The sequence below is a fragment of the Terrapene carolina genome, unplaced genomic scaffold, assembly GCF_002925995.2.
Source record: "Terrapene carolina triunguis isolate 2854851 unplaced genomic scaffold, T_m_triunguis-2.0 Scaffold89, whole genome shotgun sequence".
Classification (NCBI taxonomy): domain Eukaryota; kingdom Metazoa; phylum Chordata; order Testudines; family Emydidae; genus Terrapene; species Terrapene triunguis.
Genome location: NW_020664440.1, coordinates 12,965,356 through 13,018,683, shown reverse-complemented (window position 1 = coordinate 13,018,683; position 53,328 = coordinate 12,965,356). Strand labels below are relative to the sequence as shown.

Genomic DNA, 53,328 nt, shown 5'->3' with positions numbered 1-53,328 from the left:
GGGGGGTGTTTGGGGCCTCTGAACATGTCACCAGGATCCAGAAGCCTGGGACGTCATTGGGGAATAGGGAGTGGGGCTGGGTGGTGGAATACTGCAGCACTGGTAGGGTGGGGAAGCAAGTGAGAGGTCTAGGGAAAGATCTTGGACTCGGTGAGCAGAGGAGGGAGAACTAGGAAGGGAACCTGAGGACTTTGGCAGTGTAGTATACAAATAATAACAATAGAGGGACATGATATTAAAAGAGGTGTTTTTCAGTGCGGGACCAGGCATGATCAGATTAGGGGAAAGTAGGAGAGAACAGGTCCTTTGGCGGACGGTGAGGTGTGGAGGCAGGGAAGGAAGACAGGCTGTGTTAGGATGTGGTGTTTATGACTGCTTATGTACAGCCATCCCTCCTGCTTTCAGGGGTGCTCTAAATCTGCCTCGAGGAGAATAGCCCTGGCAGAGGGCTCTTCTTGGTCAGAAGAAGGAGCAGCAGCAGCATCTACTATTGTTTTCACTTTTACTTTTGTGTGTATTGAGGAAGCTTAGACAGAAATGGGAGGCGTTCTCTGATTATTTTTTTTTATTGCTGCTTATGTAGTTGCAATTAGTATTTAAGCAGGGGGTAAGATATGCAGAGGAAACAATGTTTTACAAATGAAGCTGCAGTCTTTCAGCCTTCATATGTCATGTAATTGTCTAGTATTGGCTTGCTGTTTACTTACAGCAGGGAATGTACAGAAGTTAAACATCAGCCACACAGCATAGAAGGGCAAAATAATTAAATATTGAATGTGTGTTAGAAGTTAGGAATGGAAACTTTATCTTTTAGATCAAGTCCATACCCATGTAAAAGGAGAACTGGATATTCAGTGTATGATTTATGTAAATCTATGATTTACAGGGATGCTGAGCACTGATTCAAGGAGAACTGCAGGTACCTTTATCTATAGCTCAAGAGTTACTATGTTAGTTTGAAGTCCAAGAAGAAACTTTCAGTTTGAACACTGTAAGTTCCACTAATAAGCAGGGAAGCTGGGATGGACCGTGGTTAAAGCACTTAACTCAAGAGATCTAGAGTCAATTCCTCCTCCTGCCACAAACTTTCTGTGTGACCTTGATCCACTCAAGATAGGAATTTTAAAGCAGACTAAGGGCTTGTCTGCATGGGGAAATTTGCCAACATAAGGAAACCACTATAATTATACTGGTATAACTCCCCATGTGGACACACTTATTTTGGAATGAGTGCTTTCTCCATGTTAGTTTATGTTGGTTTGGAAGTGGTATGAATTAATCTAGAAAAAGGCATTCCTATTCCAGACTAAGGGTCTACATGGGGTGCCAGACTGATATAGTTATGATAGTAAATTTCCTATTGTGGATAAGCCCAGAGAATTAGGTGCTTAATTGCCATTGAAATTCAGTGAGTGGGGTGCCTAACTCCCTTAGACTCCTTTGAAAATGCCTGCCTTAATCTTTCCCTGCACCTCCTTTTCCCAGCTATAAAATGAGGTACTTTCTTACCTCACAAAGGCATTGAGAGTAAATTCATTAATATTTGTGATTGATGAGATACGTTTGAGTACCTAGATTGGTGATCTGCCTTCTACAAAGTAAATATAAGGGCTGTCTGTCATGTGGTCTGAATGTTATCTTGGGTGCTTGCCCTGACTTTGGCATAGTTTTAATATACTAAAGGTCACATTTTACTTTCAGCTGAAAAATCAAATAGTTTCTTTTAGGTAAGAGAAGGCAAGATGTACTCTTTCTGCCTTCCCTCTCATTTTTTTTCTGATAAAATTTTGTAGAAAAGTAAAGACACTGATGCTCTTTCAGTGTTCACATTGTGCCACTGCAGTAAAATGAGTCATCATTCCTCACAGGCTTCCAGGCTTATTCGGCCAGCACACCACAGTTAATATATATTTTGGCAATGCTATGCAAAACTTTGCAGGACACAACTGATTTTTAATCTACAAATGATGCTTTCTAGTCTCTCTGTTTCAAACAAACAAAGCATCTCCTCCTTTTTTAAAATAAAAAAACCCACAAAAATTCATTACCTAGTGATATACATGAATAAGAGTTCATTTAAACCAGAATATCATTTTTAGATGGAAGGAATCAACTAGCAAAAATCTTTTGGGGATGAAGTTTTAAAAAAGGAGGGCCTAATGCTGATTTGAATACAATTGATTTTATAATATACACAGGACTTCTCACTGGAGACAGTGGGAGACAACTCTAAGTAGAAATTAAATGTGTTTGAAAAATAACTGGGAAGATGTCTATGTTTAGAGCTCCAAAATATAGTTAAGACAATATAGGAAATGAGATTAGGGGGTTGTCAGATCCAGTCATTTCCTATTAATATGCATTCTGCACCTAGAATTGAGCCAGCTTGTTAAAATATTCATATGAGAGGGAGAAATGTGATATGTGCAAGGTTCATAACACAGACAAATCAGATCATGTCCTCCTATGTGGAAAGTTATGTAAAATATATTAGCACAACATTTTCAAATGTAATTTACTCCTGGGGGAATTCTGCACCAAAAAAATAAAAATTCTGCACACAGTATTTTAAAATTATGCATATTTTATTTGTCAAAATAACACAATATAATCATACCAGTTGCAATTATTTTTGGTCATTTATTTCAGAATACTTGTCTGTTACAATACAAACAACAAAAAAGATTCAGGAAATATTTTTTGACAAATAGATTCCTTACTAGGCATATTAATACAGAACTCTGAGTAATAATTCATTTAAACTACAATACAGAACTGTATTTCCCGCACCCCTCAGAAGCAGTGCAAAGGCTTGGGGGAGTCAGGGGTAACGGAGGAGCTGAGGGAGAGGGAAGTAAATTGCTGGAAAGGAGCCTGAGTGTGAACTTGGAGGGTTGTTGGGTATGGGTGGGAAAAGTATGGAACAGGTTTTTGGGGGTGGAGGGGAGAGATTGTAGGAAGCTTCCCCCATGCAGACCCTGGCTGACCCCTAGCCTCTCCCATTCAGTCAGGCACATTTGCCCCTGTCCCCATGTGTTCCTACACCCCTGTGTGTCCTTACACCCCCTGTCCACATGCGTCTCTTCACCCCCACTCAGACACCCACTCCCCCATCCCCATGTGGCAATGTACCTCTTCCCCCTATCCCCACTCCACCACCCCTCTGTCCCTATGTAGCTCTGCACCCCCTCCCTTGTCACCATGTGGCCCTGGACCTCCCTCCCCCCTGTGGCCCTGTTCCTCCACTCCCATTCAGCCCCTGCCGCGCAGTCTGTCCTCCCCCATTGGCCTTTATGAGCCCCTGTTCCCTCCTCCCCCCAGCACCCCATGTTGTCAGTCTCTCCATAGCCCCTGTCTCCTGACCTGGCCTGACCGGTGCTGTGAAGAAGGCAGGTTCTTTCTCTTCCCTAGCTGGCCGGGAGCTGCTATTGTGGTCTATCGCCACAGTGCCTTCTGGTGGGCAAAAGGTGGAACTGCGGAAGTTATTTTCTGCTGGGAGCTGCTGCTGTTCTTGCGCCACAGTGCCCTGTGGTAAGCAACAGGCGGAACTGCAGCAACATTTTGGCAGAAGCTTTTTTCTGTGTAAAAAATTAAAAGTATGCGTGGCTCATTAATTATGCACACACGCAGTAGCACAGATTTCCCCCAGGAGTAGTAATTGTCCACTGGAACATATAGAAAACTATCAGCCAAGCACTTGGAAAAGCTTGCATCTGTGGCATTCACTTGTGATAGGTGAAGAGGAGAATTTGAGAAATGCCATGTTCACTGTTTTGCAATCTATTCAATATTTACCTTATTTTAAGTTCATTTACAGACACATCATACCTTAAAAGACATGCAGGTTGTCATGCATCATCATAGAGTCCCGGAAAGGCTGTTGGTTTCTTTCTAATTGTGCCCCTTTACCTCTACTTTTGAAAACAATAGGGTCTTGGTAAGGGAAGGTTTATGTAGCCTGCACTTCCATTGCTGAGAATAGAATTATTCATCCTGAGACACCTTACTTTTATAAGTCTGACCTCTCTTATTTTGATTTCGAAATAAGATGCAGTTGCTGATCTTTGTCAATATTTGTGGTTTGTATTTGTTACTTGATTTTGTTTTCTTTGTTTATTTTAAATAACATATTAATTATAAAGACAAAAGCTGAGCAAGAAATCTGTCACAACCCTTATATTAGGTCCTTTCTGTGTTGTATTTCAAGATCTGTGTGATGTATTTCAGCACCATTACAGTAGATTCACTACTCAGCATTTATTGCTAGAATCCTGCAAATCTATTTTAGACAGCTTACATGAAAGCTAGGCATGTATATATCATGTGAAGGTCATTTTCATTCCTCTTCTGAAGAAAAAGTATGAGTGTCGTGCAACTAAAGGAGAAGTGTTGTTTAATTAGCTCATTGCACTATATGGATATAAACTAACAGTAGCCATTATGTAGTCAGTGAAAAGAACAGGAGTACTTGTGGCACCTTAGAGACGAACAAATTTATCTGAGCATAAGCTTTCCTTCCCCACTCTGAACTCTAGGGTACAGATATGGGGACCTGCATGAGAACCTCTAAGCTTAACTACCAGCTTAGATCTGGTTTTCCTGCCACCACCCAAATTATTTATGAGTCATTTGGGAAACTCTGTCTACCTCCCCCCCCAGAATATCTCCCTCCCAAGTACTATAACCCTTCCCTCGGCAGCCTTGAGAGACTTTTTCACCAATTTCCTGGTGAACACCGATCCAAACCCTTGGATCTTAAAACAAGGAGAAATTAACCATTTCCCCTCCTTTCCCCCCACCAATTCCTGGTGAGTAGTCAGTGGTCATGCCTAGAATGATCACTAGTTAGCAATTTATAGAGATGTGTATTACTTTGATTTTCTCCACTGTAGTCTCTTACATTTAATACAGTAGAAAAATATTTAAATTTTTAAACACATTTTATATGTAAGTGAAGTAGCTATTGTGAGCACCGAATCACTAAATAATTTTCTTATATAGGAATGTATTTACTACATATAGATTATGGAAGTAAAGGATTAAAAAGGACATTGCAAACTTAAAAATCACACTTTTGTCTGAAAATATTTTTAGAAGCAACATGTATAATTACTGGAATGCAAGAGATTACTACTTTCCTCCAGTTTTCCATATTATTTACTTTTGTATTTGACAGCAATTTTTAAAGAATCAAGTTAATTGCTTCCCCTCATAGTAACTTAGTTTCGCTTGCTGATTTGTGTGGGTGTTTCACACAATGACGAGAGAGGTTAACAACAACAACAAAAAACTTGGCCAGAAATATTGTCTGAGGGGCTCAAATGGGTGTAGAACTTGGTATTTCTTTTAACTCATTTTGTGTAGATACTACTACTAACTTTTATTATGCAATTGTCTAAATTTCAAAGTACTATAAATGTAATAAAATATTTAACATCTTGCCATGTAGCCTAGTTTTCTGGGTTCCTTCAGTTCATTTCCTTACGTAATGTGAGTAAAAATTTGGAATTAAGTACTACTACTTTGTATTATAATTGGACATCTTTGGTGACAATATTGTTTCATGTAATAATTGCTGCACCTTTTTCTGTTTGGTGCCTTGAAAACGTATTACCAGCACTTGACTGTTTCTGTGAAAATGTGATTCTGTGCAACAGCAGGAAAATAGTTTCCCATAAAAGTAAAACTCATTTGTTTTTCACCAATTTATAAATATGAAGACTATTTGCCTACGGAAGGATATATTCCAGGGATGCTATGTATCCTCTTTTTCCTAATGCTTTGCGTTTTCGAGGCAGCTTAACACTTGTTGGATGATGTTTCTTCTTGACATTCTGTTTCCTGCTTGCTAGCAGAGAGTGAGGAAGAGGATGACCTTGAAATGGAAGTTGAAGATCAAGATAGTAAAGAAGCTGAAAAGCCAAACATTAATTTTGACACCAGTCTGCCAACATCACATATGGTATGTGGTTTTTCTATGTGCTTTCCACAGCATCTTAAGCATCCTTGTGAAGAGGTTTTGATCCAGTTGTATGTAAATATACAGGCTTGGATTTAATTAAAGGTTTTGAATAAATGCAGTGGCATTCCTAGTGTTGTCAGGTTACTTAGACTATTCTTTCAAATATTGTCCCAGGAATCCCTCCTTTTAGTTATAGTAGTAATGGAATAGAGACCAGAGGTACATATAACTAACTTGAACTTCTACAAGAAACAAATGGTGGGTATTTAATTTAGCGCAGTTCTAGTTGGTGATCTCCGTCATATACTTAATGGATCAGGGATTATATCCTAAGAATGGCCGCAGTTGTCACCCTTATTTTCAGCATAGAATCGAATGGCTACTTGAAGCCACCACCCTCTCATGTATAAGTGGGTCTTCCAGAGTAAGGTTGTGGCATTTTGACAAAGCAGTAAGTGTTCACAGCTGTAGCCTCTGGTGTGCCAGTTCTGTCTGAAAATAAGACTTCACACATCCAGTAAAAGTATATCAAAGTTTCAGAACTAATTGAAAAATCTTCAATTTAAATATAATTCAAAGTTTTTACATGCTGAAAAGGCCAGGCATTTTAAAAAAATCAAATACAGTAAAAACTCAAGTTTTCATAAACTTGAATGGGCACCATCTCTAGATAGCAATTTGCAAAATTACGTTTATTGTAAGGCCAGCAGAACAACCTGTAAAATATTCCTTTGACATGAAAATGTTGCAGGATTCCTGCACTATTGTCCTTTAAAGATGCTTGATCATGCACATGTTAATTACTGAGTTTAGGGCTTTACTACCACCATGAATAGTCCCTAAGTACCCTTTAGGCTTTGTCTAGACTAGGGGAAAAGGTGCTTTTAAAAAAGAAACATGTTAGCCAACTGATTTTAAACGTTACTTAGCATCTCGGTACTGACTGTGTTTAATACCTTTAAAACATATTAGCTGGTTGTGGATGACAATAGTCTGGGGTTCACGAAAACCAGTGAAGTTTTTAAGGGTATTAAACCAGGTCTACACTAGGTGCTAAGTGAAGTTTAAAATCATAACAGCTGACATGGTTTACATATATTATTCCTATCCCTTCCACTTGTCTTAGAGTGTTACTAAATCCATGGGCATTTTAAAAAAGCAACAAAGAGTCCTGTGGCATCTTACAGACTAACAGACATATTGGAGCATAAGCTTTCATGGGTGAATGCATGCTGACGAAGTGGGTATTCACCCACGAAAGCTCATGGTCCAAAACATCTGTTAGTCTGTAAGGTGCCACAGGACTCTTTGTTGCTTTTTACAGATCCAGACTAACAGGGCTACCCCTCTGATAACGGACATTTTTGTAACTTAAGTGCAGCTTGCAGGCCAGAAGCCCCTTATGGAGTGCTTGCTGATGAGCTGCAGGGAGCTGACTGATCATTTGGCAATGGTTCTCTTGCTCATTTCTAGCTGCTAAAGCATTATATATTTTCCTAATATTACTTTTCCATTTAAGCAATTGATATAGTTGCCACAGGAATGTTACGTGATCTCAAATGTAAGATGGGTACACATGATTGTGAATGTGAGGGAAGGTGACCTATTAATATTAAGATGCAGTCCACAAAGAATCCCTGTATTAGTCCATTGGAACCAGTTTTTTATAATCTTTATTCCTTCGTTGTTCAATATTTTTAGAAACTTTGCAAATACTAATATGTTGTCATCTCCTCAGGCTAGACATTTGGTCTTGCTTTATACCTACTAAGCACCAAAACTACTTGTAGCTCTCAAAAGTAATATGCTGTGATATTTATGTTTTGCTTTACAGTATTTGGGTTCTGATATGGAAGAGTTTCACGGGAGAACGGTGCATGATGACGACAGCTGTCAAGTGATTCCAGTGTTGCCCCACGTGGTGGTGATGTTGATTCCTGGACAAACCTTGCCTCTTCAGCTTTTTCGCCCTCAAGAGGTTAGCATGGTGCGGAATTTAATTCAGAAAGACAGAACCTTTGCCGTTCTTGCATACAGGTAAAATACTCAGTAGTTACTGATGCTATGAAGCTTATGTTTTATCACTGATTTCTTTGGGCAGAATATTAAAAACAGATGGCTGAAACACTTCTGAAATATATTACATGTTTTAATGGCTTATAGAGTTGTATGTTAGAAAACCAAGTTTGCCTAATTATGTAAAGATTTAATGGGTTTGTTTCATGACATCATCACAAACATAATCCCCTTTGAAATATGGAGGGAAATACATTTGGGGGTTTTTTATGTGAATATTTTATTGGTTTCATTAAATGTTTGAATGCAGTGCCCCTCTTTGCTTAAAATAAAAAGTCTCAGGGTCTGGAACAAAAGGACACAAACCAGAGGTTAGCTTCTTATTTTCTAGAACTTTATTTATTTAAAAGTGTGTTTTGCCTGTGTAATCGAAAGAATGTATTTCTGATTCTCTTTTCCCCAAATTAAAACCACAGACTGCATAACTTATATATAACATACTTAGACATATGATTCAAATAGAGCTAAGGCAAATGAGGAGATATTGGAGCTACTATATGGGTGTGTGTGCGCGCGTGTGTGTAAAAGAGAGAAAGAAGCTTACTGTGACTGCCAAGATGTCAGGCTTTTCTCATTGCTTTGGTTTTTAGCTGTCCCTTGTCTTTTTCCCCCTTACTCCTAACTGGCTCCTCATCAGTTTCTCCCTTGTTTCCCCCTTCCCCTGTCATAGGCAGTGTACCCTGGAAAGATGCTCTCCTTGCCACGTGCCTCACCTCCATTTAAGAGCTGAGGGAGTCCCCATGAGTCCTAGTTAAAACAGTCAAATTGCAATAGCTCCTCCTTCCTTCCCTTTTTCACCCCCCACCTGCACCAGCCAAAGAGATGTTCCACAAGGGATTAGAAAGGAGTAGAAGTATGGTTTGCTTTCTGTACAGTAGCTGATGTGGGGAGAAGCCACTGCAGCCCCTCAATATCTAAAGGTCTTCTCGAACTCCAGCAATCTTGGTCAGATCTTGGGAGTGTTAACCAAGGTTCCTCACTTCAGAATCAAGTCCTGCCTATGGATTGCCCAGACTGGTTAAGAATTTGCAGGTTCCCCCCCCCCTCCACTAGAGATGTTACTAGATCATACTGGGGGCAAGAGAAGCTATTTTCAGAACCATATAGTCTTAAGAATTTGTTAGTATGTTCATTATCAAAATTTTAAACACAGAATTGTTTTTGCCATGATTATGTCATGGCAGAATCATTCTCCTTGCAGATCAGCCGTGTGCTGAGTCTGAAGGGGTTTTTGCTAAGTATTTTTGAATGATTAGTAAACACACAAAATAAACAAAATTAGACTTTATTTTTTAAATGAAAACAAATATTGCTTCCCCTTTGTAATAATTCAGATAGCTGAAGAGATTTTCCTCCTCAAAGTTTAAAAACAAAAACAATTTTAAGCTTAGACGAAGCATGGATAATTTCAGCTCTAAAGGAGACTTTTTAAGAAAGTGATGAATGAGTGAAAAATGGAGGTGGGAGGGTTAATAGAAGTTGAGTGAACACTACCTACCGTACAGATTACAATATGTATCTTATACTCTTTTTTAGCAATATACGTGAAAGGGAAGCACATTTTGGAACAACAGCCGAAATATATGCCTACCGAGAAGAACAGGAGTTTGGAATTGAAACAGTCAAAGTGAAAGCAGTAGGAAGACAGAGGTTCAAGGTGCTTGAAATAAGAACTCAGTCAGATGGGTAAGAAAATAGATAATGTATGCATCTCTGTGTTCAGCAAAACTAGTGACTTCCAGCACTTTTTGTAATTGGTTGGTAAAATATGACTCTGAAGAAATTTTCCCTCTGAAGAAAATTTTTACTGTTCCCAATGCAACATTTTCACTGTAGTGCTGGGAAATCATGCCTCTCAGGGTCACTGAACTGATTAGTTATTATGGATCAGGCTGTATTTTTAAGGTTGCCTGACGCTGCCTGTTTAAGATCCTGTTTTCAGTAGACTAGAACTTTACAAAATGTTTACCACAAAATGGTTCATCCATTTCTGAAGTGAGGCTAAGGAAAAATACATTGATTTGCTGTGTTAAATTTTTTTGGCAACTTCTTCTTTTAAACGATTTACCCACCGCTGCTTTGCAACAGGGACTTGAAATTTGGCCAAGGGCATGGCCTTTGTGTCAGGAATGTGCTTTTGGCCATCCCTATGAAACACCCCCAGATTTGGTCAAGTTATAAGCCCTTGAAAAATTGCAGTTCTCACTTGTTCAGTAGAGATTTCTTAGATTTTAGCAGCTAAATTCCATCTCTGCACATATCCCCGTTCTGCACATGTGTTATGAAATAGTATGTGATAATGTAATTATAGACTATTTTTTCCACAGGACCCCTGCCTCTGCATTGAGGGTGAATCAGGGTTGTATAGGGAAGGAGACTGTTGCCTGTAGGACCCCTGCTTTGTTACAAATGTTTGAAGGTTTGTAGTGAATGAGGCGGGGGATTGCAGGAAGAAAAAGAATGATGTCATGGTTAAGTCAGCTGAGTGTTGTCCTGGAGAATTGGTTTCTATCCCTGCCTCTGATGGTGTTCATGTGTGATGCTACTCGAGTCACTTAAACGAAACTTGGTTACTAATTGTGAGTTCCTCATTGTCATCCTGACTAAGTCTCTGGAGTCTGATTTGCAGAAGGTGCTGAGGACTCTTAGCTACAACTGATGTCAATGGGGGCTATGCTTTGAATGGTATTAATGGTAAATACTCTGGGGGGAAAAAATCAGGTCCTCAGCATCTCAAATGGGGCACCCCAAAATTAGTGGATACTGTTGACCTTAATCTCTGTGTCTCGGTTTCTCCATCTGTAAAATGTTAATGATGATATGCCTTCATCTCACACAAGTATTGAGGAAATAGATTAATTAATGTTTATGAAACACTTAGACACTATAATGAAGAGCACCATAGAAAAGCCAATGAGGAAGTTAATTCTGTCTTCAGAGCAGGGAGGAATTAGTGTGCAATAAATAAGGCCTGGGGCTACTCATTGAACAGTGAGGAGAAAATAAAATGTTGAATAGCTGCTCAATAAGTAAGCACATCCATCCTGTGCACTGAATTAGGCAGAGGTCCTGTGGAAAAAGTAGTATGTGATCATGTAATTAAAGACTGTATCACATACTCACAAGAGAAATTAAAATTGCACAGGCAACCTTTATTCTGGCATTTCCTAACTTTTGAGTGCTTGACGTTGCAACCTTAATGTTGTTTTTTATGTATCTACATACTGTTTCTAATAATTTTTGCTTTTTCTTATTTACATTTTAAATGTTTTTTAAAAATTGTGTTAACTGTTCTAATTGAGAATTTTAAATTCTGACATATGATTTTTGAAATGGTGGGGTTATTTTTCTGACCAGTAACTCTGCAAAATCACATCTCTGGCATGTTGGCTAATATACCATTATCAAAAACAAACATTCTCCATTCAGAATTTACTGATCAGTTTTGTTTCACTCTGATAGCAGTGCCAATACAGCCAACAGGAGTGAAAAATAGTAAAAAGTTGTTTTTAGCATTAAAGGAAGCCCTTATTACACCTCTACCCCGATATAACGCGACCCGATATAACGTGATAAAGCAGCGCTCCGGGGGGGGCCGGGCTGTGTGCTCCGGCGGATCAAAGCAAGTTCAGTATAACGCGGTTTCACCTATAACACGGTAAGATTTTTTTGGCTCCCGAGGACAGCGTTATATCGGGGTAGAGGTGTATTTGGCATATTCACAGGGCTCAGATTGATTAAGAAGGTGCAATATTTATAGTGATCTTTTTTAAACCATAGTTACACTTTAAGTTAGGGACACATGGCTTAAACTCCCACATAGATTTCCACAACCACTGCCTGTCCATTAAATTCTCTCTGGAACACTCCCACACTAGCATCAACTTCCTGGACACCACAGTACCGCTTCGTTCTGGGTGACGGATGAGTCAGACAGGCTATTCACTCCCTCTGGTCTCCGTTCGTCCTTATCTCTGGGGTCTGTAGGCTCCTCTGCATCTGAGTCGAGGTCATCATCCTCCCTCTCTCCACCGTCCGACCTGCATCGAGGGCAGTTGATGGATCATTATGGCTACTAGGATTGGTGCCCATCTTGCGATTGGGATGGAGGCGCCTGGCCCAGCACCTACTGGCCACTAATGCCTTATCCATGTCAGTGACCTCTGTGGAATCCATGGGTACTCGGTTGTGGAGGTCCCGCTTTTCATCTCACTTAAAGGGGAGATTATGTGCCAGATCTGTGGTGGTGACCATCAGTCCGCCACAGGCCCAGGCACTGACAGTCCTTTTCCCCGTGAAACCTCCAGAGTCGTCCTGTTTGGGTCCGTCACCCCTGTAATGGGATTTGGCTTTGGCTTGTCTTTGTCTCCGGATGATGCTGTGCTACCTGACTTATCCTTACCTATAGACATCCTATAGCTGTCTGCCCCTGGGAGAATCCCTATCAACAATGTGATCCTTGAACTGGCTACGTCCCTCTGGAAACACTGGTTTCATTATCACCTGAAGCTAAGTGCATGGAAAAGTGCTGATTCATTCCCATGCAGGGATTTGAGGGTTTTACTCTCATCTCACCCCAAATTCCCTAGCTGTAACTGTGGTGAGTGACAGAGCCTGACAGGGCAGGTTTAAGTCCACCCCCAAGGCTAGGGACTCTAAACAATTTGACCTCTTAGGCAGGAAGATTTACACCTCCTCTGAAAACATCCACTCAATCTGCAGCGGCAGTCAAAAAAGCGAACAGAATGTTGGGAATCCTTAAGAAAGGGATAGATAATAAGACAGAAACTATCATATTGCCTCTATATAAATCCATGGTACGCCCACATCTTGAATACTACGTGCAGATGTGGTCACCCCATCTCAAAAAAGGTCTATTGGAATTGGAAAAGGTTCAGAAATGGGCAACAAAAATGCTTAGGGGTATGGAATGACTTCCATATTAGGAGAAATTAATAAGACTGGGACTTTTCAGCTTGGAAAAGAGACAAGTAAGAGGAGATATGATAGAAGTCTATAAAATAATGACTGGTGTGGAGAAAGTAAATAAGGAAGTGTTTATTTACTCCTTCTCATAACACAAGAACGAGGGGTTACCAAATGAAATTAATAGGCAGCAGGTTTAAAACAAACAAAAGAAAGTATTTTTTTCACACAATGCAGTCAATCTGTGAAACTCTTTGCCAGGGGATGTTGTGAAGGCCAAGACTTAACAGGGTTCAAAAAAGAACTAGATAGGTTCGTGGAGGATAGGTTCATCAATAGCTATTAGCCAGAATGGTCAGGAATGATGTCCCTAATCTCTGTTTGCCAGAAGCTGGGAATGGGCAACAGGTGATGGATCACTTGATGATTACCTGTTCTGTTCATTCTCTCTGGGGCACCTGGCATTGGCCACTGTCGGAAGACAGGATACTGGGCTAGATGGACCTTTGGTCTGACCCAGTATGGCCACTCTTATGTTCAACACTGGCTTCTACCCAGGACATCTTGGAGTACCTGTTATGCCTTCAGTCGTTAGGGCTTGCACTTAGTTCACTGAAAGTGCATCAGGCCGTGATATTGGCATTTTATCTCCTTGTTCAGGGAAAATCAGTCTTCTCCAATGCCATGGGAACAAGATTCTTAAAAGGGATCCTTTGTCTACATCCTCTGATTCAAGAGCGTGCTCCCCTATGAGACCTAAACACAGTCCTAACAGCTCTGATGGGTCCTTCTTTCGAGCTCCTAGCATCTTGTCCCTTTCCATTCTTGTGTCAGAAAAGATGTTTCTGGTAGCAATAAAATCCGCTAAGGAGATTGTGTGAATTGCAGGCCCCAATGGCAGATCCTTTTTATGCACAATTCTCCAAAAACAAGGTGACTTTATGACCACACCCAATTTTTTTTGTCTAAAGTGGTTTCTCAGTTTCATTTGAGCTAGTCAGTATATTTACCTGTGTGTGGGTTTTTTCCCCCTAAACTGCGTTCAGCTCCAGAGGAGCAGTGTCTCCATACCTTAGATGTCAGGCATTATTTAGCCTTTTATCTGGACGGGACTAAACCATTTCGTGCTTTGCATCATTTATTTGTGTCATATGCAGACCACATGAGGGTTCAAGCAGTCTCTTTGCTGTCTCCAAATGGATAACATCCTGCATCAAGATGGCATAAGTCTCCTCAGCGGGTGCGAGCTCATTCTGTGAGGACTCAAGCAATGTCCATAGCGTTCCTCAGTGACATTTCCATATTGGACATATGCCAGGGTGCTATGTGGTCATTGATACATTCGTTCACAAACCATTACCCCATAACCTCATATTCCACAGCGGATGCAAGCTTTGGTAGTGAGGTCCTGCAGTCTGAGTTTAGGTAGACTCTGAGCACCGCCTGCTGCAGCTGGGGGACATGGCACTTCTGCTTGTGTCACCTAAGTGGAATACACAGCTGCATCTACTTGAAGAAAAAATGGGTATTTGTTGTAACTGTGGTTCTTGGAGATGTGATGGAGACCTGCATCCCCTCTGCATCAGAGTCTTCTTTCTGGGCATTCAGTGTGAAATTACTCCATTGGCGCCTCCTTCTCCACTGCATTAAACACTAACTTCTGTTCCTTTACTTTACCAGTTCACAGTTTAGCTTTCCCATAACTTAATCAATTTCTTATCTTATCTCACTGCTTTGTGACTCATCTCCTTCACTCCATCAATGATGTCAGCCTCTTTTACCAGCTTGTCATTTCTCCCATAATCACTTCTCACCTTCTTCCATGCTGCCCATTATGCATTAAACACTATTTCCTAATCAATTTGCAAGGCAGTTCTCTGTCCTCTGTTATGATGCCTGTGGTTCACTACATAATGATATTGGCTAGGTTGGTGGCCTGTAGGTGATTCGTTAAGACCTCTTGTCTGCTTATTTAAAAAAAAAAAAATTTAGACACTTCTAAATTGTGCACTCAGTTGAAAATATATGCAACCTTGTATTCCTGGTACTGTCACCCATGTATTCCACTTTCTCCTTCTCCCATCAGGGATGCTGGAACAATTTGTGTAGTGGGGATGCTCAGAGCCATTGAACCAAACTGTAAACCCTGTATACAATGGAAACCACTTCAAGCCAGAGGGTGCGTCAGCACCCCCACACTCCTAGTTCCAGCACCTATGTCTCCAATTATTTTCTACACCTTGTTGGATCTTGTCTCTATTTAAAATGTAACCACTCTGGGTTAGAGACTGTATTTTGCTATATATTTGTACAGAGTGCTGCACTGTCCCTACTGAGGACTATGGGTGGTACCAAAATACAAATAAAATGTACATTTAGAAATGAGATTTCCTGTCTACCCACTTAAAAGGAACAAAGTAAATGTTTGCATTCATTGTTCAGTCCAGCAACATTCTTTTTAAAAAGAAGCATTAGAATATCAGCTAATCATTCTGTTACTTTATAGTAACCTTAAGTAAAAGATTAAATAATGTGTTGCCATTTACAAAGACCAGTACTGCTCTGCTGTTCCTAACCGTCTAATTTTTTGCGTATCTGTCACTGATCATTTGAATTTTGAAACAAGAAAGTTGTTGTTTGAACACAAGATGGCAGTACACAGTTAACCACAGTAGCAATCACATCTGTTATGAAAATTGACTATCTGGAGGTGGCAAAGATACAGCTGTTGTGTTCTGCTGCTAGAATATTTTACTATGGCAATTACATTCTAAATGTGATTTAGAAAGTTCATTATTCCACAGCAAAATATGAATCAAGAAAATGTGAAATCTTAAGGAATTTGTTTTTTAGGTTTTTAGAACTAACTCAAGATAGGGTCTAAAAATTATCTACAAACAAGATATTGTTTAACTTTTTAAACATTAAATTTATTGGAGTGCTTCAGATCTTGTAATATAGTCTCCAACACATGTTCAGCTTTATTGCATGGTTGGGGAGGCATTCTCATATTTGAAACTGTTCCCTGCACTTACACCTTGTACAACAGATACATAGTTAATAACTCCAGTGTGCTGTATTAAACTTCCCTAGTGTGACCTTTGAACCACAGGGAAAAATCAAAGGTTACCTAAGTATATTTCTCTTGAACCTTTTTAAACCTTTCTATTCTTTAAGTCACATGAAGTGACTATCAAAAACTAAAGGGTGCCATTCTTTTTTTTTATTGCTCACTTTCATCCTATTATTTATCTTCAGTAAATATTAAAATATCACTTTACAATATGATCAGCATTTGTAGTCAAGGCAGCAGTTACTCCTAAAAATATGCAATGGGAAAGTTTTACACACATTAAATATACCAGAAAAAGCATAAATCTAAGTCTCATGCCTTTCTTGTTGAATTGAAACATGTGGAATCACACTTTTAAGCTGACAAATTCATTTAATATTTTAGCATTCTTGATGCTGTGACAGGTTGGATCACAGAAACCCCCTGGGAGCTTCCACCTGATGTGCCCAGACTACTTCTACCCCTGCTTTCCCTGCCAGCTCAGGACTCCAGCATCCTGTCTTGCTGAGCCAGACACACTCGTCTGCTCCAACAAAGACCCAGGGTCTGAATTACTTGCCCCAAAGCAGCTAACAGAAGTGTTCTTGTCTTTAACACCCAGATGCCCAACTCCCAATGGGGTCTGAACCCAAATAAATCCGTTTTACCCTGTGTAAAGCTTATACAGGGTAAACTCATAAATTGTTCGCCCTCTATAACACTGATAGAGAGATATACACAGTTGTTTGCTCCCCCAAGTATTAATACATACTCTGAGTTAATTAATAAGTAAAAAGTGATTTTATTAAATACAGAAAGTAGGATTTAAGTGGTTCCAAGTAGTAACAGACAGAACAAAGTAAGTCACCAAGCAAAATAAAATAAAACGTGCAAATCTATGTCTAAGCAAACTGAATACAGATAATCTCACCCTCAGAGATGCTTCAGTAAGTTTTTTCCTCAGACTGGACACCTTCCAGGCCTGGACACAATTCTTTCCCCTGGTACAGCTCTTGTTCCAGCTCAGGTGGTAGCTAGGGGATTCTTCATGATGGCTCCTCCTCTCTTTGTTCTGTTCCACCCCTTTATGTATCTTTTGCATAAGGCGGGAATCCTTTGTCCCTCTCTGGGTTCCCACCCCCTCCTTCTCAATGGAAAGACACCAGGTTAAAGATGGTTTCCAGTTCAGGTGACATGATCACATGTCACTGCAAGACTTCATTGCCCGCTTGCTAGCACACAGGTATACAGGAAGACTTACAGGTAAAACACAGCCATCCGCAGACAGTTGTCCTGGTTAATGGGATTCATCAAGATTCCAAACCACCATTAATGGCCCACACTTTGCATAATTACAATAGGCCCTCAGAGTTATATTTCATATTTCTAGTTTCAGATACAAGAGTGGTACATTTATACAAATAGGATGATCACACTCAGTAGATTATAAGCTTTGTAATGATACCTTACAAGAGACCTTTTGCATGAAGCATATTCCAGTTACATTATATTCACTCATTAGCATATTTTTATAAAACCATATAGACTGCAACGTCACAGATGCATTAGACTGTTAAGAGAACAGAACGTATAAAATACTTTCCTACTAAACAGTGTTCCTGGTAGGGGGTGTGGTTTTTTTTCTTTTTCTAAGTACAGTGGCCTTTTTGGGGAGTAGGTGACCTGGTGTATAAGTGGGGTATTAAAAGATGATTACCATCTGTATCCTATTTTTGCCGATTTTGAATTCTAGCTAATCACATAAGGTTTAGGGCTTAAAGAATGTAAACTGCTTTTCAGCGAAACTTCCTTTCCGAGAGTTTGATATGTATTAGCTGACTGTTACTTTAATACCAAAAATAACTTGAGGAGACAGATATCTAAAAATATAATGCTGAGGTGGTAGAATGTTCTGCTGTGACTCTACTTCCAACCTGACTTCAGTTCTGATCACAATTCTGATACATATCCTATGCCCTTAAAAATCTTGAGGATGCTTATTTTGTATCTCATGATAAAGGAAGCTAACTCAGAAAGGAAGAAAGTAACCATGCTGAAAGTTTTAGGTGGTGGTTTCCACATTCCTGCATAAAAAGATGTGATAAAGGAATATTCATTAAGTTTAAAGAAAAAAAAATAGAGATTAAGAAATCGAACTATTCTTAAAAAGTGATACTTTATTCAGTATGTTGTTTTGAAAATGTGGGATACACTCGGCACCTAAAAGTGCTTCTGGTGGTTTGTTTATTAACTGGAACAAATTTCAATGGACCACACCTTTTGAATATAGCAAAGATGTGTTCTGTTTGCTTTCAAATACATAAGTTCTATGCTATGTAGTCACAACAGTAATTCAGTTTATACAAGTGAGACTTAAGTAACTTTAAAAATGTAATGAAATGGCTTCATGTTTGAAGTTTTACAGTGCTGCATCGAGGTTTGTTCTTCTGCACATATTTACATAGGCGGTGGAATCCAAACTGTTGCTCTTCTAAATTTTTTATATATAATTTTTTTTTCTTTATCAGAATCCAGCAGGCTAAAGTACAAATCCTTCCTGAGCGAGTGCTGCCTTCGACTATGTCAGCAGTACAGCTGGAGTCTCTCAACAGATGCCACATATTTCCTTCTTCCAAACCTACAGCATGGCAGGACCAACATATACATCAATGGTGGCAGAAATATCAAAAGGTCAGAAGCTAATTGTGTTTTTTTTTTGTTTTTGTTTTGTTTTTGTGGCATTTCAAAAATCAATACGTTCTATCTGTGCGTCTTTAAAGAAAAATGCACAAACTGGGACCCTATATGTCAACCTTCTGCTGTTGCAGTAGATTGTGTGGGTTGTTTAGCAATGGACAGCAGTGGACAGATACACATTTTGTATTAGATTAATTAAGTCGTATTTTAATTACCATGTCATTGCTTTGGGGGAAGTAATGTATGTGTATATCTTGCTAAATTGCTGGGAAGGTATAAGGATTTTCTACATGGGGAAATTCACCAGCAGAACTATACTATTACAGTTATTCTGCTATAATTATACTGGCATAACTCCCCATGTGGACACTCTTATTTAGGCATAAGAGTGCCTTTTTATTTACATAGCTTATGTGGCTAAGTCCACATGAAATCTGTTAATGTTGTGGTGGCACTTAAAAAAAAAAAAAAAAAAAAAAGTAAGCTAAGAATCCGAGGCTCCCAAGACACATTTACAAACGCATTCTGTCTATTGGGATGGTCAGTGTTAGGAGATTGTGGTGATTGATACATAATGAGAATTAAATCTAAGGGCTTGATTTCTAGTTCCTCTCACTAAGATTTACTTTTTTTCCCCTCATGTTAGTTCCTGTCATCCATCAGTTTCTTTCCTCTTTCATTATCATCCTGACTTCTAGTACTTCAGGTGAATTATAGACCAGTCAGCCTAACTTCAATACTGAAAGATACTTAAACAAATTATTGAGCAATCAGTTTGTAAGCACCTAAACAAAATAGCCAGCATGGATTTGTCAAGAAAAATCATGTCAAACCAACCTACTTTCCTCCTTTGACAGGATTACTGGCCTACTGGATGGGGGGAAGCAGTACCTGTGATGTATCTTGATTTTAGTAAGGCTTTAGAAACAGTCCCACATGACATAAACATTTGCTAGTTTGCTTATGTTAATGTTCTGCATTGTGTTTCTGGCCATTTCTGTAAGTGTACCTGGTTTGTTTTTTCTAAACTAGACTTCTTTATCATGTACATAATTGAACCTCACTAATCTAACGCTGAGAGCTGGGGATAGGGTCAGCAAGTTGATATGTTGTTCTTTGTGGGCAAATAGAAGGGCTTCTTGACATACCCTGGGCTTAGCTTTGACTCGAAAACTATTGGCCATCAGTGCTGCTACTACTGCCTCTGCTTCTGTCTTGGTGCTGCCGCCATGGCTTTGGTTTGGCAGTAGGAGAGAAGAGGGATGTGGTAGCTGATTTGTAGTGGAAAATTTTAGAGTGCCATCATTTCCTGTCTTTGCTCTGTGACTGGGTAAATTCAGCTGAAGGGCAGAGGTGGCTTCTTTTTGTGGCTTTATTGATCTGTGGGAGCACTGAGAGCTTGCACCAGTGGAAGAGCATGAGGAGCATCTGCAAGTGGTTTAATCTCCTTCCAGGCATTTGATATGTGGGTGAAAGGTAATCCATGGGTGACACTGTATTCCTGTAGTTATCCACAGGGAGGCGACTTCCCCAACATCGGAACTTCTGTGTTTACTTCCTCACTGAACAGCAAACTTGGAAGTCTACTTTCCTTTTGCAGCTGTGCAGTTTAACAAAGTGCAAATCAGCGAGGTTCCATTGTGCTTAATTTTTTGTATTTAAATACATAGTTTTTTCCTTTCATGTTAGGAGTGGTGATCCTAGACCATAGATGACAATCTCATAGGCTGGATGCATTTTACTGTCTTCTACTAAATACTGTAAAGGAAATTATATAAATGAGGTTCATGAACAGGCTGACAATATAATACAAGAAATAGAAGTTACTTGGTCTTTTTTAATAAATTGACAGTGTCATGTTTTAAGATCAGAGGCCCCTAAGTGTTAATCCAATACAAATTATGATAACATGCCCCTTTCTGAATAACACAAGAATCCTGAATATCCCAAACTGATATTTGCTTAATGCCTTTTTGCTTAAATATAATCCTGTTTCACCCTCGTTACTGAAATGAATCAGAAAGAAGGTAGGGCATAGCTGATTGCAAGTCCCTCCCTCCCTGCATATGTTAATCAGGTTGCCCCACACTTTTGCAGTGAAAAAAGGTGCTTTATGGCCAGAGTTCATCACCTGCAGAAAGTAACTCATCAACAGAAAATGCAAATCCAGCCTTTCTGAAGACCAAACCTCTGCAGGAATCAAAAGAAATCAGGTGTGTAGTGCTCCTAAAATTCCTTGCATCTCGATTTTCCCACCTGAGAAGTTGGTAGTTAACCCCAAGAAGCTGAAATATAGCCTATTTTTGAGCACATTCATGTTGTAATTACATATCTCTTCATATATTCTCAATATGATACCCATGTCTGAAATTATATACAAAATATTTCTGCATACTTCAGTGCCTAATAACCTGCCCAGTAAATTATGTCTACCAGAGAACTACAGTATTTGTATTTAACCCATTTGTTTTGGACAAATTCTATATACTTCTAATGCTACTTCATTGTTCTTGGCATATGTTCTTGGCATTTGTGTTGAACACAAATATTTCATGTTCAGAAGAGCTAGTATGTAATTTTTGGTTACATATTTTGAAATTTAAATTCAGAACATTAATTTGATTTAATGCAACATTAAGGTTACATATTTAAAAGTCAGGAGATGCAAAACGTAAGGTTCACATAGAAACCTTTATTTGCCTATGTTGCATATGCTCTATCTGTAAGTTCTAATAACAAGTGAAAGAGAGCATAGTATATATGAATTGGTGTTTCTATGAGAATCTTAACTATTTTATTTCCTCCTCTCCTTTTTAAAGATGCAGCTTTATGCTGCTGAAACTTAACTTTGAGAATTGAATTCACTTTTTTTTAAAAAGAGAAGAGGAGAAACTGCTATTGCACTTTAATAAGGTGTTGGTCATGATTGACAGGAATTTAACTTCAATTTCACTTATTTCCCCAGAGTATGCTCCACTGGTGCAAATCCTATCTCCTTCCCTATGCCGTGGAGTTGCACCATTGCAGCTGTGCCAATTGGCTGAAATTTCAAAAGAACCTAAGGGTGTGTCTTCACAGCACAGTTAGCTCTAGTTATGACTCAAGTCTTGCCCCTAACTCGATTCCCGTCCACATACAAAAACCTCTCCCTTAAATTAAGAGGTGTTTTAAGCTCAACCTAGTTGGCCTATCAGGGAAGTGAGTTGAAGCTCAAGTGATGCTGATGCTCAAGCTAGTAATGCAAGAGCTCAAATTACAGTAGCTAATGCAATCACTCTGCTAATCTAATCAGTCTGTACTGTTGCTGCATGTTTGAATTTAATAACTATTTGAGATTGTCAAATAACAAGCTCAAATGGAATTATGTAATCAAAGATTTAATCAGAGATTAGTTCAACACCATCCAGAAAGAAAAGATATATTACCACCTTTGATGTAAGTTAAAGAGCTGGCCTTTGTGTGTCTCTCCCCGGTATAACTGGTGGGATGATGGCAGGTTTCATTTCCCTACCTAATTCCCAATATGTCTTATCTTTTTTTATGGGGTACGAAACAAAGAAACCCCTTTTATGGATGGAAAAAATATTTTCCTATGATTGATTTTTTGCCATATTTTATGTTTTAATGTTTTTGTTTACCTCATTACTTATGGAATTTCCTTTATGGTATTTGTAGGCTACATTGATAAGCAAAAAGGGAATTCTAACCAAGTCACTATTCCTGACAACTGGCAATTCCCCAAGACATCTTTTAATAGATCCCCATTTCATCATTGCAGAAAGCATCTGCAATAATAATTGTTCCTTACCAAACAGTCCTGCCTATATCTCTGTAGACTCTTTTGATAGTTTGAGGGGGTCTCTTTCCTGGACATCTGTCTTCCCACAGAAGTCTAATATACAATCATAAGAAGTTCCTGCGTATAAGTCACTCACAGGTTATGGACCAATACTCTGGCCTTACTAGTCAAATGCACTTTGCTAACACCATAAAGAATTTGGGAGAATAGATAATATATAAATGACTTATAAGGTAAGAACCTCAGAGTTACGACACCTCAGGAATGGAGGTTGTTCGTAACTCTGAACAAAACATTGTGGTGGTTCTTTCAAAAGCTTACAGCTGAACATTGATTTAGTAAAGTTTCAAAGCTGTATTATGCAGAAGAAAAATGCTGCTTATAACTATCTTAATTTAAATGAAACAAGCACAGAAACAGTTTCCTTACCTCGTCAAATCTTTTTTTAATTTTCCCTTTATTCTTTTTAGTAGTTTACGTTTAACACAGTACTGTACTGTATTTGCTGTGTGTGTGTCTGCTGCTGCCTGATAATGTATGTCCAGTTCCAAATGAGGCGTTTGGTTGACCAGTCAGTTTGTAACTCTGAGGTTCTACTGTACATTCTTATAAGAGCAAAACTAACACATTGGTGACCTGGTCTGGTCCCCAGCTGCGAGGCTGTCAGTTCTTAGCTAATGCCTGCAGCCTGAGTAAGAACTAGCATCTGGCCTGCCAGCGTCACACGTACATCTCAATGTTAGTACTTTACAATATTGGCTGTCAAACAATTACAGACAAGGTACAGACACAGTGAATCAAATGCTTTCCATTCTAAAGAAAGTGCTAATACAGTATCTTTAGATGTGTGAACTCAACCTTGCAACAGCCTTATTGTTCAGTCTTCCTGTTCCATTTATAACAAGTGCTACAGATGCATGTAACATAAAATGGGGTGTTCGCTGCAGCAGGTTCACAGTGTGGGGACGTTGCAATTCCGAGCATTCATCTCCAGTACAAAGTTGTCCATGTAATTATGGAAACATCACTGCAATGCTTTATATAAACACGCAGGGCTTTTCCATTCTACTCATATTTGCAGGGAAGCAATGGCTTTGTGGGAATGGTGCATTCTCTCGTGTAGACTCTCTAGTTATGCATCTATCAGGGAAGAACAAGAATCTGATGGGCCAGCTAAGCAAAACAGAGTAGATACCCATGAGTGGTTACTGAAAACATCAGTGATACAGGACATCTCCATACGCTGGGGGCACCCCCACCTCTTTACAACTAAATAGAATGCAAAATGTCAAAAGCTTTGTTTGAAAGCAGTGAGACACATTTTGGATGGATTCCTCATGTCCTGGAGCCAGTGTCTCTTCTATGCCTTTCCTCCTATAAACCTAATATGCTGGATTCAAAAGGCAAACAAAACAGGACAAGGCAAAGATCATTTTAATGGCGCCCACATAGCCCAGACAGCAATGGTTCACAGACCTTCTGTGCTTTTCAGCAGTGATCTGCGAGAGACTACCTCTTGCTCCAGATTTGCTGACTCTAAAAGATGATCAAGTCTGTCATCCAGACCTGAGCTTTCGCCACCGGAGTGTTAGGACAATGGGTTTTTAACTGACCTTGAACTATCTTGTTCCACTGCTGTTCAGAGCGTGTTAGAGAACTTTAGGAAAGGATCTAATAGAAAATGTTGCAATTAAAAATGGAAAAGGTTCACAATGTCGGCAGATAATACTGTAATAATAATAATGTCCCGTACAAAGGCCTCAATCCATTGTATACTCGAGTACTTTCTCCGGCTCAAAATATCATACCTATCACTTTTTTGTTTAAATATGGTCCATTTATCAGTCACTGTAATGAGAAATAAATTTACACGATTACCGGAGATTCCTTCCCCTGCATCAGGGTCTCCCATGCTTGACTACCGTAACCAACTGGACGTCGGTGGAATCTCAAACAGGTCCTGGCTTGCGGCATAGCTCGACTCCCTCCTCCCACTCCCAGTTGCATGTCCCCCATCCTTATTCTTGCTGTTCATGTCCGGGGCCTGTGATTTGGGCTCCTAAAAGGTATCCACAGTAGTGTGCGGGGTGGTGGTGGGGTCTCCGCCAATATGGCCTACAGCTCTTTGTAAAAGCAGCAGATCTGTAGCTCAGCACAGGATTGACTGGTGGCCTCTTCTGATATGCCTGACACTGTTCCTTTGTTTTTCATGTAGCACTGGTACTGATCTCGGTTGTACTCCTCCTCCTGCATCCACCTGCAATCTGCTTGTAGATGTCCATGTTACATAGCTGTGCTTGCACAGCCTCTTTGCCCAGGAGGCCAATATGTCCTGTCTACTCCAAGCTGGAGCACATCTGGAACATGTAGCTGGCATGGTCATCTGGGCAGTTGCACCAAACAACAGATAGCTGCTAGGTGTGCTCGCCACGATGGACAATCAGGAAAAGGCATTTCAAAAATTCACATGGTTTTAAAGGGGGTGTTGGCTTCTGTTCTTCAGCACTGGAATGGGTTACCTAGGGAGGTGGTAGAATCCACCTTGACAAAGCCCTGGCTGGGATGATTTAGTTGGGGATTGGCCCTGCTTTAAGCAGGGGGTTGGACTAGATGACCTCCTGAGGTCCCTTCCAACCCTGATATCCTATGATTCATGACCCGTGGGCAGTGCAGTTCACAGTTGTGACCAGAGTGGTTAGTGTCTGGGTTTGTGGGACAGCTGCTGGAAGGACTGCTAGGGTCAACATAGGTAACACAAAAAGAACAGGAGTACTTGTGGCACTAACAGGAGTACTTGTGGCACCTTAGAGACTAACAAATTTATTTGATGCATCCGAAGAAGTGGGCTGTAGCCCACGAAAACTTATGCTCAAATAAATTTGTTAGTCTCTAAGGTGCCACAAGTACTCCTGTTCTTTTTGCGGATACAGACTAACATGGCTGCTACTCTGAAATAGGTAACACAGTGTCTACACTCATGCTGCATCGACCTCAGTACGTTGACCATGGCTCAACACTGCTCAGGGAGATGGTGTTACTGTGTTGGCTTAATGGAGAGCATATGTTAATGGAAGACAAATTGAAATGTAGACATGCAGAGCTAGGTAGACACAGTGGCTTACGTTGACTGAACTTTCTAGTGTAGACGAGGCCAAAGGTACCAGTTAGGAGCGGTTGTGGTGTTTGTTTTTTGGAGAGTAAACCTCTGTCCATTAGCAAATGGAGAGAGACCCACCGTACTCATTTCTCATATGCCAGTGAACAATATAAAGTTTTCAAATTATTAGAATAAAAACAAAGAAGGAATTTTTGGGTTGGTACCTTCACATGCCAAGATTTCTGAAGGAAGATTATTTGAACTAGTAATATCCCTGAAAATAAGGGCTTATAATTAAATGCTGACAGATTTTTAGCTAGACCATTGCAGTAGGTGCAACTGTTAAGACACCCACACTAGTTTCTTTAAAGAAATAAAATAAAATGCCAGTCCTGTGTACTTGAGTTCAGTATCTCAGTAAAAGGTCCCTAAGTGTGTAATGACCAAAGCATTTTCAATGCAGAAATCAGTCATAATAGATGACCTTGTTTTGTGTTGGGGCATCAGCCTTCCTAGAGAATCATTAATTCCCAGGAAGTAGCCTGTGTCTTCCTCATTATTGCTAATATTCTTAATCTCTCTCATTCTTTTTGTTAATTCCTTGAAACAAGCATTCGCTGCAGAGATTTGATTTGTTTTTTGAACAACTGAAAAACAGTGTGTTACGGTTGGACAGGTTGAACATTGAAAAATGATGTTGCTGAGCCTTTTCCCTTTCATGTTGTTTCTCTGAATCCACTCTCTATGTTGTAGTGCCGTTTCTTTAGAGCAGAAATCAAGTGATCCTGTTACTTGTTTTCACATTTGAGAACAATTCAGCTAACACAGGTCACTCTTGACCGTAGAATTTTACTGTAATCATTGTGGTTATGATTCGTTCTACATCTCAAACTGTGTGTGTGCAGTCTATTAAGTAGAGTAAAATCTATTCTATTTCTATTTTTTAGGGTCTTATACCACAATCATGGTATCAATAATGCAATTATTATTTGATTTTAAAGGCACTTCAGTAATGTTACTCATTATACCTTCAGTGAATACATTCCCAGTGCTTTTAAGTTTTCCTCATCTTCTTTTGACACATCTTTCCCATTCCACTTCATTTAAACCTGAATTGTCCTTAACAGAACACTGTTAAAGTATGGTATAAGTATTTTTATGCCATACTTAATATATCTAAATTGAAACAATAAGTGCCTATGTTGTTTAAATAGGCTTCCAATAGATTGGGAATAAGCATTGATATTTGGTAAGCATTCTTGAAAATGTTTAGCACTAACGATTGCCACATAAAAATATTTTTACCTTTCAGTTAGTATTTAGATAGCAATGGACTCATGACTTGACCACAGTTTTTTATTTAATATGAAATGTCCTTACTCAACAACTGTTTTACTATGAGGAAGCACTCTTTGGATCTACTTACTAGACTACTACAGGGCTGAGACTCGGGCGATCTGGATTCTGTTTCTGGCTTGTCCACAGATTTTTGTGTGTGTTTAACTTGTCATTTGGGGACACTGGCAACTTAAAAATCAAACATCTATGTGAGTACTTTTACCTGTGGTTTTTACAAGTATCACTTACCATTGCTAATTCTTTAAAAATATTCTTTTGAAGTCAGGGGGACAGTATACACCAGCTAATTATCTGGCCCATTGTTCTCAATTTTTTTTAGTTTGCATGTGCATTTGGCAGCATTTGGTTATAATAATTTCATTGTTTACCCTGTGTAGTCTGTCAGTTTCCCCACCCCCACCCCCCATTGATGGAGGGGATCATTCATATAGCAACAGGAGAGGGATAAATATGTTTAATATACAAAAAAGTGATTGTAAAACCCACAAAAATTAACAATGGGCTAATGGACAGGCAAACTACCTGAAACTACTGATAACTTTTTATAAAACTGACTAGATTTGAAGGTGGTGATGTATCTTTAAAGACCATGTCTGCTTGTTGATTATTTGTCATTAAATGAGATTTAATTTCTGTTTGTTTGTTTATTTGTAAATCTACAACGTGGGTACTGTGGATCTTAATACATTTGCAAAATATTTTGAGATTTTTGGATTGAATATGCTAACAAGTCCCCAGTAGTGTTATGTTGATTGACATTTCAAGGCATTTTTAAATAAGTAGATGTCTTCCCAGATAATTTTCTCCTCTCCCTCCCCTATATCTGTTTGTACAAGATCTACAGAAATATTATGATTCAAAAGTAAATGTTATGTTTTCTGTTTCAGCGGAAGTTTCACTGTGCTAGTTTGACTTCTTGGCCTCCATGGCTCTACTCTTTATATGATGCTGTAAGTATAAACCAGATCTTACCCAGGTATCTATAATCAATTTTATGCTTTTGGGTATTTCATTATTAAGTAGCACAAAACCATATAATCTATTTTTATTTTGTGTTTTTAAGTACTGACTGTGGCATTATCAAAACATTAGCCAAAATGACACACATTTTAAAATATCTTTAACAAACTTACACATATTTACTGCAAAAATACTCAACACAATAACAATTTTTGTTTTTATTTCCAAATCAGTAGCTTGGATTTTTATTTGCTATCTTATAGTCTTTGTACATGAATTATAGAAACCGTGGACCCCCACCGAATGTGACCTACCCTAATAGTTGATCCAGTACTGAAAGGTTCACTTTAATTAAAAAACTACACATTTAGAATCTTTAATCAGCACTAAATTAATCAGATATTCCCCTTCCTCCCAGTAAAGTCTGTTCAATCTTTACCACAATCATTATAAACAAAACAGAATATACATCCTGTGAAGAACTTGAGCACTACCAGCCCTGGCTGTTCGTGTATTACCTCATCTATGAAATCTTGTGGTCCCACTGAAGTCAGTGGAAGTTTTGAAATTGACTTCAGTGAGACCAGGATTTCACTCCTTGTGTCCTGTCACAAGAGGAAGGAGGGGGGCAGTTCTGCTACCAACCACCCTGATACTACCATAGTATAGAAATCCTTTAAAGGTAGTTAATTTCTTTTCCAAACTGATCAGTTCTCTTGTTTCTGAGAAGTGTTCCCACCTTGCCTGATGGGAAACCTAGGCTGATTTTTAACTTATTAGCTCAAAATATGTAGACATGTAGATAAACTGTCTTTGCGCTAAGTCTTTTAAAAGATAATGTCCACTAGAGGCCAATAGCTCACTCCCCATTTTGCTTTTATTTTAAAGGGGAAAAAATATGTATTTAAATTACGCTTTTCTTCTAATGAAAGGAAACCTTAATGGAAAGAGTCAAGTGGCAACTACATGAGTGGGATGAAAATCTTAAAGATGAATCTCTTCCATCAAATCCAATAGGTATTGTAAAATTATGTTGCTTGGTTTTCAGCAAATTTATATTTTCTCCCCTCATATTTTGTTAAAGGTAATGATCTTTTTTTTTTTTTTCTTGCTGGCTAGCCCACGACTAATACTGGGAAGAGATTATGTGTACTGAAAGCATGTACTGGTCCATTAACAAAGCACCTTTATCAAAAATTTTCCAACACGCTTTTAGCAGTTGTTTTCTGAACTAGAAGAAATTAATATTTAAAGCTGGAAAGTCCAGCTTTTGAATTTTCTGACTGACCATGAGATGGGACTGTAGTAGTATATCAGGCCTGTGCTTGTCCTGTGGTCTAACAGTGATTTGATGACATAAGGACAAGAATGAATACGGTAAAGTCCATTACCTTATGACCACATAAATTCCAACGTCTGGTTAAAGGCAGCTGATTTTTATATAATTTTTTAAAAATAAAAATCACTTGAGTATATCAAAACTGAAACATGAGACTATTGTTGGTTATGTTTTTGTTCTGTGTACAAGTCGGGGGGGGAGGAACCCTACAGAAATGAATGCACACAGAAAATAAATAAATATATGGAGATATGCCTATCTCATAGAACTGGAAGGGACCCTGAAAGGTCATCGAGTCCAGCCCCCTGCCTTCACTAGCAGGACCAAGTACTGATTTTGCCCCAGATCCCTCTAAGTGGCCCCCTCAAGGATTGAGCTCACAACCCTGGGTTTAACAGGCCAATGCTCAAACCACTGAGCTATCCTTCCCCCCAATGCTTATCCTTCCCATGATATAACACTTAAGCAAATGTTGGTATTAGAGCCAACATTGCCACTTGGATACAGTGTGTGAAAAGTGTATATTTTTGCTAGTACAAGTTTATTTTTCTTGTTTAGAAAAGCATTGTGCAGACATAGAGAACTGAATAAAAGGCATCCGTATTTTATTTTTTTATTTCTTACATTGTAACAGGCATGGTGCTTTTCTCCAGATTTTTCTTACAGAGTTGCTGCTTGCCTGCCAATTGATGATTCATTACGTATTCAGCTGCTTAAAATAGGAAGCGCTATTCAGCGACTGCGGTGTGAATTAGATATTATGAACAAAGTAAGTATCTTATTTATGTTTAATTTACGGTACTTTGATTTAGTGTCACCAGGTAAAAAGAGTAGTTTGTATAATCTATAACAAAAAAAAATTCTGCCATTTCCAAGTTATATTTTAAGAAGTGGTATTTTTTAGAACTTTTTATTTTTCCTGTTTATTTTTAACTTTGATAGAATATGTGGTCCACTGATATTGGCTGGCACATTATATTTAGCCGCAGACTTGCAGTGCATTTTATCCTTTTTTTCCCTACCGCTAAAGTACTTGCTGGCTTTTTTTCGTCTTGAAAGAATGACAATTATATTTTTTAAATGATGTTCCAACACTTTATTGTACTGTGCCAGCCAAGAGATGGTGCTAGAAGCCTGATGCAGTTAGTACCATTCTTTCTAAAATCAGAACACATTTACAGTAAAACATACAGTAATGAAATATTGCTGTGCCATGATAAGTGGAGTGGATTTTGGTGCTTTATAAAGTATGATATATCCCTACAGTGATAAGACTATATAAATATTGGACTAAAAGGATTTTTACATTCAAACATCTACTATCCTAATAAGCAACAGGATTCCAAGATGATTTAAAACTTGTCTTTTGTTGTCCTTTTACATGGGTTTCTGGAACTAAAAATTAACCAAGACTATCTAACGCAGGAATTACAATAGCTATGTGTTCAAATGGGCTGTCAATCTAGTGTACATGCACGAACTTCACATGAAAGAGCTACAAGAAATGCACAGAGAGGAGCATTTGAGAGTTAATAACAGATGACAGAAGGCTGAGGTATTTAAGGCCTATTTTGTTTCAGTCTTCACCAAAGAGGTTAATGGTGACCAGATGCTTAACACAATCAATATTAACAAGGGGGAAGGAACACAAACCAGAATAGGGAAAGAATTAGTTAAAGAATGTTTAGATGTTAGAGATATTCAATTCAGCAGGCTAGGATACTTACCGTATATACTCGTTCATAAGCTGAATATTTTTGGTAAAAAAGTGACGCATCAAAGAGCAGGGGTCAGCTTATAAACGGGTCTATACCAAAATTTGATGATTTTAAACTCTATGGAATCATTGTATTGAATATCTAATACAGGCGGGAAGTGGTGGCCCGCGCCGCTTCCTGCCGCCCCCATTGGCCTGGAGCAGCGAACTGCGGCCATTGGGAGCCGCGATCGGCCGAACCTGCAGACGCGGCAGGTAAACAAACTGGCCCGGCCTGCCAGGGTGCTTGCCTGGCCTGCCCGGGTGCTTATCTGGCGGGCCACATGCCAAAGGTTGCCGATCCCTGATCTAATAGATTGTCGTTTTGTTTACCTAGAGCGACTGCAGGCATGGAGCCCCGCAGTTCCCATTGGCTGAGAACGGCGAACCGCGACCACTGGGAGCTGTGGGGCTCCATGCCTGCAGACACTCCAGGTAAACAAAACGTCCCAACCCGCCAGTGGCTTGCCCTGACGGGCTGGGAGCCAAAGTTTTCCCACCCCTGAAATATAGGGTCGGCTTATGAAAGGGACATACAGTTTTTGCTATTTTTACCTATCCATTTTGGGGGAGTCAGCTTATAAACGAGCGGGCTAATGAACGAGTATATACGGTAATTCACGCTAGGGTACTTAAGGAACTAACTGAAGCAATCTCGGAACCATTAACAATTATCTTTGAGAACTCATGAAAGATGGATGAGGTCCGAGAGAACTACAGAAAGGCACACATAGTACCTATCTTTTAAAACGGGACCAGAAAGGACCTGAAAAATTAGACATCAACCAGCCTAACTAAGAAAGTGGAACAAATTACTAAACAATCTAATTGTAAGCAACTAGGGAAAATAGGGTAATAAGTAATAGCTAACATGGATTTGTCAAGAACAAATCATGCCAGACCAACCTAATTTTCTTCTTTGACAGGGTTACTGGTGGGGAAGGAGTAGGTATAGTCTATCTTGATTTTCAGTAAGGCTTTTGACATGGTTCAACATGACATTCTCATAAGCAAACTAGGGAAATGTGATATAGATGAAATTACTATAAGGTGAGTGCACAACTGGTTGAAGGACCATACTCAAAGGGTAGTTATCAATACTTCTCTGTGAAACTGGGAGGCCGCGTCTAGTGGGATCCCACAGGGCTCTGTCCAGAGGCTAGTATTATTCAATATTTTCATTAATAACTTGGATGATGGAGTGGAGAGTAGGATTATAAAACTTGTGGTTGACACTAAATTCGGAGGGGGTCAAAAGCACTTTGGAGAAGATGATTAGAATTCAAAATGACCTTGACAAATTGGTCTGAAATCAAGATGAATCAGTAAAGTATTTCACTTGTGAAGGAAAAATCACCAATATGGGGAATAACTGGCTATACAGTAATATTTCAGAAAAGGATCTGAGGATTACAGTGGATCACAAACTGAATATGTACCAACAATGTGCTGCAGTTCTGTAAAATGCCAGTATCATTCTGGGGTATATTAAGAGTAGTGTCGTATGTAAGAGAAGGGAGGTAATTTTCTTCTCTACCTGGCACTGGTGAGACCTCAGGTGAAGTATTGTGACCAATTCTGGGTGCCACGCTTTAGGAAAGATGTGGACAAAAATTATAAAAGCTCTAAAAAACCTGACTTATGAGGAAAGGTTAAAAAAAACTGGGTATGTTTAATTTTGAGAAAGAAGACTGAGAAGGACCTGATAACAGTTTTCAAATATGTTAAGTCAAAGTTCCCTCTAGCCCATGGCTCATCGGGCTGTTATAAAGAGGACTGTGATCAATTGTTCTCCACGTCCACTGAAGGTAGGACAAGAAGTAATGGGCTTAATCTGCAGCAAGACAGATTTAGGTTAAATATTAGGAAAAACTTTCTAACTATAAGAATAATTAAATACTGGAATAGGTTACCAAGAAAGGTTGTCTAACCTGTTCTTAAAAACCTCCAGTGATGGGGATTCCACAAACTGGGATGGTCTAGGCATGGTTGGTCTGCCACAGCATGGGAGGATTGACTAGATCGTCTCCCAGCCCTACGTTTCTATGATTCTAGGGCTGCGTTGGGAAAATTTTCAGATGGGATTTCTCTAATCATTTAGGAGATTAGCCACCCCTTTCCTGTGGCTGAAATTATAAAATGCTCTAATGTTAACATTCATGCAATTCCAAGAACTGCTCATCTACAGTATTAGGTACATCTTTTTATAAATCCTGAAAGAGACTAGGAGACTTGACCTGCCCTTATGAAATATATAGCATTGACTTTAATATATAGTCTTTCCTTGCCCAACAATATAGGACACTAGTGTACATGTGAAGATCCAGCTGTAAAAATGTATTATATAAAGCTCTCTAACTATTGTATTAGTTGGAGTAATATATAATATGAAGGCCACTAAATTGATTACATACAGAATCAGCCAAATTCTGATTTATTCTTGACTTAGTGTTGTAACTGAGGTCAGAATCTGGCCTATTGCCTTTATGGCATTTGATGCATGTGAAATGTATTGCGTTAATAATGGGTTTTGTGAATAAAACTTGCACTGCTCTTATGATAAATAGTTTATTATTGTTTAATATTTATATAGAGCTAAAAATGTGCATAGCACTATACAGAAATAATACATACATGATTCCTTCCCCAGAGAGTTTACATTATAAATCAGACGGTCCTAGTGATTGAAACACCAGATAAAGAAGCTGGTAAGAAGGGAAGGATGGACAAAGAATAAAATAAAGGAGAATATGGGTGGTGTCTGATGCTTAAATTCTGATAATTTTAAACTTAGTGCAGTAGAATGAGAGAACAATAGAAGATGGCACACAGGAATGGGTCAGTGGTGGGGAAGTAAGGCAAAAAGAAGCGGATGTTGAGGGATAGGAAGGAAAATAATGACAGTTGGCACATTATTAGAGGGAAGTCATTCAGGGTATAGTGCGCATCACAAAAAGGCATAAGTAAGAGGAGACAAAAGGAGCAACATGCTGAAGTGAGCAGGAGATAGGACACAAGGAGTAGGAGTCAGAACTTAGTTGGAACCAAAAGTACGAACTGTGATTTACATAAATTGTTTTAAGTGAACATTGTTAAAATAACATTTTGTCCCATAAACTTCTTAAATTGTTTCACTGACAATTTCAAAAGTATTATTCTTTTTTTTTAAAAAGATGGGAAATATTTTACATCCCAAAAATTTATACTGGAATAAAGTATTATTATGAACTTATTTTTAAAGGTTTAGTTTCTGGGAAATGTCAGTAATGAATTGTTCTGTTCCAGCTTACTTTCTAGTAATTTTAAGTGATAGATTAATCTGTTATAGTACTTCAGAGGGGGAAATAAGAAAAAGGATGGTGAGGGAATCAATCCATTTAATGTTACAAAATATTTTTTCTTGAAGTTAAAAGCACTCCCAGTATTTCAGAACTTAATACATTTTGCAGAAATTAAAAATGCATATTTGTACTTGTCCTCCTTTTCTGTGTTACATATTAAATAGCAACATCTTTTTATTTCTCTAGATGTATTAGTTTTTCAAAAGCTCTTGAAAGAATAGACCTTTTCCTAATTTATTATAATTACATAGTCAGAGGCCTTTTCTTTTAAAAAACCAAAACCAAAAAAGCTTGTGATTATGTTACTTCAATGACAAATATGCAAAAGTGAGTAAAGTTGTCCTATTGATAGTGTATTTGTTTTTCTTTTGAAGTGTACATCTCTTTGTTGTAAGCAATGTCAAGACACAGAAATAACAACTAAGAATGAAATATTCAGGTGAGTTTTTAATTAGTTTAGTCTCTTCTTTGGAAAACAATAAATGAAAATTGGGTATGTATTCATAGTTTTGCTCTTCCTACAACTCTCATTTTCTCTTTGCATTTTATTCTTCTGAGATCGTTCTGAGCTGATCAATAAATATTCATAGGAAATTCTCTGTGTAAAACAAAATAGGTAAAATAAATTCAAAGACATCATCCAGTCCACAGACCTCTAACAAAATGGTTATTTATGATGACTTTAGAATAATAGAAGTTGGAGTTTGAAAGGCCATGTTATATTATCTAGCCCAGCACCCAGCCAGTGTAGGGTTGTACTCTTATGGTGAATTTTGGAGTATAACTTCTTCTATATTGCTGTAATATTTCGAGTCTGATTAACCCAATTCAGAAGTAATAGGGAAAAAAATCTCAGTTGTGCATAATACTTCCACATTTTAACAAGCACTGATTTCAGATTACTGTATGTGATTTGAGTATCATAGATGTGCTATTAGTATGTTGTGAAGCAAGGAAGACGTGTATCATTGGATATGACGTGATGTGAAACAGTCTAAAAATCATTCTAAGAGTTGTAGTAGGCAATTCATTCTTATATGTATGACCTATCCATTGTCCTCATTAATAGCTGTGTCAGGATAGTATTTCTTGAAAACAGTTACCACTGCTGGTGGCCTTGTCTCCAGCTTCACCCAGGATAACTAATATCTATCTGTCACCTATGATGATATGAAGGTTAGAAGATTTCTTGGCTTAACAAAGACTTTTCATAGTAATTTTTTTGTTTTGTTTTGTTTTGTTTTATCCGTGTGATAAGCAGCTGTAGTAATTATCTAAACGATAGAAGCTGCTGCTATGTTGTTCATTTGTGGGGTGTCTTTTTTAACTCCTTTTTTGAAATTGAGACAATAGTGTGACAATAAATGCTCATTTTTGCTGACTGCTCAATTTTAAAGGCAGAATTAAGAGGCTGAGTAGTGTTGCAATTTGTTTTCATTGTAAGTTTTTACTCAGTGGAGGCAAGTAAAAGTAAATGGCAAATTATCCTGTATTTTGTTTACACTAAGGCCATGTCTACACTTACCAGTAGATCGGCACTGCTGCGATCAATACAGCGGTGTCGATTAAGTCGATGGGAGAGCACTCTCCCGTCGACTCTGGTACTCCAGATCCCTGAGAAGAGTAAGGTAAGTCAGCGGGAGAGCGTCTCCCGTCGACACAGCACAATGTAGACACCGTGGTAAATCGACCTAAGCTACGTCAACTTCAGTTACGTTATTCACGTAACTGAAGTAGCGTTACTTAGGTCGACTTACTGCGTTAGTGTAGACTAGTCCTTAGTTACATATTGCTGAGGTAAAGACCATCACCCACTCCAAATGAGGTATTTTCCATGCCAACATTCCATCAGGCCTGCAGTTATTAACTTGTCACCTTTAAGAAACACTTAGGCCCTAATTCAGGAATGCACTTAAGCATGCGTTTATAATATTCAGGAAAGCATATAAGCACTTGCTTAAGTGCCTTTCCTGAAACAGAGCCTTAGGAAGTAGTCAGCAGGAGTTGCTCATGTTAGTAAAGATTACTAACTCTGAGTAAGGGATAATAGGCTCAGACCCTACATTTATACAAAGTTTGGAAAATTATTGTGACGTTATCTCATGTAATAAAGGTGCACATACCTATTTTTATTCCATCTTTTAATACTCTAACTCAATAAATCTTGTCTACAAGCATATTAGACTTCTTTTTATGCAAAATATTTTTAAGTGTTTGGCAATTTGCTTCCTCTATTCATTTTCTAATTAGAGTTGTTTTAATTTTATGAACACTTTTCAGCCCTGTTTTCCTTTTTGATGTATGTCTTGGGAAACTATCAAAGTACATAACTGGTTCTTATTTATCCATTGTAGTTTATCCTTGTGCGGACCTATGGCAGCATATGTGAATCCTCATGGGTATGTCCATGAGACCCTTACAGTGTACAAAGCCTGCAACTTGAATCTGAGTGGCCGACCTTCTACAGAGCACAGTTGGTTTCCTGGGTAAAACAGTATTTCTTTCTACTAATAATGTACTCCAGTATTACAAAATACAGTTCAGAAATCTTATTAGCAAATAATAGAAATTAATAATTCTGATTTAAATGCATTCTGGCCTGCAAACACTGAGAAGCAGACATTACATTATTTTCTAAACTCTTAAAAATGATCATTTAACTACTGTAAATGAAGAAAAAAGTAAAGTTAGTATTCCTTCTTAATCTAAAATAAATTGTAGAAGTTAGATAAAATGTATTCGGAATTCTCTTGTGCCTTTAAAATTGTACATACATTTTGCCATATTTTAAAAGTTGTTTTTGAATAATTCTCTTTTAATTACCCAACTAGTATCTTGATAAATAACTATATATAACAGGATGTGTTATCATTTGTATTGTAGTAGTACCAGATGACCCCAATCAGGTATCAGGGCCTCATTGTAAAATAGACACTCTGTCCCCAAAGGGCTTACAGTCTTTCACACAGATGGAGAAAGAACCAGCAGCTAAAGTGTCAGGTGACATTAACAATCATCTTAAAATCTGTTAGCTACGGGATCACGTCTTTCATTCTTTTTAAAAACATTTCAGTCTCCAGGATGATACTACTGTTACTTCTTCCCTCCCTCCTCCATCCCCAATTTGAATTGTCTTCAGTATGTAATCTCCAACCCTACAACTTTCCACATAGTAAACTGTGAATGTCTCTCGTTAGGACTAGAGATTATTTACTAATCTGAGGACCTTGTTTTAAACTATTTTGGTTGTTTATATTGCTTGTGGTTGGGAATTCTATCTTTCATGGACTAAAATGTATATATTTGTATAGATTTTATTCATATTAGAAACTTTAAGTGGTGCACACTTTAATACTGACTCCTGACTACTATCAAATATCTGATAGATCATTGAAAAGGATTAAGTGTAATTTACTTCTCTTCTCCCTCAATCTCCTCAGTTTATCTTTGAAGCTCCTTCCCTACCCTCCCTACAAGTGTAGTTGATGCAAAATGCCAAGCAGAATATGTAGCGTATTTATAATTTCAGACCATGTCATGTTACTCATCTTGTCTAAAAAAATTACAAGGAAAATTTCCTATATTAAACCATATAACTGGACTAGTAGCTTCTTAAGTAGGTTGGAGATTTTGAATTCCCACCTTTTAAAATAAAATAGAAGACTTTAAATAATATATTTAGACACAATCCAGCTTCTGGAGCAGATAAGTGGGATATTTATTTCCTAAGAGTTTCTCTGTCTGTGACATAGACAAGTTTATGGAAAACATAAATTAATTAATTCTGTAGGGATCAGTCTTGTCCTTACAAAAAAACACAAACAGAAGATTATAATTTTAAATGGGGAATTGTACAGCATAAACAGATGAATTCTGAAAAAAGCCATATTGTTTCTCTGCAGCTATCTTTAGTGATAAAAAATTTAGAGGCAAATACAGAAAACGTGATGCATACGTGGAGTTGTTCCTATATACAATATTTTAAAAAATCCATGAACTGTCAGCTATGCTTTAATAATAATTGAAAAATAGAAATATTACCTTATCCAGATACTTATTTAAATCTGCAGTGATCTCATTCTGCTGTTTGAGGAAGTAAAATACTTATTTTTCAAAATAACAAAGGTATTTATTCCTGAACCATTTTAGAAATAATCTCTTTAGTGTGTATAGTGCACTGCTGGAACAGTAACCTAATTTTGTTAGTTTATTCCTGAACCATTTTATAAATAAACTCTTTAGCACCTGTAGCACTGCTGGAATAATAACCTAATTTTTCAGCTATTTGAGTTCTGAGCACTTTAAAAAGTGTGTACACTTCGGCAGGTGAAAGATGCAAATAAATCCTGTTTTTCTAACTTGAAGGAGATAGAGGGCAAGGAGGAGAACAAAATGTACAAGTGCAGGAACTGTCTCCGATCCTGCCAAGAATCAAAGGGAAAACGCAACAAATTTAGAGCAGTCAAAGTTGTTCATGGTTTATCCGTGGACTTTTATTTTCAAACGAAGGTTATTCCACAGAACAAGTTTTGGTAAGGTGAAATGATATCGATTAAGATAAAATTACAGTAATGAATTCTTTTAGATAGTACACGTTTGAAAGGTTGATGCCAGCTTGTACTTGTGCAACCAGCCTTGTCCTGAGCTCTCCCCTATAAAACCTCGGGATGTGACCTTTTGGGTGTGGTGCGATTTTGGGGGGAGGGAGGGGGTTCTGTCCTTTATCTGTTATTTTATTAAGCAACCACTATGATCCTTTCTTCCAACTGAAGTTTCCCTTAAAGTTGCCGCCCATCCCTCCCACAATCATTTAAGCTTTCGGTTTGAATAGACAAGCATATTTTAGAATAATAAAAAAAAACAAAAACAAAAAAAACTTGCACTTGTAAGCCCGTCATAATTCACATACAATTTGAAATGTAGGTTGTGTTCTACAACTCTGTCCTTAACTTTAATCCATACATCGTTTTCTGCCTCTTCCTTTCTGTGCCATACTATCAGAAAGAATTTAACTCACCTTAAACCAGTCTGTTTCTCTATGGTAATCTATTGTCTCCTAAAGGAATTGGGCCCTGTTTTTACATTCACTTGCTGAGTTAAATAAATGCATAGCTACCACAATAGCCATTCCTCGGTACTTGACTAATTTGCACCCATTTAAGCTTGCCCTTTCTCACCTTGCTGCCTGCTTCTCCTTTGAACACAAGTCCACCTGTCAGTGGTGAGTGATGTAGATGGGAGGTCATCAGGATATATGGAAAAATGAGTTCACTGACTGATCTCTCAGAGCAGTGGTTCTCAACCAGGGGTCCAGGGCTCCTTTAAATAGATCCTTAAAACCATCCCTTATAGCTTAAGTTTATTATGATAAGCATTTTGAGACTCCTGTACTGGCACACAACAATTAATCATATTACTGAAATAAAATGCTTTTATTATTATACTTTTTGTAGACAATGTAATAATCTTGAAGGCTGAGATTTTCAAAGAGACGTAGGGAGTTTGGTGCCCAAGTCCTATTGAAAAATCAATGAGAATTGAGTGCCTGAATCCACTAAACACATTTGAAAATCCCAAACTAAAACTGATATTTTCTTCTTAGTGAATTATTTAACTGTGTTCCAGTTCCATTAAAATGTTCTCATGAATGATGTGACTCCTGCCAAAACACTTTTTTTTTTTATTTTTTTTAGGTATGCATGGACTATAGCCCAGTGCAGAATTTGTGGGAATCACATGGGGTGGAAGTTCACAGCTGCTAAAAAAGATCTGACTCCTCAAAGATTCTGGGGATTGACCCGATCTGCTCTCCTGCCTAGAATTCCAGAAGATGGCTCAGGCAACGATAGAACACCATTACTTTGCCTGTAATCTAGTAACCTGTTTTTGGAATGAATAAGCAGCCGCCAGTGTCTCTCAATTGAACGTGGTCAGTGCTGCTTCTGATGCTTGCTTAAATAAGTTTTTTTTTAAATGAAAGCAAAGAAAAAGACAAGCATCGTTACATTTTGGGTTTGGTGCACAGACAAGGTACTGTTGTTTCCAGATACACTGGGAATTGAAGGTTGTGTCTTAAAATTTGACAACTGGGAAGAGAAGTACAGTGAGAGACCTGCAAATGCATCTGATTCTAGGAATGTCAGATATATGCTGAAACAGATTACTCAAACTTGCCACCGTATAATTTAAGAAGATATTTACTGCTATTGAATTAAGGTAAAAGATATGCAAAAAAAAAAGTACTATTAAACAGTATTTGAGTCATACAATTTATGTATGATGGTAAATATCAAATTTTGTTTGTGGGATATTGGCTATTAGTATACTTCAAGTATATTTTGCTGAGAAATCCTTGTTTCTAACTATATGAAATACTCCACTTTCACACTGTTTGTTTGTTTTTCAAATGTTTGCCTAAACAAGTATCAAAGAGCGTGTCAGGTCTAAACCTCTGTACTGATTGATGTTGCATTGGTTAATGTCATCCTGGTAGCGGTGCTGTAAATGGTAGAAGCCAAGCACTTACTGATATCTGCTGCTAAAGCAACTACTGTATACAATTCCTTTTTAAAGGAATCCTGTATTAATTATTTTGTCCTTAACAGTTATTTCATATACTTAGCATGTTTGACATGTTGATTAGCAATCGTTTAAAAACTAAATTATTAATATAAAATGTACAGGTTGATTCCAGTGCATAAAATATATTGTCATTTGTTTCCATAATACATTAGTAAATTTCAGTCAATAAAATTAAATAGGTTTACATTTTTTTAAACAATTTCCTTCTGAAGTTTAATTTACCTTGTATACATGCCTAAAGTTTGGTGAAGTAATCTGTGAAATACTTCACATTGGAAATTGCTCACATCTATATTTTGACTAGGGAAACGCAGGATACCTTTACTGCTTTTTATGTTTGCATATCATAAGTGAAAGGCTGTGCATTTATCATCATCCTTTCCTGATAAAGGGGTAATGTTTCTAAATAAAGCAGAAATCAAAGGCAGGTTTGTTTTTATGAGACACTGTGCTACAGAAAAGGGTGCCAAAAAGGGTGCAGCTTTTGCTGTTTTTTCAGAATGCACTTTGATGGTAGAATCTGAAGATGACAGATTTCTCCTATATATATATATATTTTTTTTTTTTTCCCCTTGTGAGGCTCTTCTGTTCACTCTTTATTTGTTCAAAGTAAATCTTAGAGATCCTGTATGTGTGGTTACTTGTATTGTTAAAGAAAAATTATACTAAAATGCTTAAGATTATATTTATGAAATGCTTCATCCATCCCCACATACCATGCTTGTTTATTGTATGTAGCATTAATATGTTACTCCAGTAAAGGAATAAGGAGAAATATCTTTGAGACAAGCAACTGACTTTACTGATAATGCCATGGTTTGTGTTGTACTGCAGCCAAAAAAAGATTTTCAAATGATACAAGATGTTATATGCTGAAAGGATATTAGAAAACTTGATTATGTTAGGTATCTAGAGAGTAATGATGGTGTAACTCAGGTTTAATTCCTTGAAGCCTTCTACCTCTGTGCTTCTATGATGTTTTTTGTTATCCCATATACATCTGTAAAATCAAATTTCACTTTATTCTGCAACATTCTTAATTTATCAGTGAGCTGTGAAAAGCAATACTAGCTTAAACATAATTCTGAACAAATAGAGAGTGAAAGATGATTCATTTTCTTAAAGCATTCTAGATTCTGTTTGTTTTTTTAGAATCAGCTTTCAAAAGAATTAAATGTTAAGCACTAGTGTGAAAAGAGCAAGAGTCTGTGAATTATCTGTACTATACTCATTGAAATCATATTAGTTTTTTTCTAACTTAGTTTGATTTTTTTTCTCCAAAGATACTAAGCACCTGAAGTTCCTATTGACATTACTGAGCTTTGTGGATGCCTAGCACTTTTGAAAATCATGTCATTCACTGTTAACATTCACTGAATTGTGGTGAGTGATTTTTCAAAAAGGATGTTGTCTTTGGCTATCATCAAACCTAATAGTGTGCTTTTATTTTTGGCTAGGTCTGTATCAGATTGCCTCAACTAAAAAGATGAGACAATATTTTAGCATGAAATAGGCATATTTTTGGTATTGTGCATATATAAAAATGTAAAACTAATATAATCGAGTGAGATCACTAAGAAGTTAATTTAGCAGTATCTTAATGTTGTTGTTTTTCACTCTGCCTAAACTTCTGTGTAATGTTTGCCATTACAAAGTTCATGACATTTTCTAAGTTAAAAACATGTGTGATTCAGGTTAATTGCAAAGAAGATAAACTCTGTTGTGGGACACCTAGCCATTAAAAAACGACAACTGTAGGGATCGTTAATATGTACAGTATGTATTTTATAGCATAGATGTAGAATTGTAAAAGGTTCTGTACATTAGTTAAAATTTTCTATGTTTAGAAAAATGGGGTTTCTTTCTGGGGAAAAACTACAACAATGTTTGGATTGTCAGCTGTTATCAGTAAATTATTCAAATACAGAGATTACATACTTCTGAGAGCCAAGTACTAAACAAATCAGTAAACATCATGAAAACAGTTGTTTCAGCTTCATTCAGTTGCTTCTTTTAAAGTCATCATTGCAGTAGCACTAAGACACCTCATTGATCTGACAGTTCATTTCACTAACAAATATCAAGATTTCAAAATAATTTCTGTTCAATTTTGATGCATAAACAGAACCATAATAAAATGTTTTCTGTTGCATGTAGCTATTTCTGTTCTAAAGTGTTTTGGAGTTCTATATCATTTATTTTATTTTATAATAATGCTATTTTTGTACATGAAACATTTTGTTCATCCACCTGTTTTTCATCTGACTCTGTTAAAATTTCTTTGTAAAGTTGCAGGTAGGGTAACACGCTCTGCTTTAACTGTTCCTTTGTCTGCCTTTTTAAACAAGTTTTCAGAAAATCTCATTGCTTGCAAACATTTGCAAAAAATAAAACTCTTTCAAATATATTTCAAAACAAATGCCTAGGATCATGTTTTTGGGTGGTGCTTGGGTGGGGAAGGAAAGATAGCATTCAGTTTTGTATTTATTATTTAGATTGTGTTGGCATCCAAAATGCCCTAGGTGTGTTCCAAAATACAGAGGACACTGTTTCCAGTTCAAAGAGCGTGCAGACTGAAAAGGCAAAGAAGGACAAAAGGTGTAAGATAGTCATACAATATATAAGCAAAATGGTACACATGTGGCTCAGTAGTTTTACTGGTTTTATTTTTGTTTGTTTTTGAAGGGGGGGATTAAATAAAACACTAAAGTCCCTCCTCCCTTACTCCCTTCCCCTCCTCCATCAGCCCTTTTAGGATGACCACCCATCCTGAATTGGGTGGGACAGTTCCGAAATGCAGAGTTCAAATCCCGGTCCTGGGCTGAATGACTCCAGGACAGCATTTGGCCCGGATTCCCTCCAGTACCTGCCTGAGGCTCAGGGGCAGCGCCAGTCCTCTTTCCGGCGGCCTTAGCCCCCCTTGCCATGAGGCCCTGCCTTTGCTCCTCTCCTCCCCCCACCCCCGCCAAGGGTGTCCCACTTTTGCCTTTTGAAAAGATGGTCTCCTTAGCCCTTTGCTTCCACCCACCCAAGCAATCCCTAGCTTCAATTCCAATTTTTGTTTTCCTCTCTTCTAGCATTCCACCGTTTATCTCCATTTTAAAGGAGTAAATCTTTCATTAACAGAGAGTTTAGATAAATAAGTAGATAACTTAGGCAGCTAGTTTTTGAAAGGCATCATGGAAGAAGTGAGTTTTGAGGAAAGGGTAACTATGGCCTTCGCAGATAAGTTCAGGAAAAGTGCCATCTACAGGGAGCTGTGTGGAAAAAGGATCAGACACAAATATTGGAGAGGCAGACAAATGGTATGTTAAGCCTGGCAGAATTAGCAGAGAGGAGGAGAATGAGGACATGATAAGGCCAGGGAAGATGAGGCAAAATTATGTAGGGCAGCGGTTCTCAAACTGTGGGTCGCAACCCCATTTAATGGGGTCATCAGGGCTGGCTTAGATGTCATAGGGCCAAAGCCCAAGCCCCACTGCCCAGGGCCGAAACTGAAGCGTAAGCCCAACTCTTCCGGGGCCAAAGACTAAACCTAACAGCTTCAGTCCTGGACATCAGGGCTCAGGTTACAGGCCCCCTGCCTTGGGTTTTGGCTTTGCTCCCCCCGCCCCCAGCGCACCAGAGCTTGGGCGAGCTCACTTTCCCCCTCCTGGGGGGTGGTGTAAGTTTTGTTGTCGGGAGCGGGGGGGGTCACAGTGCAATGAACTTTGAGAAATCCTGATGAAGGCCTTAAAAGCTGTTACAAGCATCTTGAATGTCTAAGATAAGCAGAGGGACCACCTGGCTCCAGGATGGGAGGAAATATAAAAATGATGTAAAGCCACCATCGCTCCAGCTCTTGCTCAAGTCCTGCATCAAGTGCATTTGAGCCAGAGCAAAGACTCGGCTTAGATATGAACCCAACAGTATGCTCTCAAATGTGTGCTATCACATGAACCAGGAGCATTTGAACTTTGTCTAATCTGAGCTTTTTCACCTCTAATGTTGTATCCTCTGGGCTGGGTTACCTAAAGAAATAGAGTAACTTGGTTTTGCTGTTGACGTTTTTGTTCCAAGTACAGGCCAGGAACTAGTTTTCTGTTAGAAAGCATCCCCAGTTCTGCCCCCAGCCCCACCTTCAGCCCAAGCTCCACTGCTGAGCCAACTGTGCAGTAATGAAGGGGTGGGGGAGACAGGAAAAGTTTGGGCACCACTGGGCTAAGGGCTTAAGTCACTTGAAAATGGCTCTTAGGAGTGTATCTCGCTTAGGCACTTTTGAAAATTTTATCTCAAGACTTGATGTAAAGTGGGAAGAGTTTTCTCCAGTTACCTGGCAAGAATTGTAATGGAGGGTGGTTAGTATGGCAACTCCCATCTTTTCGTGTACTGTTATATATATCTCTCTCTTCCTACTGTATTTTCCACTCCATGCATCTGATGAAGTGGGTTTTAGCCCATGAAAGCTTATGCCCAAATAAATTTTAGTCTATAAGGTGCCACAAGGACTCCTCGTTGTTTTTGCTGATACAGACTAACACAGCTACCACTCTGAAACCTGCTAAATACCAGTAAGTATGAAATGTAAATCTTGTCCAGTTCCTGTTTGTTAATGTTTTCACGAATGCTAGTGTATGACTACATTTCCGCATAGGCTTTTCAGGTCATACTTTGAATGTAGACTGAAAGTGTTTGCAATTTTTTGTATATTCCAGCAGTTTATACTCACATGGCTGAAAAGCTATTCAGTGCTACATATTATATGCATTTCTAACTTCTCCTCTCCCCCACAAGATCTAGCATGCAAGAAAAACTGTGCATGCATTTTCTCATAAACAAGTTGCCATTGATTGGCTTACCAGATGCTTGACTCAGTACAAATGTAAGATGTCTGCCCTTCTTTCTTGGGAGATCACACGTTTTTCAACACTGTGCAAATCCGCTAGGGGCTAGTGACAAATGCATAGCTATTGGGCATGGGTTCATAGATTCTGCATAGAAATGTAAGCCTGTGCCATATGAAGAGGACAGATCCCAAGCTGTATGTGATTTTAGGTAGAGTTGTCTAAAGATATTATGACTAAATGAGGCTGTACAACTTGTACTTAAGGTTATATGCAGGTAGTGGAGCATGTTGAATTGAATTTCAGACTTTCAAAGAGCTATTGTGTTATGAAGAAATTACCTAAAATGTCAAGACTTTAAATCCTTGTCCTTTTACACACATTGATAATGAAGGGCACTGATAGCTCCTTTAGCACTAACATTCTGTTAAAGCAACAATCTTTACTATCCCATTGGAATTTGAAGAGGATTGGGGGCGGGGGGGAGGGAAGAATTATTAGACTATAACCAGTCATGCTTCACAGTATTCTATAGGATTTGCTGATTTATTGAAGCTCATAAGAAAGGTCAACCACCTGAATAAAATCGGTGATAAAATACTAGATAAGGATAAAGATATTATCACAGGCTTTATTTAATCCATAGAGAAATTACAAAGGGTCTGGAACGGCAGCATGTTATATGACTTATTTAATCTTTGTGTGACTTTTTAAAAATAAATAAATGTGACTTTTAGAGGACTTAGAGGACAAACTGATTGAAAAGCTTCATCTATGTCTGAATATGGAAGCACTTGTCTATAAAGGGCTGCAATCTGTATTTAATTCTCTGTGCACTTTTTCCTCACCTACTAGTAATTCCATTTGTAATATATAGGAACAAAAAGGTTAGTATTGTCATAAAAACTATCATCTGAGACAATGAGAGTCCCACAGAAGTTAATGAGCCTTCATGTCTATACCAGATGGGCAAGTAAAATAAGGATAATGCTCTGCCTTCACATTCAGCCAAATGGATCCCAATGCACAAACATTGATTGTGCAAGCTATAGAGGAATCACTCTTACTCCAAAAAGTACAACAGTGTATAAGGTGAAGCAAAACAAATTCTAACAGAGCACAGCTGGACTTCACAAAAGTTTAGGAAGTAAAGAATAATTTACAGAAATGAAAGCACATGGGAGATTTTAATACTCAGTGACGTAGTGTTTATTCAGGTGTAGACCTCTGTCTGCTTTTAAAACATGGCTAAAGTATCATTATTTCCTTGCTGATGGATGGGGAAACGAGAAGTGACTTATACAAGGTAATCAAATGATTCAGTAAGAGGTCCAGGACAGAGTCAAGAGACCTCGCTATGAGCCATTTGCCATACCTATGTAGACAAAGAATGATTACCCACCATGAAAAGAGGGATTAGCCCTTCTGTGAAAAGTTTCATGGCATCTGCACTGACCACAAACGAGGGCCATGTTCTACATTTCATCCAAAAGACAATGGGTAAAATTCTCCGAAACTGCTCAAGTTATTGAGGAGCCAAGACCCATAGACTTTCAGTAATAAAATACAAAAAGTAAATAAAAGAATACAACTAACTGTACAAATAAGGCCAGAGCCTGAGATCCTGTAAATTGATAAATCTCCACTGGAGTTCATGGAGCTACAGCAATTTATACCAGCTGAAGGTCTGACCCATAGCATTTAAAAATACAGTTCAAAAATCTGAGCTCTGAGGCAAACATAAGCATTGTGAATTCATTATATTGTTTGTTTGCCGTGGAATGCAGCCACAGGTAAGAAAAACCCAGTAGAAACTACCTTGCAGTGAGGGAGGCTGTCCATGTCACACAATGAGCAATAATCAATACCAAACCATGTCTTTATTTTCATTCATGGTGTGTAATAATCAGTACCATGACCTTGATTCTCCAGCTGTGCTTGGATATACAGGAGAGTGGCAGTTGCAGAGAGCTGTTTGCAGCCCTCTAATTCTCTTTGACCCCTGGCTCTGGTGGAAGTTTGAACAAGGGGGTGGGCCTACTCTACCTGAGTCAGTGGCATAAGGCCCATAACGGACCACCACATTCCACTGTTCTCCCTCCTGCCCTTGCACGTATCTGACATCCCCTCCTTCCCCCATTAACTCTGGTTACACTACAGAAGGGAAATTCTCTACCCATTATCTCTAGCCATTTTAAAACCGCCTTGTGCAAAATGGCTTCAGCAGACCAGCAAATCCAACTGTATGCATCTCCCTAAAAACAAATGCTGGGAGAAAAGTGAGATTAACACAAAATGTAACCATCACATTGTAACTTGCCTATTGTAACTGGCCTTCATCTGATACTTCGTATTCATGTGTCACTTGAGCTGTAATGTACCGGGGCCATGTTAGCACAGTCTCAGTCAGTTTGAATATGTACGGTGTGGTCCTTGTGATAAAATAAACTACAATTGCATTAGAAATGTATTTGTTGTAAAATGATTCTTCCCAATACCTGGGGAATACCATTTGCTTTCAGTGAGCATAAAGTTTGAATAAAACTTTGTCATAAAATAAAATTAGGTTTAAATAATCATTTTCTCATGTAAGAGCAACAGATTTGTCTTTGTCTTTAAAAAAAGTCATCTCATTGCAAATGCAGCAAAAGTCCCTTCATAAATCAAATTGTGTCCATTCATTGCTGAAGTCTATGCTAGGAATAGAGATAAGACTTTGAAGAGTAGGGGAAAAAATTAAAATGCTGCTTTTGTTACTAGCCTGCAGTCTGGGTAGCTGGAAACATATCTTGTTAATTCAAAATGGTAATGATTTAACCCTTGATGTCTTGGAGTATGTTTTCCTTCATAAGAACATTTGCAGTTTAGGAAGCCAAACAATATAGTCATCATAATATTCTTATTCGTCTTGCAATAGCACCTAGGAGCCATAGTAATGGACCAGGTCCTGTACAAAACACAAGAACAAAAGATGGTTGCTACCCTAAAAGACTTTACCTTGCACTTCTATTGCACCATATGCCCTAGAATCTCAAGATATTCAAAGCAATAAAGCTACAACACTCCTGAAAGCAAGATAGGTATTATGTGATGTGAGTCACGTGAACTGAGGCAAAGAGAGATGATTTGAGGCAGGTCACAGAGTGAGTCAACGGCAGAGTCAGGAATAGAACCCAGGAGGTTTTCCCCTTTCGCCAGCCACAAAACCCCCCGGCCCAGCTGAAACACCCCCCCCGCCAGCGCTGCCCAGCCCTGCCGAAACACACACACCCCAGCGCCGCCCAGCCCCTGTGTAAGCAAGCAGGACACACCCCGGCGGCGCTTCCTGCTGGTCTTCTCGGGAATTAGCTCATCCAGCCGTTGGAGCGCCCTCTGCAGGCCGGTCTCCCGCTGCTGCTGGCCCCGTGTCCCTCCTGGACCCAGGTGCTCTTTGATCTGGGGTGCTGCCCCCTGGTAATACCCCCACACTCTGCCTCTAGGTTTCCCCTCTCTTGGGAACCCCCAACCCTCTAATCCCCACCTTGCCTCAGTATAAAGCAGCTTGGGGGTTTTCCAGGCTGGAGCTCCCCAGCTCCTCTAGCCTTCCCCCAGCCCTGCTCCACTCCTAGTACCCTACTCAGCTCCCTAGCAGCCAGGCCCTTCTCTCTCTACAAGCAGAGAGAGACTTCCTCTGGGCCTCTGGCTCACAGCCTTTTTATACAGGCCAGCTGGGGCCTGATTGGGGCATGGCCCAGCTGCAGCGGCTTCCCCAATCAGCCCAGCTTTTCCCCTGCCACAGCCCTCCCCCAGGGCTGTTTTAAGCCCTTCAGGGCAGGAGCAGGGTAACCACCCTGCTACACCCCACGAAACACATCCCCCACCCCAGTGCTGCCCGCTCCACAGAAACAAACCCTCCTTCCCCAGCGCCACCCTGCCGAAACAGCTGTGGGCCAAAAAGGAAGGTTGTGGGGGGTGATACTTTATTAAGAATTTTTCAATTAAAGCAAACAATTTTTTAAATTATTTTAATTTTTTTTATTAATCATGGAAAAATGAAAAACACCTGTTCCATTGAAAGAAAACATTTGTACTTTTCATAATTACCTTTCAAATTTAATGAGAGATATTACATCTCTTTTCGGCAACAAGCTTGTCGTATTCGGGGGTCATATTTGAAGTGGATATTTTCATCATGTCTTCCAAATGGTCATCAGTCAGAGAAGAACGTTGCTTGTTTTTATTCATGTTCATGATGGAAAATGTTTGTTCACATATGTAAGTGCTTCCAAAGATGCTGAACGTTTTCAGTGCAACGTCGATAAGATGCTTGTATTTTTCATCGTCCAGACTTTTGTAGAAGTCTCACAGGCTGCTTTCTCTGTGCTTATTTCGGTAAACGGCCGAGCAGTGAAGTTCAATAACCTCCAACTGCAAATCTAGTGGCACTTCCTCTGGATCCACAGAAAAGGGATCTTCAATCAGCTTCAACTGGACCTCGTCGTCTTTAGACAAAGTAAGTCTTCTGTCAAATTCTTCAAGCAAAAGATTGATGTGCTTTGCATATTTTTCTCCTAACGCGGTGTGTTTGTGCTGAGGGATACGCTGTGCACAAGTGGGAAAGTGACACATTTCACCTTTTGACAGCTGACTTCTGAAAAGTTTCAATTTCATTTTGAAAGCTTTCACTGCTGCACACATTTGAAATATAAGTTGATTTTTTCCCTGAAGTTGAATGCTGAGATCATTCAGGTGTGCTGTAATATCACAAAAGAAAAAGAGATCTTGATGCCAGGACTCATTTTCAAGCTCTGGGAATTTTATTGGCCCATTTTCTAGGAATTTTGCTACGTCGTCTTTCAAAGCAACGAAACGCTGAAGCACTCTTCCTCGACTCAACCACCCCACTTCCGTATAGTAGATTAAGTTGCTGCACTCAGCGTCTTCCCCTTCAAGAAAGGCTCGAAATGTCCTATGTTTTAGTCCTCTAGAACGGATGTAGATTACCATGGAAACTACCACTGACATTACATGCTCAAATTTTAAGACTTTGCTACATAAAACTTGCTGATGTATAATGCAATGATGTTTGGTTATTTGTCTCCCAATAAATTCTTCAAGAAGAGTAACTGCTCTAACAGTTTTTCCACACATAGCTGGAGCACCATCAGTACAAATGGCCACCAGGTTTGTGAAATCTAATCCCAACTTATCATTCATGCACTTTATCACTGGAGATTTCTTTTCCGGTTGTGCGACCCGTCATGGAGCACATGCCAACAAGTTCTTCAGTAATTTCAAAGTTTTTATCAATACCTCTAATAAAAATAAGAAGTTGGGCGGTGTCTTTTAAATCGGTGCTTTCATCCACAGCTAGGGAGTAAAAGCAGAATTCACTGATTCTCTGCTTTAATTGATCACTTAGATTGGTAGAAATGTTAGCTATTCTTCTCTGTACAGTCATGCGTGATAGACTGACATTCTCAAATATTCCCCTCTTTTCTGGACATAACTCAGATACAGCAATCAACATACACTTTTTTTAAAAACTCGCCTTCTGTGAAGCATTTCCCAGCAGCAGCAATTTCCTTAGAAATTTGAAAGCTTACTTTAGTAACCGTATCGTTCTCAGTGCTCACTTTCTTGAAAATTTGCTGTTCTCCACTAAGGTTTTTCGCTAAACTGGCTGCTTTAATTATTTTTTCATTTGGGTTCAATTTGGCGAGATTGGGATGTTTCATTTCAAAGTGCCGCCGAAGGTTGTATTCTTTTGGAATGGCTAATGTTTCGCTACACACGAGGCACAGTATTTTGTCTTTGGAAACAGTACATAAGCATTTATTCGTCCATTCAGTGTTGAAAACTCTTTGCTCTGATTCTATTTTTCTCTTTCTCTTTTCACTCATGGTAGCCATGATGAAGCTCAAGATTTTGTTGAATAACTTCACACACAAGGGAAACACTCACAGTCACACACAAAGAGAAGCAATATCTCACGGGCGCATGGCACACTAGCAAGGCACTGACAGTGTGTGGAAGCCTGTAGAGGGGGAAAGAAAGAGCGCCCACAGGGTGATCAGATCACAGCAGTAAAATAGGACCCGCCCCTCCCTGCTCGGCCCCACCATTACACCCCTCTTCAATCCCCCAGGGGTCACTATATTACTGCACACAGCAGTACCAAAAATTAAAATACTTAAAATGGATGCCTCCCTCCAGCCGCTGACTCACCTCCTCACCCCACCCCCAAGCATAAAGCCTCGCTGCCACTGCCCCCTGCCCGGTTTGTCATCCCCCCATGAAATAAGGGGAGGGGAAAAGGGGGACAGTCTGAAGGGATTTTCTGGGGCTATGAACTAAGCCGGGGAGGGGAAAGGGGGGCAGTGTGAAGGGATTGGATGTGATTGTCCAACACACAAACACAGGGGCCACAGGGAGCCCGGGGAGGGGGGCGAGGGGGGCAGTGTGATAGGGACCGGGGAGGGGTAAGGTCCCTGGACCAGGGAAGGGGACAACAGTCGGGGCAGGGCAGGTCACACACACACACACACATACACACTCTCTCTCTCTGCCCCTCCCCCCCCCGGAGATTTCCTGGCTGCCCACAGACAGTTCAACCCCCCGCCCCCCCCATCACTACAGAGGCCACCCTGGGAGCAACCAGCGCAGTAGCCGCCCCGCCCCCAACCAAAGGGGGGGTTTGGGGGAGGTCTCGGCCCAGTACCCGCCCCCCCGAGCTGCGGCTCGAGCCCAGGCCGGGCGCCCCTCCCCTTGCTTGCACTTACCGGCTCTGCCTCGTGCCCAGCACTTCCCGCTTCAGCAGGCCCCGGAATTGACGCACCCGTTGTACGCCAGGCGGGGGGAGCGGGAGACGGAGACACGTGCGCTTCTGGCATTTCGAGCGCGGCGCGTGTGTGCCGCACTTCTGTCCGTTTGGGAGGTTGGAGCGCAGCGCGCGCGCGGGTGGGTGTGTGAGGTTGGGCCCCTCCTGGGCAGGGGGCAAACCTGGCAGCCCCCTCCCGCCGCTTGCCCGTGGGCCACACAGTGGGGCCACACAGTGAGCCCACGCAGGCCGCATGTTGTGCAGGCCTGCTGTAAACTATATTAAAAATGGAATTCAGTCTCTGCAGTGAATGAGTTTAACACCTTATTCTAGGCCATCCCATTGTCAGGGTGTCAGTGAGTGTGAAAGGCATTTATCTTCCCAACTCCTCTGTATGGTAGGGAAGTATTACCCCCATTTTGCAGGTGGGGAACTGAGGCACAGAAGGATTAAGTGATTTGCCAAGAAAATCTATGGCCATAATCACAACCAGTGTAAATACAAAACACGCTGTTAGGCACTTGCTCAAGTGCATCTCCTGCTGCTAATAATCTCACCAGTCATGGTCCTCTCTTTAACCTGCCCCTGTTGGGGAGATAATGCTGAGATCACATGACTCTAAGCTTTCCTTGGTCCCTGCATATCATGATGGGCAGAAAATTTTCTTTCCCATTGACTCCACAGGATCAGGGCCGGCTCTGGCTTTTTCGCCGCCCCAGGCGAAAAAGCCTCCGGCCGCCCCCCCCCCCCCCCCCCCCCG

General features: G+C 39.3%; 1 protein-coding gene across 1 annotated transcript; it reads left to right on the top strand.

Annotated features, from left to right (window-relative positions):
• The first annotated feature begins 5,673 nt into the window (after positions 1-5,673).
• On the top strand, positions 5,674-43,353 carry CRBN (cereblon). The gene is made up of 10 exons (XM_024196008.3): positions 5,674-5,962; positions 7,797-7,999; positions 9,575-9,724; positions 18,545-18,707; positions 27,856-27,918; positions 28,861-28,945; positions 29,921-30,036; positions 34,739-34,803; positions 36,719-36,850; positions 40,058-43,353. Exons 1-10 carry the CDS (start codon positions 5,882-5,884, stop codon positions 40,233-40,235), a joined length of 1,236 nt encoding a protein of 411 aa, XP_024051776.1. The 5' UTR covers positions 5,674-5,881; the 3' UTR covers positions 40,236-43,353.
• The last annotated feature ends 9,975 nt before the right edge of the window (positions 43,354-53,328 follow it).

What these genes read in the sequence shown, in the direction of transcription:
- CRBN (XM_024196008.3), top strand. Translation starts at nt 5,882, where the DNA reads ATGGAAGTTGAAGATCAAGATAGTAAAGAAGCTGAAAAGCCAAACATT. An exon ending in GTCTGCCAACATCACATATG is followed by an intron (nt 5,963 to 7,796) that starts GTATGTGGTTTT and finishes TTTGCTTTACAG; the next exon opens with TATTTGGGTTCTGATATGGA. An exon ending in GAGCACAGTTGGTTTCCTGG is followed by an intron (nt 36,851 to 40,057) that starts GTAAAACAGTAT and finishes TATTTTTTTTAG; the next exon opens with GTATGCATGGACTATAGCCC.